The sequence below is a fragment of the Nicotiana attenuata genome, unplaced genomic scaffold, assembly GCF_001879085.1.
Source record: "Nicotiana attenuata strain UT unplaced genomic scaffold, NIATTr2, whole genome shotgun sequence".
Classification (NCBI taxonomy): Eukaryota; Viridiplantae; Streptophyta; class Magnoliopsida; order Solanales; family Solanaceae; genus Nicotiana; species Nicotiana attenuata.
In genome coordinates, this window is record NW_017673449.1 from 60,002 (window position 1) to 132,090 (window position 72,089).

The 72,089-nt window shown below is 40.0% G+C and overlaps 2 protein-coding genes across 11 annotated transcripts; both read left to right on the forward strand.

Moving 5' to 3' along the window:
* The first annotated feature begins 17,235 nt into the window (after positions 1 to 17,235).
* Positions 17,236 to 24,022, forward strand: LOC109216404 (mechanosensitive ion channel protein 10-like). Its single transcript, XM_019380553.1, has 5 exons — positions 17,236 to 18,410; positions 21,519 to 21,642; positions 21,893 to 22,186; positions 22,584 to 22,786; positions 23,571 to 24,022. Exons 1-5 carry the CDS (start codon positions 17,257 to 17,259, stop codon positions 23,842 to 23,844), a joined length of 2,049 nt encoding a protein of 682 aa, XP_019236098.1. The 5' UTR covers positions 17,236 to 17,256; the 3' UTR covers positions 23,845 to 24,022.
* A 5,514-nt stretch (positions 24,023 to 29,536) lies between these two features.
* LOC109216403 lies at positions 29,537 to 35,811 on the forward strand. 10 transcript variants are annotated; one of them, XM_019380552.1, is made up of 6 exons: positions 29,537 to 29,795; positions 32,436 to 33,216; positions 33,304 to 33,388; positions 34,426 to 34,489; positions 35,290 to 35,305; positions 35,554 to 35,811. In XM_019380552.1, exons 2-6 carry the CDS (start codon positions 33,154 to 33,156, stop codon positions 35,575 to 35,577), a joined length of 252 nt encoding a protein of 83 aa, XP_019236097.1. In that variant the 5' UTR covers positions 29,537 to 29,795; positions 32,436 to 33,153; the 3' UTR covers positions 35,578 to 35,811. The 10 variants fall into 10 exon arrangements, 5 of the variants coding, with proteins under 5 accessions (XP_019236097.1, XP_019236094.1, XP_019236093.1 ...); XM_019380549.1 differs by having other exon boundaries at positions 35,290 to 35,811; XM_019380548.1 differs by lacking the exon at positions 35,290 to 35,305.
* Positions 35,812 to 72,089: the final 36,278 nt, after the last annotated feature.

The window sequence follows — 72,089 nt, forward strand, 5'->3', positions numbered from 1 at the left end:
AAAGTTATTTAAACTGAGCCAAGATATTTTCTAAGGACTTCACAGCTTCACTGTTTTCTAAAAGGGGTTTACACTGCTCTATACAGCATGACGGTTTGTTTTACGTGATTTCTTACTGCTCAGTTATTATTTACCTTTATTACTCACTGAGTTGGAGTACTCACTTTACTCCCTGCACCTCGTGTGCAGATACAGGTATTTATTCACCCGGTAGCGGGTTTTAGCCGATTGAAGGCAGAGCTATAGGAGTTTAGCGAGGTGACTGCCAGCGTTCGCAGCACCGCTTCTCTCTCTGTTGTTCATTATTCCTGTTCAGTGTATTTTTAGACCTTGTAGTTGTATTTACACTCTTATAGATTCTCGTGACTTGTGACACCCCGATTAGGGCTGTGTTGGGTTGCACTTCCGCTAATTAATATTATTAAATCATATTGAAACTGCTTGTGAATTGTTTAATTGCTTAAAAGAGGTGTTTTGTGATGGTCTGGCTGGCCTAGTCTTCACGAGAGGCGCCATCACGACCAGAGCGGGGTTTGGGTCATGACAAGTTGGTATCAGAGCCTAGGTTACTAGGTCTCACGAATCATGAGCAGGTTTAGTAGAGTCTCGCGGATCGGTACGGAGACGTGTGTATTTATCCTCGAGAGGCTGCAGAACCTTTAGGAAAACTTCACATTCTTGAATTCTTATCGTGCGTCCTTGATTCAGCTTGAAAAGAAACCCTTGAAATTCCTTTCACGCGTTCGTATGCGTGCATGAGCGCTCAGTATCAAATGTGCCTTGATGGCTATGATTCCCCGATCGAGGGGCGAGATGTGATCTCTGTGAGTTGATGCTGGGCCAGTCTGGAGGACTTGAGGCCGGATCTTTGCCTATGGCTTGAGCATCGAGGTGCTGATTGTGTGAGCAAGTATTTTGAACTTATATGTTCGGTATTATCCCTATTAGCGGGAATGGCGGTTGGATAGCTATGTGATGAGCATGTTAGTACTGCGAGATGTATCTATATGACTTGGGAGTGACGAAGAAGGTCTGCTGGATGATAGATGAACTATTAAGTGTTTGATTTCCATCGTGACTGGACGTGTAGCCCCGAGTGATGGGAGCGTGAAGAATCTTTTAATGTCTCCTAGATGGGAGTGAAGTAAATTTCACGTTGCAGTATGAGTTCAGACCCGGGAAGACTAAGTAGCTGTGTAATGTGTATGACGGTAAAAGGTATGCAGAAATGTTAGATTGAGGCGAAGTAGGTGGTGTGATCCTGATGTGTATGTTTGAAGATCTCATGTGTAAGTGAAAAGTACGTGTTGAAATTTGAAATTTCAGGCCATTTAAGAGAGTGGGTTTAACTGTTGCAGGGATGAATGCGAGATTTGTAGAAGATTTACAGTACTAGATGATCTATGTTTTCACAAACTTATAAATGATTTGAGTTTAATCTCGCTTTGGTATTGCGGCATCAATAGAGTAAAAGTGTTATGAGTTATTGAGCGTATCTTGATCTATGGCTTCGAGCCAAGTAGGGGAGTCTGCTGTGAACAGTTGATTGCACGGTTAGGTGCTATGTTGGTTCCAGTTTGGGGCATGCTAGTGAATTAGCTATGGCTAGAGTAAAGGAAAATTTCGACAAAGGTTATATTATGCTTCATAAGGTATGAGAATCACGGAATGTCTAGAGTGTTGTTGGTAAAGAGTGCTCGGCGCATAGAGCAGGAAGTTTCTTGGTTGTACTGGGATGAGAATTTCATTTTGCGGTATCGGAGTGCCAATGAGGCACGGGTGGTTCTGTTCGTTAGGTCAGGTAAGTTGCAGTTGAATAAAGAGTGAATGACTTTCGAGAATGGTTCTAATGTGTTCAAGATTCTACAGGGAACAATCGGGTATCTTAAGGTTCTGTATGTGGTATTTTTATGTTAATTATGGGATTCTATGTATCAGTATTAGGAAAGTAAAGGTAACGGATTTAGATTCGCAGGAAGTTCTTTAGAGTAAAGTATTCTGGAATGTGGTGTTTCTGGGAATATTTGAGAGAGTATTCAGTGGCTCATGGGTCTTAGGCGGTGTGGTCTTATGCTTGGGTCTCGTGTGGTAAGCCTGGGTTGAGGCATTGTGGTGCTACAGCAAGAGGGAATATCAAGTTGATGATGAATCAGAAGGGGAAATTAGATAGATGGAATAGCTTGATAGTAGACCGAATCGGTATGGTAAGGATATGATTAATTCTTTGTATGTGTTCGAGGTAATGAGCCCTTACAAGTATTTTGCAGCAATGCTCTTGGGTATTGATGGCTTGCTTAGCTTGATCGAGTTAGAAGGATTCAGTCCTGGCAGGTCTGATTTGTGCAAAGGGAATTCGGAGAGTTCTTGATGGTCTTTACCGCGGTTTGGAGATGTATATTTTCTATGGGCATGCGGAGCATGGTATGTGTAGTGATTTTTCTTCTAGATGGGACCAATGGAAAGTTCTTGACTAGTTGAGCACGTAGATTTCTGTGGCTCGGAAGGGAGATGAAGTTTTCAAGTTATACTAGGATGGTATGGTACATGCGGTATGTAGTGGGGGGATCGAGATTTGCGTGTGCTAGGTTACAGTTCAGTTCTGAAAGGAAGTTCATAAAACCCTTAGGCAACAGCTAGCCTCAGATAATCAAGGAAATGGTACTGCTAACTGGAAGTGATCTGACGAGAGTATATGTCTCAGAAAAAGGGTAATGTGATTAAACTGATGATACTTCGGTAGTATTGCGGCACTTTCTTGTTGGATCGACTGGTGGTATTCGGGTTTGCTTGGTGGCACAGGGAAATTTTAGCGTAACCATCGTGGAATGATTGGGTATTAAAGGAGTGCATGTGTTCGGACGGTGAATTGGGATCGGATATGATGATTCATGTGCCGTGTGGATGTGGAGGCGGAAGTTCTCATGTGCAGGCTATGATGTGGTTGTAGATCGTGTGTATCGGCACTGTTTAGCAACTACCGGGATTTGGAGGCCCGAGTGGATCTTTCTTTGCTTGGTATGTTAGATTTTGGATATGATGTTGGGGTGTAGACTGGTTGTCTCAGTGTTGGGTTATTCTGGACTATTGCGCTATGGGCTATACCGGAAATGCCACGGGATGAGTGGCGAGGTGCGTTGGGTTATGTTCTAGTAGAGTGGTTTATATTTCAAGGATCCAACGGACAGCTAGGAAGGATTGCTTTTCTTAATTGGGCCTTCGTGATGGACGTCAGTGCAGAGGTTTCTAACATTGATCCAGTTCCGGTGTTGAGGGACTTTTCGGATGCGTTTCTTGTGGCCGGGCATGTCGCCGGGCAAGGTTGTGGATTTCGGTGTTGATTTGGTGCCTTGTATCGTATCGTATAGCATCGGCAAAGTTATTGAAGTGGAAGGAGTTCGTTGGCAGGCCAATATGGATGTGTGTTCTAGCTTGAGTCGGCTTGGTTGGCCCTGAATTGTATTGTTGAGGGATAGGTTGATTCGATCGTTATTAAGCTTGTTAGTGATCTGGGGTGATCTATGAGTTGCTTTTTGTGTTGCGAGACGTTATGATTTGTTGGTTAGGGCACATATGGTGCGGTTTCATTGGGGTTTCATAGTGGAAGTCGAGCCGGAAGAGTAATTGGGAGTTGCTCGGTGAATGACGTACCGGTTATGTTCTATCAGATTTGCATGGTGTATGTTATTTGTTTCACCGTGGTTGTAATGATTTGCTTTGGTTCCAGACATCAATTGAGCATGGTTGTGGATTTCGAGCATAGTGACTTGAGGTGTTTCATGTGGAGCAGTATTTGGATAGGACCGCGCATTACAGCATAGCTATGTGGAGATATGATCTTGCGGGTTAGGTTCGTGTGTTCTATTCTATAATGTGAGACGGGCTCTCAGCCTTGTGTTGTGGTGGTACTGGTGAGCTTGAGTTACAGCTCTCTCATTTGAGTCATTTCCATGATTTGAGCATGTTCAGATCGATGCTTATTGGTGCGCGTCTATTGCAAGTTGTGGCTTAGGCCTCTACTGATGTGTCGTGTCGCTAGAGTGGTGTGTTGGACTATAGGAGATCGTTGGGATCATTAATGAATACGAATGGATTCGATTTCAGCTTGTTTGATGTATAAATATCGAGGTTCGGCTCAGAAATTTGCTATGGTCCTTACCAAAGGAGAAGTAGCCTTATGGATGGTTGATCTGAGAAATGGTTATGATTGATTGCGTGTTTCCGTTATCATTGGTAGTATGTGGAAGTGTTGGAATGAGACTTTAGTTGTTAGAGGTTTTCTATCAGTATTCGGTTGTTAGGTGCAACTGCTGTGATTATAAGTTATCGCTGCGAGTGCTTGAGTTATGTGGTATATCACGTGATTGTGCCTGAGATAGCGGTTATGGTCTGTTACAGCTTGTTTCGACCTGTTCACAGTACAAATGTGAGATTCTGATAGCATTGAAGATTTCAGAAGCAGAAATGTGATTCTATGGTTTATGGACTAGGATTGATTGTGAAACTTCAGTTATGTTGTGTTATTGAACCTATGTAAGATAGGGTGGCGAGGGATCACCCCCGGGTATATGCATGGTAAGGTTATTCAGCGATTGGTTGGCTTTTAGAACAGTTCTGGGTACATTCGAGGACGATCGTGTGTTTAAGTGGGGGAGGATATAATGACCCGACCGGTCGTTTTGAGCTTTAGCACTTTGATCGCCAGTTCTCGGGCATGGCTTGCCCCGTGTAATGTATTATGACTGATGTAGGTCGTTGGTTTTGGTTTTCAGGAAAATTTGGAATGAATTTGAAAGAACAATCTCAGTTGAAAGCATTGGATTTGAAAAGTTTGACCAAGAGTTGACTTATTTGTATTTGAGTTCGGATTGGAATTTTTATGATTTGGTTAGCTTCGTTGGGTGATTTATGACTTAGGAGTGTGATCGGAAGTGGTTTTGGAGGTCCGGTGTAGAATTAGGCTTGAATTGGCGAAGTTAGTATTTTGGCGATTTCCGGTTGATAGGTGAGATTTTGATCCGAGGATCGGAATGGAATTCCGAGAGTTTTTGTAGCTTCGTCATGTGATTTGGGATGTGTGTGTAAAATTTCAGGTCACTCGGAGGTGATTTGGTTGGTTTTTTGATCAAATGCGTATTTCAAAAGTTCTTGAAATTCTTAGGCTTAAATCCGATGCAAATTTGGTGTATTAATGTTGTTTTGAGCGTTCCAAAGGTTGGAACAAGTTTGAATAACGTTATGGGATATGTTGGCGTGTTTGGTTGAGGTCCCGAGGGCCTCGGGGTGGTTTCGGATCATTTCGGGCTGTTTTGCAATAGTTGAAGCTGGTATCTGGTATTGTTCTTCGCGTCCGCGAGGGTCCAATCGCGTTCGCGAAGAAGGATTTGGCTTCTGGGATTTTGTTCTTCGCGTTCGCGAAGAGAGCCTCGCGTTCGCGAAGAAGAAAAAATTCTGTTGCGCAGGTCTTACTTCGGAGGCTCGTATCTCTCATCTACATTGAATTTTGAGATGATACAAAAACGAAAGTTGTAGCCCTTTGAATCTAGTTTCCAGAAACATATTATAATAGTTATTTGGACATCGGAAGCAAAAGTTATTGCCATTATACTAGAGGTTGTCCGAGAAGAGTTTGAAAAATGATTTTTGGAAATTTTGTTCTTCGCGAACGCGAGGGGAGGACCGCGAACGCGAAGAAAAAATCCCTGGGCAGCAGAATAAAGTCCAAACTCGTCTCACTCTTCCATTTTTGGACCAAGGGAGCTCGGGTGAGGCGATTTTTCGAGAGATTTTCAAGAAAAACATCGAGGTAAGTGTTCTTAACTCAATTTTGGTTAGATTACCCGAATCCATTGTTATTTTTAACATGTAATTGGTGATTTTAAGTTGAAAAAGTTTGAAAACCCTCTTGGATATATTTGAGGATTTGAGGGTCGAAATGTTATCGGAAACTAGTAATTTTGGTATGGTTAGACTCGTGGTTGAATGGGTTGTCGGATTTTGTGAGTTTCGTCGGATTTCGAGAAGTGGGCCCGGGGCTCGGGTTTTGCCAATTTCGGTATTTTTGATATTTTTCGATTTTTTTCGCTTGGGCTTTGTTCTCTTAGCATATGTTGACGTATTCGTTCTGGTTTTGGTCAGATTCGACGCGCGAGGAGGCGGGTTTGAGGTGAGTAATAATTGTAAATGATATCCTGAAGGTTTGAAACCCCGAATTGCACATCGTAGTGTTGTATTGAGGTGAATTGCACGCCGGATAGCGAGCGTGGGGTAGAGCACCGTTGGGGATTGTGACTTGGTCCGTCCCGATTGATGAATTTACCGCGTATTTTACTGAAATTTACTTGTTATCATCATAAATTGGGTTGATTGCCATATTTGGGCTTCGTGCCAGCTATTTGAACCCTTCGGGGATTGTTGTTGATAATTCCTTACTGTTTTAATTATATATTTAACTCAGTCATATATTTTTCCACTGTTTTAAAACTCGGCCAAGTTCATTATGCCTTAAATACTCCAAATGATAATTCTAAAAATATTTTGGGCTGAGCATCATGCTTTACTGTCGCCCGAGTGGCTTATGTGATTTTGTTGACTGAGTAAGGCCGAGGGCCTGTATTGTAAGGATACTTTTGGATCGGGCTGCACGCCGCAGCAGTGTTATACTGATACTGATATTAGGCCGAGGGCCTAGATTTGATGCCACGAGATGGCTTGATATTGCGCTTGGGCCGTAAGGGGCCCCTCCCGGAGTCTGCACACCCCCAGTGAGCGTCCTCGACGATAAATGGATCGGACTGCACGCCGCATCGATATATGGATCGGGTTGCACGCCCCAGCGGTACTGGTAGTGTTCTATGTGTTTACTTTATTTCATTTGTCTGCCATTATCTGTTGTCAGTGCTATTTCATGCAATACCTACCTGATTGCCTGGCATTATCTGAAAACTGAGTGTTGTGCCCGAGGGGCGAATTTTTGTGCTTATCTGCACTATTGTTTGCATTCAATTGCGTAACCACTGAAAAAGTTATTTCCAAAAGAGGTTTAAACAGAGCCAAGATATTTTCTAAGGATTTCATAGCTTCACTGTTTTCTAAAAGGGGTTTTACACTGCTCTATACAGCATGACGGTTTGTTTTACATGATTTCTTACTGCTCAGTTATTATTTACCTTTATTACTCACTGAGTTGGAGTACTCACTTTACTCCCTGCACCTCGTGTGCAGATGCAGGTATTTATTCACCCGGTAGCGGGTTTTAGCCGATTGGAGGCAGAGCTATAGGAGTTTAGCGAGGTGACTGCCAGCGTTCGCAGCACCGCTTCTCTCTCTGTTGTTCATTATTCCTGTTCAGTGTATTTTTAGACCTTGTAGCTGTATTTACACTCTTATAAATGCTCGTGATTTGTGACATCCCGATTAGGGCTGTGTTAGGTTGCACTTCCGCTAATTAATATTATTAAATCATATTGAAACTGCTTGTGAATTGTTTAATTGCTTAAAAGAGGTGTTTTGTGATGCTCTGGCTGGCCTTGTCTTCACGAGAGGCGTCATCACGACCAGAGCGGGGTTTGGGTCGTGACAGTTTTATGCCTTGTAGGAGTGATTCCGAGCTATGTATATGTTATGGAATGAATTCAAGTGATTTGGAGCTTTGTAGTCTGAGTAAAAGCCCACGGAATTAAGTCGGGATTGTGTTCGGGGATCAACGGATGATAGAGCAACGAAACAAAGAATCGAGTAGGCATATTTCGCGATGTCTAGTAAAATGCACATAACTTTTCGCTCAGAACTCCATTTGGGCTCCACAATATATGGTTGGAAAGCTAATTCAAAGGGCTACAACTTTATCTTTTACGTTTTTCTAATTTCCAGACGGTCCGTGGACAGGTCCATGGTCGAATCCGCAGCCGCGGACAGAACGCTATGCAAAATCGGCGGTCAGGTCCGCGGCCGCGGACGTCCTGTCCAGGAAAAGTGTCCTTTTTCGCATAGGAAAAGGTGTAATTGTTTGGGCCCAACCCTACTTGGTATATATACTTGGAAAAATGGTATGTTGAGGACCTTTGACAGTCCTTTGACGTACTTTTGACATAATTTAGACCTAAGGAAGCTAAGGAGACCAGGGATTCGACCTAAGGAGGAAATAACACACTAGGAGCAAGGCGGAGAATTCTTCTATGAGTTTTCACTTCCTTCTTCCTATTTCCATTATTGGTTATGAATTCTAGTATTGTATTTTTTTATACTATTATGAATAGCTAATTTTTTATCTACAGTTTTGATAGAACCTTTTGTAGGATGAATTTTTGTTGTATTTTTATATAATTAAGCCGTTGGATTTCTCTACTTGTTCAACTACGTGTTTGTTGTTGTTGATTGAATGGCCATCAATTGACTGTGCCTATTTAGTGTGTACTGCTCGAGAGAGAGTACATATTTAAGTAGTTGTTGAATAACATCACTCCTAACTTATGTGAGATATCAATACGGAGGGTCTAAAGGCGGGATTAGAGATAATGAAACCTTGGTGCGATCATAGTGAGCGGTGAATAAGTGCCAGCTAGTTTAGTTCGAGAGAATACATCTAATAAATTGTGGTAGTTGCTTGAGAGTGAGCTACAACACTTAGAGTACTCATGATCGGTAGAGAATACTTAGGCGAAATTATAGAAGACGTAGCGGGAAGGATTCCGACAATTGGGGAAGTCATAACTCTAGACTTCCTAATCTTTTCTCCAACCCTTAGTATCCCTAGTTTTAATTTACTTCTTATATTTGTTAGTTAATTAGTTAGACATAAAAATCTTAATATTATAACTAAGAAATTATCGAGCTTGTCTTTCGAGTGCTATTGAACAGTTATAGTGAAACCTTAGCTCTCTGTGGGATTTGACTCCGGACTTTTAGACCGGATTATATTTGCAGCGACCGCTTATTGAGTAGGCATATTACGCGCTATCTAGTAAAACGCACATAACTTTTCGCTGAAAACTCCATTTGAGCTCCACAATATATGGTTGGAAAGCTAATTCAAAGGGCTACAACTTTTATCTTTTACATTTTTCCAAATTCCAAACAGTCCGCGGTCAGGTCCGCGGCCGAATCCGCAACCGCAGACAGAACACTATGTAAAATCCGCGGTCAGGTCCGCGGCCGCGGACGTCCTGTCCGGGAAAAGTGTCCTTTTTCGCATAGGAGAAGGTGTAATTGTTTGGCCCAACCCTACTTGATATATATACTTGGAAAAATGATATTTTGAGGACCTTTGATAGACCTTTGACATACTTTTGACATAATTTAGACCTAAGGAGGCTAAGGAGACCGGGGATTCGACCTAAGGAGGAAAGAACACATTGGGAGCAAGGCGGAGAATTCTTCTACGAGTTTTTCACTTCCTTCTTCCTATTTCCATTATTGGTTATGAATTCTAGTATTGTATTTTTGCATACTATTATGAATAGCTAATTTGTTATCTAGAGTTTTGGTAGAACCTTTTGTAGGATGAATTTTTGTTGTATTTATATATAATTAAGCCGTTGGATTTCTCTACTTGTTCAACTATGTGTTTGTTGTTGTTAATTGAATGGCTATCAATTGACTGTGCCTATTTAGTTTGTACTGCTCGAGAGAGAGTACATATTTGGTAGTTGTTGAATAACATCACTCCTAACGTATGTGATAGATCAATACGGAGGGTTTAAAGGCGGGACTAGAGATAACGAAATATTGGTGCGATCATAGTGAGCGGTGAATAAGTGCCAGCTAGTTTAGTTCGAGAGAATACATCTAGTAAGTTGTGGTAGTTGCTCGAGAGAGAGCTACGACACTCAAAGTACTCACGATCGGTAGAGAGTACTTAGGAAAAATTATAAAAGACGTAGCGGGAAGGATTCCGACAATTGGGGAAATCATAACTCTAGACCTCGTAATCTTTTCTCCAACCCTTAGTATCCCTAGTTTTTAATTGACTTCTTTAGTTTGTTAGTTAATTAGTTAGACATAAAAATCATAATATTATAACTTAGAAATTGTCGAGCTTGTCTTCCGAGTGATATTGAACAGTTATAGTGAAACTTAGTTCTCTGTGGGATTCGACTCCGGACTTTTAGACTGAATTATATTTGTAGCGACCGCTTATCCTTTTTAGGACTAGAGTTGGGCGTGATCACACACACACACACACACCCCCCACCTCTTTCTATATTATTCCCTCTACTATGAAATTTTATATAATTATTTCATTTATATGGAAGTTTGACATTAAATTTCCATTTAAATTAACTATATAAGATGTCACGACCAAAATCTATTAAAGGTCGTAATGGCATCGGACACCATTGTTAGGCAAGTCAACACTAAAAAGTTAATTAAATTCTCATTTAAGTATTTTTGAAATTATTTTTTTTCCTTACATTTAACAATAAATAATGAACTTCACTGAGTAAATAATGATGTCTTTAGCAAATTTTAATACTGAATAATCCCATAGCCATCCCAGAACCCGGTGTCACAAGTGCATGAGCAATTTCTAGGAATTAAAATGTAATACAATAACTGTCTAGAATACAAATTGGACAGAAAAAAAAATACAATACTCTGAAGGAGACTGTACTGGCTACGGGTCGTCTTGAGAGATGCAGCTCACCTAAGTCTCCATATCAACCATGCCGCTACGCCCAACGAGGCCACTAGACATACATGACCCTGTGCAACAAAAAAGCACAACAAGTGTAGTATGAGTACGAAAACAACGTGTACCCAGTAAGTATCCAGTCTAATCTCGAAGAAATAGTGACAAGAGGTCGACTTAGACACTTACTAGTGGTCCAATAATGTAACCAATAATGTGAAAAATCATGAATTATATAAGGCGACTGCAAACTCATAATCATAAAGAAGGTAAACATTTCTTTTGTAATAGAAATTTTCAAACTTATTTCCATCTTTTTAACAATTTACATCCCCGGCCTATGAGGCCACATCAATTATCAATAATTCCAAAAACAATCAAGCAAGTCATGCGCAAATCATGCCGAGGTCGTACGACCCGTTCCAACATAATATTTAATTTGTGCACTGCCAAAGGATTGAATGGCGCGAACCATAGATGCATCCATTACCCCGCTCGCGAATCATACATGCGATGCGGTCAAATATAAAGAAAAGAATTATCCCGCTCGCGAATCATACATGTGACGCGGGTACATATAGATACACACATTCAAACAGTCAATCAAGAATTCATCAGGAAAACAATTACCCAAGAAAATGACAACTTCTCTTTTAACGGTTAAGAAAGTGATGTTTAGCCCTTTAGAAATTTATTTACCAAGTTCGATATGATTTATGCCTTTTAAATTGTCAATAAAATTACAAGTACGGCAAGTAAAGCATCTTTTGGGTCCTAGACTACCCGGACTTAAGCATAATAGTAGCTACACACGGACTCTCGTCACCTCGTACGTACGTATCCCCTACAAATAGGAGCACATATTTACTTATTCCAACTATGGGGTTAATTCCCTCTTACAAGGTTAGAAAGGAGACTTACCTTGCTCCGAAGTTCCATAACTGGCTTCCAAGCCCTCCCGATGACTCAAATCGATGCACAACGCTCCAAAACTAGCCAATAATTATGCAAACCCATTATTATATGCTCAAATGCCATTATAATCCAATTTATAATAATTTCTAACCCCGATCGAAAAGTCGATAAAAATTACCTTCGGGCCCACGTGCCCGGATTACGAAATTTTTCGAAGATAAACTTTACCCATAACCTCACGAACTCAAATATATAATTTACTCTCAATTTCATGCCCAAATTCGTGGTCAAAATTTAAAAATACCAATTTCTAGGTTTTCTACCAAAACCACAAGTTTTTACTAATTTTCCACGAATTTCCATGTTAAAATATATATATAATCAAAGTATTTATCTTGCAATATGTGGGAATCACTTCCTTGACATGGATGATGAAGATGAAGATGGAGCTCCAAAATCACTCCTAGGTCGGCTCCCATGGAGGAAATGAGATTAAATGAGCCAAATCTGTTTTTGCAAACTTATACACAGCCCAGGCGATCCTTCTTCGCGTTCGCGAGCCCCCATCGCGTTCGCGATGAATAACATTCTCAAAAGTCATTTCCAAACTCTTATCAGACAGCCTCTAGTATAATGGCCATAATGACAAATGATTTTATGTTTTGAAAACTAGACACCAAGATCTACAACTTTTATGTTTTGGTCATCCCTTATAGATTTTGAGATATAAGCTGCTAAGTCAGCCCTGTGCAACACAAATTTCTTCTTCATCTTCCCGGACAGCCTGTAGTGAACCAGCCATAACTTTTTGTACATAAATTCAGATGTTAAATGGTTTACCTTTCTAAAAACTAGACACAAAGAGCTACAACTTTCAAAAACATCTCCAAATTCCTTATAGTTTGTGAGATATGAGCCTCCGAAGCCAAACCTGCATAACAGAGATTTTCTTCTTCGCGAACGCGAAGAACAAAATCCCTGAAGCCAAATCCTTCTTTGCGAATGCGAAGAACAACACGAGACACCAGCATCAGCTATAGCAAAACAGCCCGAAATGATCCGAAACCACCTCGAAACACACCCGAGGCCCCCGGGGCCCTGTCCAATCACACAAACTAGTCCCACAACATAACACGGACCTGCTCGAGGCCTTAAATCACATCAAACAACATCGAAATCATGAATCACACCCCAATTCAAGCTTAATGAAATTTAGAACTTTAAACTTCTACATTCGATGCCGAAACCTATCAAATCACGTCCGATTGACTTCAAATTTTGAACACAAGTCATATTCGACATTATGGACCTACTCCAACTTCCGAAATAGGATTCTGACCCCGATATCAAAAAGTTCACTCCCAGTCAAACTTCTCAAAAGCCTTCGAATTTCTAACTTTAGCCAAACGACTCCAAAATAATTTACGGACCTCTGAATCCACTTCCGGACGCGCCCCCAATACCAGAATCACCACACGGAGCTATTCCCAGGCTCGAAATCCCAAACGGACACCGATAACATTGAAATGCACTTCAACCCAAATTTATGAAATTCTTCCAAAAATGCTAACTTCCGCAATAGGTGCCGGAACGCTCCTGGGTCATCCAAAATCCGATTCGGACATATGCCCAAGTCCGAAATTATCATACGAACCTGTGGAACCTTCAAATTTCGATTCCGAGGTCGTTTACTCAAAAATCAAACCTTAGTCAATTCTTTCAACATAAAGCTTCCGAAATGAGAATTTCTTTCCAAATCAACTCCGAACTTCCCGAAATTTAATTCCGACCACGCGTACAAGTCATAATACCTTAATTGAAGCTGCTCATGGCCTCAAACCTCTATTCGACGTGCTAGAGCTCAAAACGACCGGTCGGATCGTTACATAAGAATTTAAATTATATTTAAATATTTTTAATTTGTTTATTGGAATTATTTCAAATGTCTGTGTTTTTTTAGTTTTATCTATTATAACGATTTTAAATACGTGTATCTCATTCATATAATATGAATTATATCATTATTATTTTAGAAACATTCTCTTCTCAAAGATCAAATAAATCTTATTATTCTATGTACATCTGCTATTGAGATTATTATTTATTTATATTTTTTTCTTCTTTTTTGATTCCTTGTTCATGTTATTGCATTACCCATAAGTTAGAGTTGTTTGTATCATTGCCCACAACTCCCATTAGTAAATGAATTTAGTTTTTCTTTTTCTTGTAATAAAAATTATATTCACTACTTTTTATTCTACTGCTCAAATTAATATTTAAATTTATCTATAATAGTTTTGAGTATCATTTATTTATTTTCTTTAATTTATATTTTAGCTGAATGCAGTAGTGGTACTCGTAGTATGTGTTGATAATACCTCCATATTTATTTTTATAATGAGTTAAGATAAGGGTGTTATTTTTATCTTTCAGCTCAATATTTTCTTGTGGTAAAAAATGTATTAGTTAAAATAGGATAGTTGGTTATATCGTTATAAGACTATTATTCTTTCTTTCCATTCAGATTCAAAATAATCTTATTTACTATCTTTCCATTTAAGTTAAAAAAAATTATCTTTTAATTTTAACTTAAATTAAACATTAAATATTATCCTAAATTGTCTTTCAGTTCAATTTTTTTGTGGTCAAAACTTTATTAGTTAAGATAGGGTAGGTGGTTATATTTATAATAATATTTAGCTTAGCCACAAATGCACATTATTCCTTTAATTGATTTGAACATTGAGTTTACTGATTGATGANTATATATATATATATATCTGAACAATGAGTTTACTGATTGATGAAGAAAGTGCGCAATCACCAAAGTAAATTTTCCTTTATTAATCACCATACAATTGATGCTTTAATTCATATTTTCACTCTTTTATTATCACTACTAATATAATATAAATCTTAATTTCATATTTGCTATACTTAAATTTATTGCATTAACGTCTTAAGGCACAGGGAACTGAATGTTATTGATCTACTAAGGTAGTTACGAAAGTTAAGTTTTGATCCAACAACTCGGTAATTATGATTACGGGTTCAAACCTAGATTTTTTAGTTTTATTTCTAGTAACAAACACTTTTTTATTTTTTATGTCTTTTTTGTTGTGAAAATTTTCAGAAAACTCTTTCTTATTATTTAGAACAATTCGCTCATTGAGCTTCTCATTTGAATTGGAATATTTATGTTTTGATTAGCTTTCCTAATTAATTAAACAATCAATTCAAATTTAACTTTCTTTCCATTTAGATCCAAAAGAATCTTATTTACTATCTTTCTATTTAAATTAAAGAAATATCCTATCTTCCAATTTAAATTAAATACTATAATAAATATTATCCTAAATTGCCAAGTGGCTTTATATTACTAGCCACTTGGCTAAATGAGAAGGCAAACTTTCTTGGTAGTAGACAGCCAGTAGCATATGGCATACATTATTGGCATAGCTGGAACGTCCAAGAAAAAGAGAAAAGAATGCCATAACCCATTTCTAATTTTTTTTTCTAAATAACAAAATTCAAAGAGAAACTACTCGTTAAAAATAAAAATGAAAAAAAAAATTTTTGCTTTGCGAAGCGGAACGGGTTGAAAATAGAATATTTTGCTATGCGATGAGGCACGGTGAGAATTGAACTCTTTGTGGGTTATGGCTAATCCGCACCGTAATCGCCGGCCCCATTGCCATGTCTACTCAAAGCTGTACCGTGAGCTAAATAATGGTACAGTTATAGGAGTTGAATCGTGACTCTTGTCCGAAAGCACAAATGAGCCACTTAAGTGTTTCTTCGAAGTGATTGGTCTTTGATATCATCATTTAACGTAGAAAGCTGAGTGATTTTATTTTGTGCCTCACACAATTTACATTAGTTGTGCGAGACCTCTTTTTATTTCACATATTTGTGGACCCTACACATTTGAGTCTATAAAATTCTGGGACCAAACAGTTGTGAGACAAAAAAAGAGGTCTCACATAATTAGTGTCAGTTGTGTGAAGCTTGTGCAGGCGAGGACCAGTGGCGGGGCTAGAAATTTTTTTAAGGGTGTCCAAATTTAAAAGAAGTGAAAAAATTTTCTGACAAAGGGTGTTCAATATGTGTTATATACTTCTAAAACGTAATATTTTACCTATGTACACAGTGCAATTTTTTAACGAAGGGTGGTCAATTGACCACCCTTAACGCCACGTGGCTTCGCCACTGGCGAGGACCGCTCGGCTAGGGCGCGCCAGAGGAACTGAAAGCCACTTGACTCTAAGGAGAGGAGCTTCGAGTGACTTTTTTTACAAAATAAAATTTTTCTAGAAAGCTGTAGGCTAAATGATCAACCCACCATTTGGAAGAAACGTCCAAACTATGATCATTTTAACAATTGAACTTGCACAATATTTCTCATTTCATATATGCCCCACGTACCAAGCACTTGCCAAAATCACTTTATAACAATAGTAACGTTTTGAATTCAGATAAGTTTGGGAATCTGACCATATTTATTATTATAATGATTTTTGTATTGTGAGAATTTATGTATTAGTTAATTTTATGATGATTGTGAGCCAACCATAATTTTTTTTCATTTAAATTTAAGATCGATATATCAAGAATGCCCATTTATTAGGTGGGCCAACTGATGGACCAAGTTGAGTTGGACGTCCATGTCACGTATATAATCTTTCTCAAGACAAGAATTCATTATTGATGAAATGTGAGCAAATTCAAACTCGTATAATAAAATAAAATAATTGAGAAGGAAATTAATGCACGGTGGTCTACATCTTCGCCGAATTTCCTTTTGACAGGCCTCTGCCGCAACAGGCTGAAAGAACATAGTCCAACTAATTTCCAAGATTACTCCCTCCGGTCCAAAATAAGTAAATTTTTGGTTGTTTTCACACATATTAACGAATTTACGTTTTAACATTGATTAGCAATAAAATTGATTATATTAACCTTTACTATCTCTTTACATAAATACTTCTAACATATATTCCAACATTATTTACTCCAAGGACAATATAGGAAAAAAAATAATTAATTCATTCTTGAAATTTGAAAAAAATCACTTATTTTGGACCACATAAAAAGGTCAAAAAATCATTTATTGTGGACCGAAAGGAGTATAACATTAAATCTATTGTCCGAATGAAATCGAGATATCCATCTAGTATGTTCTATGCGTCCTTCAGTATAGGATTAAGAGGTAAGCTAACGCGCCTGCAAGTTATGGGGCCCAATGCTATTGTACCACAAGCGACACTTGGTTGGAAGTAAACAAAACAACATTATACTTCGTTTAGGGTTAGTTTGGTTTGGTAGCAGTAATGCAGAATTAATAATACAAAAATTATTTATTATTAGATATTTGGTATATTCTACTAAAAATTATAATACATTGTATGTATTTTAAAATAAGTTTTAAGTATCTTTTTACCAAAATATAATATTGATCTACCTGGAGAGTTAGTTTTGTCATTTTGTAATTTTAATCCATGTATAGCTGATCACTACATTTTTATTCCATATTATATACAACATAAAATAATACGTATATTTTTCTATAATTGTGCGGGTATTAATTATGCGAAAAAGAAAATACAAACCAAACATTATAATGATGATTTCGGCTAATTAGTTTTATGTGGAAAGTGGAACGTCACCTTAATGTTTGATGACACATTCACATTCTATATAAGGGAGATAGGACGATGATGAAACTAAGTGAAGTACGTACCTCAAATAAAATAAAAAAGATGGAGAAACCAGCCTCTGATCATGTGATTCTGTTCATGGATGAAGAAGATCACAAGAACAATAATTCACAACCTAGGAGCACCAATGATGCTAATTACATGGCAGAAACAAAACTTACCCGAATTCCTACAAAATTTCAAACTCTACGTCGCCTCACTTTCTCAAAACCCAAAGCTCGAGTCTTTGAGTTCAATAGTGTTCCAATGAAGCAAAAATCTTTCAACTTAGACGACGAATTCGAGTCCTTCAAGCCCTGTGAAAAGGATGGAGATAGTGATGAAGAACATGAAAATGACGAAGGAATTGGGATTACTAAAGAAAAGTGTAGAAAGAAGACGACAAAAATCCCTTTTGGACTTTTGTTTGAGTGGTGCTTTTTTTTAATCACAACCTCTTGTTTAATATGTGCTCTCACAATTTCACCTCTTAGGAACAATCCCTTATGGGGTCTTGACTTGTGGAAATGGTGCTTAGTGATCCTTGTCATATTCAGTGGTCGCCTTGTTTCAAGTTGCGTAATTAGATTCCTCGTTTTTCTCATCGAGAGAAACTTCATGCTTCGTGAAAAGGTCTTATATTTTGTCTATGGTCTTAGAAAGAGCTTCCAAAATTGTGTTTGGTTAGGTCTTGTCCTTTTAGCTTTGACTTTCATGTTCAACACAAAACTCAACAAACAAAACAAGATGTTAACAAAATTACGTGAAGCTTTAGTGGCCTTACTTATTGGTGCAACAATTTGGCCCGTTAAGATCATTTTGGTCAAAGTTTTAGCCTCGTCGTTTTTTGTTGCAACTTACTTTGATCGTATGAAGGAAAGTGTTTTTCATCACTATGTCCTGGACACACTTTCTCGTCCTCCAGTTGATGAAAAAGTGGTAGAAGTGAAAGAACCGAGGAAATTATCGAAGCTAAAGAAGCTGAGTATGCAAAGAAAGTCATCTGCATGGAGTGTGAAGAGATTGGCTAATTATGTAAGGTTCTTTGGTTTGTCAACTATTTCTAAGAGTGTAGATGAATTCGGAAACACTGAATCTGAGATTACAAGTGAATTGGAGGCTAGAAATTGTGCCAAAAAGATCTTCAAGAACGTTGCCAATCCTGGTGCCAAGTAAGTATTCTAGAGATTTTGTATGTGTAACACACACACAATAACAATCAATCATTAGAGGTTAATTAGTACTATAAAGTTTTTCTTTCACAATTAGATCATTTAAAATATTTTTTGAACAAAAATATACTTGAAAATACATATTTTTCATGCTTTTCGTCGTACCAAACGCACTAAAGTTTGAATAGACATTTCCTAATTAGGGGGTCTTGCTGTTAATTGGTTGGGGAGTAAAGTCCGTTTCAACATGCCTGCCAACCATTAATTTTTTTGCTAGGAAGGACCACCTTAGTTAAGGTCAAAGCGAGTCATCTGTGATTCCATACTTTTCTTTTCGTCCATTAAAAAAGAATCAGTAAATACAATACGTGGAGGAGGCATATGCTCATAGTCCGAGCATAATTGTTGCGCATGTTATTTGTTATCCAACTTCATTTCTAACTTAAAACATATATATGTATATATTAATATAACTGAGCACGAAATTTAAGACGTTACTCAATTTGTGTATTATATAAGTGGTAGTTGTTGAACTCTAATTTGATTAAAAGAGTATCACCTTACACTTCAAATTTAACTATCTAACTGAATTTAAATTTTGAAAAACATGCCATGTTACTTTATATATCCCGATTTGTATGACATCGTTTTAATTTGATATTTAAGCGTGGCTCAGTTCCACTAATTTCTTATTTTATACTCCTTACCTTGATTAACTTTTTTCTTTTAAAATCAGTGTATTTAAGATTTGGATATTATACTAATTTCCAATATAGTACATATACTGATTTCTCAATAATTATTAACTACTAATATAATAGAAAAGTCAAGTTGAGCACGTAAGTAGACTCCACACAGAATCAATATATCACATAAACAGAGAGAAAGACTAATAGAATTCCCAACAGCAAATACTAAGAATTGAAAGTTGACAACTGTCTTGATGTCTCTGTAGTTCAGACATGATATCCATCAAGATCCAAGGGCAAATAATACAAATATATATATATATATATATATGTATGTATGTATATATATATATGTATGTATGTATGTATATATATATATATATATGTATGTATGTATGTATTATTAAAGTGCTATTTCCTCCAATTCAATTTAGATGACTTATTTCGCTTATCGAAAGTTAAATTGTGTGAAGTTTGACAAATATTTTAAAATACATTTTGTTGTTATAGTGACATGAGAAAATTGGAACTTATATTACTTTTCGAGTAGTATTAAATATCCAAATTTTAATTAGATCTAATTTAATTTAACTTCAACATTTAATCAAATTAACGTTCGATAAGCGAAATATGTCATCTAAATTGAAACATAATGAGTATATATTATTTGAATGTATATAATTGTAGGGTCAAATCTCTGCATGGTCACTCTCAAGTCTTAACGTTACTCTATCGTAAAAATTGCACGGGGCGTCCTATTTGGTCGCCCGCATTTAACCTATACCCATTTTTTAAAAAGTTTTAACTTGTACCCACTTTTTAAACAACTTCAGCCCCCTTTCTCCTCCTCCTTCTCCTCCTTCATTTTTTTCTTCTTCTTCTTTCTTCTGCTGCTGTTGGTGCTGCTATGAAACTTCAGTTCATGGGATGATTGCCATAAGTATATTTTTCATATTCTTTAAAAACAAATTATAAATAATTACGTTAGTAGACAATAATTTGTGAATATTTTCACGTAATTATGTTCTTTTCACGTTTATTGTTTCCAAAATTTATGATTTAGATATTGTTGGCAATCTGATTATTTTATAATAGTAATACACTATGAAAGAATAAGGTGATTATTTATCTAGTATGTTAGAAAGCTTTTTCAAAAACTTCAGCTTATATAGTGCTGAAGTTTTTATAAATGAACTAAATAACTTCAGCATCTTCTGCTGAAGTTTTTGAAAAAGCTTTATGACAAAACTAATGAATCCAGGACAAAAAAACTTCAGCTTATATAGTGCTGAAGTTTTTACAAATGAACTAAATAACTTCAGCATCTTATGCAGGATAAAAAAACTTCAGCCCCGTCTACTAGAATGCTGAAGTTCTGCGTGATTGCATTTGCTACTTCAGCCCCGTATGCTGAAGTTACGCGAAAAAGTGGGTACGCTTGCAATTTTTTTGCAAAGCGGGCACAAGTTAAAACGTGACCCAAAAAGCGGGTATAGATGCAAATCCCCCTACTCTATCTAATTAAGTATAAACAGAAAAGCCCAACAGAATATATTTATAACTTCGCTAATTATATGGAGTACAGATTGGATGTAATAATATGTATGTATTAGAATTAAGTTTCACTTTTCACCCAAAAGACAGCATGATAACTGTCATGGGCGGCTTTCCAGCCATGCCCCACGACCCCTTGGGCGCGCCCCGTGGCGTCCTAGCGAACCTCCCAATGCCTAGCACCACGGACGGCCCCGTGGTCTTGGCCGCGCCAAGTGACAAGCGCGCAGGTGCCTCTGTCGCCCCACCGATATCCCTCGCGAGCGCCAAGTCGCAGGCAGAAGCCAGCAGCGCCGTGCGCGCAGACAACGCCGCGCGCGCAGACCGTGTTGCCAAAGACACTGCTGCTGACAACGGACCTGCTGCTGCCTTATAGAAAACTAAGTCATTTTCATTGTAAATATAGAGTAGTTTTATTTCATGTACTTCCATTATGTTTCTCTAGCTTAGTCAAGTCTAGTCTTGTAACTTTGGATTATTTTTTTTAAGTACTATTAGGGGGGATCAAGCAATCAAAACTTTCTAGCAAGCAAGCAATTCTCTGTACTGGTGTCTCTTCCCCCCCCCCCCCCCGACACCGCGTTGCTTTTCTGTAATAGCTTTCATTAATGCAATCAAGCTTTCTTTCATTCTGAATTCTCACTTCGGTTCTCTCAATTGCTCTTGACATTGGTTTTTCCGTACGGCACTGACAATCTCGTCTAGCGTACGGAGGGGACCTCAGTTTGCGGACAGCAATTGCACTGACATCAGTTGCCTAGCCTTACGTCGCCCTTCCAAGGAATCTCAGGAAGGCGCCGCGTAACATAACTAATGAGATGCAACATCAACATATGGGAATTAATTTTATATTTTTATTGTGAAGGTACATAGAGGAGGAAGATTTAATGAGGTTCCTGAATAGAGTAGAGATACACACCATTTTCCCACTTTTTGAAGGAGCTCTTGAGACTGGAAGGATCACCAAATCTGCCTTCAGAAATTGGGTGGTAATTATATATACAATATACTACACACAACGTTTATAATCTTTTGATTTAACTTGTATACACGGTCAATGTAGAATAAAGAGTTCCACATATATCAAATCACCTAAATAATTTACTAAGTAATCACCTATAAATTAAATAGTAACCTACATGCTAAAACGTGATGTGAAGATTCTTTATGAATTGTAATTCAAAGACTAGCATCTTTTGATTTAAGTTTTTTTTTTCTTTTCTTGGGATTTATTGTTAGGTACGAGCATACTATGAGAGGAAGTACTTGGCACATTCATTAAATGATACAAAGACGGCGGTGCAACAGCTTCACAAGTTAGCAAGTGGGATAGTGGGTTTTATAATACTTGTGATTTCACTCTTAGTGATGGGACTTTTGTCCACACAAATCCTTGCTCTCCTTCTTTCACAACTTGTACTTCTCGGATTTGCCTTCCAAAACACTTGCAAGACTATCTTCGAATCTATTATCTTCGTCTTTGTTGTCCATCCTTTTGACATTGGTGATCGTTGTGTTATCGATGGAGTTCAGGTATATATCTTTATTTTTTAATATTACTCAACACTAATTATTAACCTTCTTATATAAAACGATCGACACATGCAGGGTAAAGAACTTCCAAAATATCCACGTATAATTTTACTATATTGTAGCAAATAATCTGTCTTATTTTTAGAGAACACCATACCCTTTGGTTTCCTTTTGTTTTTTAATTATTTTTTTAGGTATTGATTTGTGAAGAAGGTGCTTCTATCTAGATTTAATTTTTAATAACAATGACAGTTTTCATGTCAATATTTGCAACACTAGCTAGCTAGTGGAATATTGATTCTTGGCGCAAATATGTTACAATTAATTTTAATTTATTGACATATGTCAATTTCTTCGTTCCAATTAATTTGCTTTAATTTAAATTTTTTATATGCAGCTGATAGTGGAAGAGATGAATATATTGACCACAGTTTTCCTTCGTTACGACAACGAGAAAATCTACTACCCCAATGCAGTGTTGATCACAAAGCCAATTAGCAACTTCTACAGAAGCCCTGAAATGTGCGACTCCATTTCTTTTGATATTGATACCAACACTTCTATGGACACCATCATTAACCTCAAAAAGGCCATTCAAATGTAAGAACTCTTGTGCCCCACCCCACGTTCCTTTATTTAATTAAGAATTTATTTTTCGGCAGACACACCTATGACCCACCAACATAATATCAGGTAATTTTATTTATAAAGCTTGGGCAGATAATAAGAAATTACCTATTATTTTTTTGTGTGCCCTGAAATTTGAATATAAGACCTCATGGATTTTTAGTTACTTTATTGACCACTAGGTTATTGGGTGCAATTTTGTGATTTTTTTACCTATATATCAATGTTCAATGTTGAAATATTGGTTCAGCTAAACTCAAGAAAACTAGCTATATTCGCCTCTAAACTTGTCTTATTTTTCAGGCTACTAATCCTACTCTTTATAGATAGTTATCTATTAGTTAACCTGATTAATATTTTCTTGTTTTCTCGATCCCAGACTGTGTGATTTTAAATATCCTAAACATTAGGTGGTCGTTTGGTTGACAGGATAAGGATATTAATCCTGATATAAAATTAGGGTTTATAGTTATTCCGCATTTGGTTGTGGGTATTTGCTAATACCGGTATAAATATTTCATCAAAATAATGATATTAGCTATCCCATATAGAATGTGGGACTAAATTATTTCCTGGGATATCCAAGAATTATAATCCCAGAACTGAACCAAACCTGATGTTTAGAAGCACCATTGCCTAGGACGACTACAAATCCTTTTCTTTTTCTTTTTGTTTTTTTGGAATAATTCAAGTTCATTTATATAACTCCTCAAATCAACATAATGATCATGTGTTTGTGTTTAATGAAAATATATAGGTACATAGAGAGCAAGCCAAAGTATTGGAATCCAAAACACTCAGTGATAGTGAAAGGAATAGAGAATGTGCACACAATGGGAATGGCTCTATGTGTTCAGCATACCATTAACCATCAGAATTACGGGGATAGAAGCAACAGGATCACAGAGCTCATCCTTGAGTTGAAGAAGATCTTTGAGAGCCTTAACATCAAGTACTCTCTTCTCCCTCAACAACTCCATCTTCCCCAAGTGAACATGACCAATTTCAGAAATGTGCCATTGCACGCTTGATCTTATTTGCTTTGATCTATAGCAAGAATTTGATAAGCAACTAGATGATGGAAGCTAATTAATTAAGACATATTTGTAAAGTGCAACAATATAATGACTGCTTTCTGCATGATAAAACATGTTATTTGTAGTGTGTTTGTTTAATTTTCCTTGTCAAATCCATTTCAATATTGTTGTATTCGTGCTTTATTTCATGATCTTGGTGAAAATACTATTACAGTTGAAAATAAAGTGAAGAAAATAAAACATCTTCCGGTTGAGACGCGGATATCTCGCTCTCTTTAAGGAGATTCAAGCCCACTACGGTAGCATCTTCACCAATCCGGCAGTATACCAGGGGCGGATCTATGTGTAAGGGACGGGGTGGTACGCCACCCGCAAGTTATGTAATTTAATACTATAATTTTAATATTAAAATGTACTAACACCAACATTCTCCCACTCATTTTAATATTAAAATAAGAGAGTTTACCGGTTAAAGGGAAACTATTATGCATAATGAAGATCTGCTCTGCATTGAACCTCTACTTAGTAAAACAACGATCTCTACTCCAGAGTCAATAGTGGTCTCAGACTTGAACTATGACTGCTTTAGGGAAATAAAGAATAACTGCTTACACATAATAATCAAGGTGTTGACAAAAGCTTTATTAGCCAGCACATTACGGCCTTGTGCTATCCCGGTTTTTATGAGTATTTTTTTGAATAAGCCTAATTCTCATAGGAAGCGGCCTACTTCCACACTCACATAGGTGATATATGTTAAGGGTGCTCCTCTAACTATAACACCCCACTTATACGAGCTACAAATTTCATTAAGAGTTAATAAAACTGTCACGATAAATTTTTCCCTCCGTTGGGTTTCGTGATGGCACCTAGTCTTAGGAACTAGGTAAGCCTAACACTTACTGAATATCAACCATAATAAAGAAAGTCTAACAGTCTCAGCATAGTAATCTTTATATAATTACACCAAAACTGGCGGTACAAGTCATAAGCTCTACAGAGTTTCACTACAACTACTAAACACAATTGTATGGAAATAAATACAACAGTGTGAATACAAAATAGGAAGGTGACTCCGTCTGTGAACGCAGCAGCAGGATTTCCTTGAGTCTCCTCGGCAAGAATCCGCACAGCTACTAACTATCAATACCTGGATCTGCAGAAAAAAAAATGTACAGAATTGTAGTATGGGCACACCATAGCAGTGTCCAGTAAGTATCAAGACTAACCTCGATAGAGCGGTGACGAGGAAAAGTCAAGAAACCCACTGGTCTAATAAACAAAACAAATATAAGTATAGGAACAATAGTGCATGATTTCTTTCTAATGACTACACGATATGACTAACAATACAGTAATTGCAATAAGGAAAAGAATAACAAATACAACGAAACACCATAATAAGTACACAGAAGAGTGAACGGAAACACAACCCAAATCCAAAATCACAAATACAGTAAAGACAAGTAATAACTCAGCAACTAAAGCAATTTTCACATCAGGTCTTAGCCAACAAACTCCAATCAATTAACAAAACCTTCAAGTATAAATCTTTCACCTAAGTTTTCGAATAGAAATTTTTAGAAATTTAATCTTTTCCAATAAAGATATTTTATAATATAATTCCTTCAAATAAATATCTTTCAAACATAGTTCTTTCAAAATAAATACTTTTCGAATATAATCTTTTCAAATACTAACCTTCGAATATAAGTCATCTTGTGACACCTTATCTCGTAATCATACAATACGGGTCTCAATACCTGAACCCCTAACACTTGGCATCCTGTGATCTCATCACACCTCATAACCGCACTGACGACTCACGTGCGAAATAGAGCCATTCCCACGTGGAAGGCAAGTAAACAAGGGTGTGTATCTATACTCAGGAATATCCAGAAAACCTCTTATCCGATAAGGGTGCTTAGCTGCATGTATACCTGTGCAAGTGTCCTAATATAGTTCATACCAGCTAGTAAGCATAAGGAAAAGAACGAACATCACATAGAATGTTTAAAAGAATGTAAGCATGGAAGATTAGCAGCTCAGAACACAGATATAACAACAGGGGATCTCCCAGGATACCGTCCCGTAGTCCAAAATGTAATTGTGCAGGGGGATCTCCCGAAATACCGTTCCGTAGTCCTAAAGTAAATATGCAGTGCTGGGGAATCTCTCGGAACACCGTTCCGTAGTCTCAAAGTAAATATGCAGGGGGGTCTCCCGGAATACCGTTCCGTAGTCCCAAAGTAAATATGCAGGGCAACCAACAGAGATAACAGTTACAGCACAACATAAACCTCGTGCATCACCACAACGAGTACAACAGTAACAATTGCAATAATATAAAGTGCGAAAAGTAAACCACTCAAGAACTTTAAATCACAAAGAAACAGTAGAACTCATTCACAAGGAATAATCACATTAAAAGAATGTTAAGCGTAAAGAAAATAGTTCAACAAGGCACGAACTAATATGCCACAACGATTCCACAATATACAGTTCGGCAACAAGGAAAAACTAACACGAGTCAACTAGTTCCAAATAAGGGCAAGTCATCTAAACATGGGATATCTAGACTTCTTTTAAGGTTGCAAAATTACGAAAAATATTTAACAATTCAATTAAAACAAACAAAGGATAGGTAATCATAACCTCAATTAGGACTAAACAATTATAGGAGGAGATGAGGATAATTTCAAATAAAGATACGTAGTTATGAAGAGATAGCATGACAATAGAAGAGGTAAAATCTTCAGTTAAGTCAAATAGGCAATAAGGGTGAATTCTAAAGCAATTAATTCTAATTTAACTATGTGGATGTGAAACTAGTAAATATGAACTCAGTCATATCAAGAACAACTTCATACACGGTGAATATAAGGACCTAAGAACCCTAAAAGTCCAACTATTCACAAATAAGTCCGAGCATGCACTCGCCACCTCGAGTACACGGATTACAATCAACATAGAAGACTCAAATCCTAAGGAAAAGTCCCCCACACAAGGTAAGGCAAGATACTTACCTCGAAGATGACAACAAATACTCTAAAATGAACTTCTCGGGTGAAAAAAACCTCCGGACGGCTCCAATCTAACCAAAGTGACTTTAATGCACAAATAAAACTCATAAGAAACTAATCTGGATCATAAAATCTCAATCTTTAATAAAATCCAAAAATCAGTCCAAAAGTCGACCCCTAGGCCTGCACCTCGGATCCCGACAAATTTTACAAACACTGAATACCCATTCCGATACGAGTGCAACCATGCAAAAATTATCAAATTCCGACACCATTTGGTCCCTCAAATCATGATTATTCATTTTAGAAATTTTCTCCAAAAACCAACATTATCCTCAACCCCAAACACAAATTAAATGATAAAAATGAACATAAAGTCATGGAATATATTAAATACTAGGTGAAGAACACTTACCCAACCGAATTGCTTGAAAAACTCATAAAGAATCACTCAAAATCGAGCTCTACAAGTCAAAATATGATAAAAATGGCCTAACCCTCGATTTGAAGATCTTATATTCTGCCCAGGTCCTTATGAATCGCGAACGCGGAAGAGGAAACACGTTCGCGAAGAAGAAAAATGAAGCTGCCAAGAAAGCCCATCGCGAACGCGTGTGAAGGGATGCGAACGCGAAGAAGAGAGAATGAGAACCTACGCGAACGCGTACGAGACACGCAAACGCGAAAAGGAAAGTGCTCACCCGCGCCCAGGGCCTGGTTCTGGTACACGAACGCAAGATGGGGAACGGGAACGCGCAGAAGGAAAAGGCAAACCCTCGCAAATGCGAGAGGCTGAACGTGAACGCGAAGAAGAATCATATGGCAGATCGATGGGACAGTACGCAAACGCGGAAGTGACTTCGCGATCGCGAAGAAGGATATTAGACACCCGAAACCGGCAATCCAAAAATAGAAGAAATTGGTCCGTAGCCCATCCGAAACACACCCGAGGCCCCCGGGACCCCGTCGAAACACACAAACAAGTTCTAGAACCTAACACGGACTCGCTCGGGGTCTCAAATCACATCAAACAACGCCGGAAATGCAAACTGCGTCATGAATCAAACTATGAACTTCCAAATTCTTCCAACTTCGAAAACTCGTGCCGAAACCAATCAAACAACCCCGGAATGGCGCCCAATTTCGTAGACAAGTACAAAATGAAATAACAAAGTCGCTCAAACTCTCGGAATCGCATTCCAACCCCGATATCAAAAAAGTCAACTATGGGTCAAACTTCTCTATTTTCCAAACTTCAACTTTTCTAACTTTTGCCGAAATGCCTCAAATTACCCTACAGACCCCCAACTCCAAATCCGAACGCGTGCCTAAGTAAAAAATCACCATACAAAGCTACTGACATCATCCAAAACTCATTCTGTAGCTGTTTACACAAAAGTCACATTCCGGTCAAATTCTCACCGCTTAAGCTTTCGAAACTAGATTTCGTCTTCCAATTCGATTCTGAATCATCCGGTAACTGAATTCAACCATGCACACAAGTCGATAAACATAATATGAAGCTTCTCAAGACCTTATTCCGCTTAACTAAGCTTTAATTCTCAAAATGACCGGCCGGGTCGTTACATCCTCCCCCTCTTAAAACAAACGTTCATCCTCGAACGTGCCATGATTCGCCTCGAAGTCATCAAATTGCTGAATGTACACTTCAAACATACACCCGCGGGCAATCCCACGTTACCCCAATCCACATAAACCTGACGACACCATCTCAACCGTAATTTAGCCTTTCTACCAATACCAATAAGCCTTAGAGCCAGAATCCTCACCTTCCATTCATTTCTAAAAGACCCGATTCCAAATCCACATTCGATATCAGTCTCAACCAGCTGCATCAAGTCATGCCTAAGACTTAAGAAGCACAGAACAAAAGTGACTGAATATGTAAAGAGAAACACATAAGAGAACTATCAAACAAGCGCGACAGGCACAACTCTCTATCAGTACTATTCTACGAAACAATTTATAAGGAAAGAAAATCAAGTATATGAACAAAGCACAAGATCTCATCCTGATATAACTCTCAACCACGACATGCAGCCCGGCACATTAAATCACATGAAATCACGAGGGTCCCGCCCTTAACTCTGAATCACAAGTAAGGTGTATATCAAACCAACTGAATCCTTTCACTAGATCAGTTCCATCAACAAAACTACAACATGTACTGGCTCCCACACCGGTGGAGAATAAAAGTCATAGCTCGTAACCAAAAATACTCAGAAATCACATCAAGCTTACCATAATGGACAATAGGAATTTAATACTAGTCTCTTAACTCTCAGTAATGAATAAAAATAGACGATAGACACGGGCTATCACTCATAGAACCTTCCAACCGGGCAACAAATAAACGCAGTACAAATCATGAACACTACTACAAAAAAGGCCTTTGGCGGCAATTATTTAGCGACAATAAGGCAATGGTAGCTAATAAATTTTTTAAGCTTAAATATTAGCGGCATATGACCATTAGCCAGTAAAAGATATCCTTTTACCGGCAATAAAAAATAATAGCCACTAAAAATTACTAATTAAAATTAATCTTTTATTATTTTAACTTTTCCTCCGCACAAAAAAGAGAAACATTTTTCCCTCTAATTTTTTTGTATACCCTTTATCGATTCCCTCCAAATTAGAAAAATAACAGAACTAATTTCGTTTCCCTCTCCAGTTGTATCGCTGCATCGTTTCCCTCCCAATTAGAAAACAATTGAACTAATTTCGTTTCCCTCCCCAGTTGAATCGCTGCCAAAAAAAAGAAACTATCTAGCTGCTGCGTCAAAAAAACCTAACACGCTGCTGCGTCAAAAAAACCTAACACGCTGCTGCGTCAACTCCACCGCGTCAACGGTAGTGCGATTTACAGTGTGTAAACAGCAGTGGCCATCTTCTTCCTAGGTAAATTCTCTTCTCTTAGATTTACAATCGATTTACAGTAGATCAGTTCAAATCGATTTACAGTGCGTCAAGGGTAGTGTTAACTTCTCTTCTTCCAATCGATTTACAGTAAATTTACAGTAAATCAGTTCCTTGTAATCGATTTACAGTAGATTTTTGATTGATGTTGGTCGATTGATTTACAGTAAATCAGTTCCTAACTCGTTGTTGCGTCAACTAGAAAGAATCAACTAGCTAGACATGGACAAAGGCTGAGTTAATTGCTGTTATTGAGGAGGTGATCTGATGAGAGGTTCAGATGAAACAGAGAAACTAGGACATTGCACTGCTGCTTTAGGATTCGATACCGACCCTTTTCCTAGATGATTAGGCTTCTCGAACTCTTCATTTTCGTGCCTAATTTCCGTTAGCATTGCAGCTATATCCTTCATTGTTGGTCTTTCATCTGGGCACGAATTAACACAAAGTAGTGCCACCCCAAGAACTTGAAGCATCTCTTGTGTTTGTGTACCAGACCTTAAAAGTAATTGCTGATCAAGAATTGTTGTGAATTTCTTGTGTTTTAATCTTAGCTCCTGATTTACCCAAGTAACAATGTGGGCACCTTCTGGTATCCGGGAATCGGTTGGTTCCATCCCTGTTAGGACCTCAAGAAGCACAATGCCGTAGCTATAGACATCACTCTTCTCGGTTACTCTGAGGATATATCCATATTCTGCTATATAGGACCAAAACATTTAGAATGCTATCCAAATTTAGTACTCATACCCTATTTATTCCCACAATACGTCTGTGCACATCACATTTCGCGGGGTACAAGACTAATATAGTGAGCTTAAAGTGTTTTTTAAAATTAATATTCAAGAGTGCTAGCATAATATTATGTAAAATGTTTAGCACTTAGCAAAGTTATATCTAAATATCTGTTATAATGAGATATCTAATTTGACCTCTTCAAGAGAAGAATGATGTTTTTGCATGAAAATTTTAATAAAATGTACTTACCAGGAGCTATATATCCATAGGAACCAGCTATTATGGTTGAAGCTCTTGAAATATCTGATGCTGTATTTAAGAGCTTTGCAAGTCCAAAATCTGCAAGAGCAATCTTGTAGCAGTCCTGCTAAACTCCCTGAGCTGCTCCTAATATGATATTATACCTAGCACCCCAATCCAGAAATACTCTCTTCTCATGCCACAGTCCTGCTAAACTCCCATTACTAATGTAATGAAACAAGAGCAATCTTGTTTTGCCGTTAATTAGCACAAAAAAATGGAAATGAGAAAATTTAAAAGTTAGAGGCACCTACTATCCAGGACTCAAAAACTTTTGGCGGATTATAAAAGATTGCAAGACCTAGCCTCTCTGGATAACGATCTTGTAGTACACGTGCTGTTTCGCGAGTCACCTTTACTGATATGCTTGACATGTTCCACCCTTCAAAGTCAATAAACCAAAGCATTCGCTCCTGACCAAATTTTAAATCCAGTATGGCATTCTCCATGCAGTAGACTAAATATCTCATTTGCTTCTCTACCGAGTGTGGGTTCTGAAAGAGCCAGGAGAATATAAAAAGATATTAGAAAAATAGAAGTTACAATATCGGAGTCGACAGAAGCTCATTATGGGAACTGCTTCTCATTATATATGTACCTGTATTCCAGGCCTCATGACAAGAACAATCCTTCCATACTTGTCAAAGTAGTTGGCTTTGTAAACTTTTCCAGTTTCTGCTTGTTGAGCAATATCATCCTAATTAGACACAAACTATGGATCAACATATTTAATCTAAAAAATGCAAACATATGAATACTACAGAACCATGATTATCGCAACTAAATATTCAACACACACTAGTTCATACCCATAGGCAGTATATCTACGCAAAAATGAGTATCTTCCACAATAGTTTGAAATTTCTTATATATAGTGATCAAGGAGCAGGAATTTCTATTTCACATTATATCCATAATGTTAGAAAATAATAAAGAATAGAGGCATTGGAACCGTACCCAACGGATCATCTTTTATATCCTGGGCTGTTATACTATTGTATCACATTGAGAATTTACTCCACAATGTTTCCATTGTTCCCTTTTTCTTTTGCCAAAGTCTGCATGTTAGTTGGTTTGCATCGCACAGAACGTCCAGCCTTAAAATATTTGTATAATACATAAGTTTAATAAGTCCATTATTAAAAAGTTTATGAATAATTATGTTAAAAATTGGCAAGTTATCTTTGGCTTACATGTTTGTTCTATGATGACTATGATCTGTTTATAAATAGCAAAATATTCCATATTGATTTAGCCCCCATGTAGTAGCCATATGTCACTGCAATCATCGTTTTATAGTTAAAAAAGTCCACACCCTTTTACGCTTTGCATAATCTGTTGAATTTTTTAAGTTTATTTACTCTGTCTCTTTCTTGTCATGTTTTGTTTTAGTCGTCTTTAACTGAAACTTTATATGGATGTTTTCATCGCAATCATATTATCTTTTTTAATTTATAGTAGTATACTTTTAATATATAAAATAACTTATATTCTATTTAGCTTTAGAACTAGTTAAACTGATTTTAGGTATGCTCAATTTTTGTTTAAAGTTTATAAGATATCATTTTAATATTTCAATGACAGAGACGTACCCTAGCAAATAGAAGCAATAGGGCCAAGCAAACTATGCCTCACACAGGAGGATCAAAAAGTATTGCCACCTTGATGAATGAGCAGGTAAACCTGTGAATACTACAAACTATAATATTTTAACCTTTTTTTGTCATGAAAACATATACGATATCATTTTTATTGTATTAGGCTGTAAACGGGATAGAGCCTACACGAGCAGAAATTTTCCTATTAACTCATAAAAAACGTAAGGATGGTAGGCCACTAGATGATGATTCTGTAAAGATAATCGTAAGATTTATTCTTTCTTTATTTTTTGGTTTCATGACTCTGTCAAACAATGTGCATTTTTTCCTATTTATGAATTCCAAAGTGGATTTATTGTGTATTCTATGGTCAGGAAATGATAAATGAAAAGATGAGCAATAGTGAGAGATCTACTAAGCAACCTCCTCGTAGTGTTGCTTGGAAAGGCGATGTGTATTCCCAGGTGTTGGGAAATGAAAAAAATGGGTATGTTCGTGGTTTAGGGCTTGGTCCAACTCCTTCTGTTCTATGGGGTAGTAGGTCTTCCTTAGGAAATATTGTTGCAGATGATTCTTCTAATGAGGTTATACAAAGGTTAGAACAACACATAATCGAGTTAAAGGAGAAACAAAATAATAAAATGAATATTATGAAACAAAATCAGGAGAATATGCAATCAGAATTACTCCAAATGAGATAATTAATGCGCAAATATGCTCCTAATGCATCTATGCCTCAAAGCAGCAATGGCACCTTGGGTGAAGAGGTAACTCCATTTAATAAACTTTAGATATTTTAATTGAAATTCTAATCATATAAAAGTATTGTTAATTAATATGCTAATATTTATTAGATCCCCGACGCCAATAGTGGATATGAACGAGTACCACAAATATCAAGAATGCCTAGTGTTGCTGAAAATGCTCAACCTTCTCATGGTACTGCTCATCTTTGTCCTTCGTCGCTACTGTTTGAGTTTTCCTCCTTCGATTTTTATTAATTTGTTGTTGTATTTGGACTTTCCTTGGATGCTTCTTGCTTTAGATAATTTTCACTGATGTTGATGTCGCAAAGGTTGTGAGTAACAGCTGCAATCAAATCTGTTCTACTGGTTGATTTATGATTCGTGAAATCTGGAACATTTTGTTTGGTTGTGCAACTTGTATGTCTCTGGAACATTGATGTTCAAATAATAGCTGAAGCTTGACCAGGTTCTTCGTTATGTTAAGATTTTAATTCTTCGTTATGCACGATCAAAAGAATGTAGTTGTTTCTGCTTATAGATGTTAGCGTATTTGTTGTAGATACAAAGGGCAGAGCTTGCTTAAGACGATTCTGTTTCTAGACCAAAGTAATCCTTGAGTATTTGCTTCGAAGTTCTTCCAAATCCATTTTGCACTTGTTTCATGTCCTTCAGTTTCGAAATATGAGACATCATATCAGTGATGGTAGAAGAAAAATATCACAGTAATGGTTGAAGGATAGGTTTATAGAGAAAACATCACATCAAAATTCAAATTTTGATTGGATGCGTGAATTTCTTAATTCTTGAAAGTTACGACAGATTTTTAGAAGAGGAACTGTGACAAATATTCTGGAACATTTCAAATTGAGAAGAGTATCAGATAAATTGGAACGGAGTAACACTAACATCTTTAGTCCTAAGTTTCACTTTGAAAAATCACTTTAAGACCAAAGAAGGAAGAGGATGAGGTGAAATGTAATAAGTTTGTTACCTTTTACGTGTAAAAAACTGTTCCAACCTTAGCTTGTGAGTAGCGACACTATTTTCTTGACCCGTTTGATTTAGCAATTGATCACCTATTGCATTTTGGAAGCCCAAAATTACAACTGGACATTGTTCCTAGTAAATTTCTTTTGCATTGAAGATGCTGGGACTGGAATGTTGAATAATTATTGTAATAGCAGTTATATCTCTTGATCATTGATTGCTACAGACCAACTTCCTATGCAGTTGCACAAGTGCAAATACATGGCTCTATGCCATCATGTCTCATATTCCAGCATGTCAGAATAATGTAAGTTATCAACAGGTTTTAACCTACCTTAGATAGATAAAGAGCCTGGAGTTTCCTTCTTGACACTAGCACTACTAGATACTTAAGATTTGTGTTATTCATTTACAAATGCTTAACTTGGTGCTTAACTTTACAAATGCTTAAGTTAGCTCTGTTGTCTTTATCTCTTTTCCTCGTGCTTGAAATTTTTTTAACAGTAGCTCCTTGTGCCTATTGAAAACATAGTATTAGGTTGTATAGCTGAATTCACAGCCTTGTACAACCTCGAGAGTGCTGTAGTAGTAGGTACATCACCCTTAGCTGCTGGTTTTACTGATTTAAAAAGATCTGCACCTTCCTTATGTTGTTGCAGATTTCCAACATGCTCCTTAACAACCTCTGTTTCCCCCAAATTTTGAGTAACAGCTGTAGCAGCCAAATTTTGAGTAACAGCTGCAATCAAATCTGTTCTATTTGTTGATTTATGATTCGTGAAATCTGGAACATTTTGTTTGGTTGTGTAACTTGTATCTCTCTGGAACATTGATGTTCAAATAATAGCTGAAGCTTGACCAGGTTCTTCGTTATGTTAAGATTATGATTCTTCATTATGCACGATCAAAAGAATGCAGTTGTTTCTGCTTATAGATGTTAGCGTATTTGTTGTAGATACAAAGGGCAGAGCTTGCTTAAGACGATTTTGTTTCTAGACCAAAGTAATCCTTGAGTATTTGCTTCGAAGTTCTTCCAAATCCATTTTGCACTTGTTTCATGTCCTTCAGTTTCGAAATTTCTCACTTTATTTGGTCTACTCTTTTCAGGACAACATCAAGTAAGGTATCTGTTTCAACCATTGATGTAGGACTTGATAGATCTGATCTTTTCTTGTCAAGCTGTTCGTATAGATTCATGATATAGTTCTTTTGAGCAAAAAGCTTTTCCTCAGCAAGTCTGTACTCAAATTCTTGAGACTTCCTCAATGCCTGCAGTGTTTGACTGACAAAGTATCTAACAGCGATGGAATCTTCAAGATGTTTTTTCAATATTATACTTTATCCTTTAACACAATTATTTTATAATTTCAGGTCATACAGTTTGATGTTCGATAATTTAGCAGTTGGAAGATTTCAAAATGATGAGAAGTTGCGAAAATCATTTGAAGACCATCATTCTGGATTATTACTATGATGACATTAGCTATTTAGTCCAAACAATATATTTTTATGTTTTAAGTTACGATGATATTAATATTTTTAATTAGTACTTCCTTTTGTTTGTTAAGATTTAATGAGATATATTACATTTTTTTGAATTAATATTAATATATTTTATTATTTGGGTCATATTTTATACAAATGTAGTAACTATTATTAATTGTCGCCAAATTATTGATATTATCGCTAGTGACTTTTAAAGATATTGATTTTTAGCGGCAATTTAGTTAAACATATTAGCTATTAAAATGGACGCTGAAAGGGCAAACTAATTGCCGTTAAAGATGAAATTTTTTTAGCGACAATTATTTTGAATTTGGCGGCTATAAAAATGGATGGTAAATAAGTATAATTAGCCGTTTGGATTGGATTTAGTAGCCATTATAATTGCCATAAACAATTGCCACTAGAGATGCGAACGTTTAGCGGCAATTATTTTTAACTTAGTGGCTATAAAAATGGATGGTAAAGAAGTATAATTAGCCGTTTGGATTGGATTTAGTAGCCATTATAATTGCCACAAACAATTGCCGTTAGAGATACGAACGTTTAGCGGCAATTAGTTTGAATGTAGCGGCTATAAAAATAGCTGCTAAAGAAGTATAGTTGGCCGCTTTGGATTGGATTCAGTAGCCATTATAATTGCCGCAAACAATTGCCATTAAAGATAATAACTTTTAGCGGCAATAAATCATACCTTTTACCAGCGTTTGCGACAAAAGCCGCTAAAGGCTTTGCCGACCCCGGCACTAGCGGCAAAACACTAATGGCTGGTAAAAGATATAGCGGCTATAGTTATTGCCGCTAAAGCCGTTTTGTATTGCCGCTAAAGGTCTTTTTTGTAGTAGTGGAAACGCACCCATAACTGGAGTAACAAACAGGGGAACTCACCTCGATTAGCAAAACTGAAATGAAATACGGATGTTGCTCGTCTATAACAAACCAAAATCATACCTATATGACATCATCTGGCGCAGCGGCCTCAAGCCTACTATATGAATCACATCAACGGGCTGGGACTCACCCTCTTGGGTGCCCTTTACTCCCTAATACCTTGCTGTGATACATCTGTCCGAGACTTGGGACAATCTATCACCATGTGGCTAGTATCTCCACACTCAAAGCAACCCTTCTGCTGACGTGGCTGTGGGAACTGTGCGGTACGGGTACTTTGAGACCCATGAACACCTGAATCACTGTGCGAAAGCCTGAAGCGCAAACTGAACTGGCTGACCCACAAAATCTCTACCATGTCGCGCGCTGCCTCCAAAATAAGGACCAGCAGATCTCTCTGGTCTATGAGGCCCCCTCGACTCCCTGTACTCTCTCTCCTAATCTCGATATCCTCTCGCCCTCGGTCCCACATGCCATCTAACCGGCGAGCGATCCCTACCACCTGCTGAAACAAAACACTTAACTCTAATGCCCGAGCCATGCTGAACTGAATATCATGCCTGAGCCCCTCAATGAATCTACAGACTCGCTCTCTAACTGTAGCAACCAAGGCAAGTGCATGTCTGGCCAAATCACTAAATCTGACGAAGATAAAAGTTCAAACATCGAGATCAATGAACTCGCACGATAGGAATAAAAAAAGTGAGATTGTCCTAATAGTTCTGCAGCCTCTCGAAGATAAGTACAAACGTCTAAGTACCGATCCGCAAGACTCTTCTAAACTCACTTATGACTCGTAGCACCTAGAAACCTAGAGCTCTGATACCAACTTGTCACGATAAAATTTCTCCTCCGTTGGGTTTCGTGATGGCACCTAGTCTTAGGGACTAGGTAAGCCTAACACTTACTGATATCAACCATAATAAAGAAAGTCTAACAGTCTCAACATAGTAATCTTTATAGAATTACATCTTCCCAAAACCGGCGGTACAAGTCATAAGCTCTATAGTGTTTTTGCTACAACTTCTAAAGATAATTGTATGAAAAAAAATACAACACTGTGAATACAAAATAGGAAGGTGACTCCGAAACCTACGAACGCAGCAACAGGATTTCCTTGAGTTGCTTCGGCAAGAATCCGCGCAACTACTGACGATCAATACCTGGATCTGTATAAAAAAAATGTACAGTAGTGTAGTATGAGCATACCACAGTGGTGCCCAGTAAGTATCAAGACTAACCTCGGTGGAGTAGTGACGAGGAAAAGTCAAGACACCCGCTGGTCTAATAAACAAAACAAATATAAGTATAGGAACAACAATGCATGATTTCTACCTGTAGACTATGCGATATGGCTAACAATACGGTAATTGCAATAAGGAAAAGAACAACAAATACAGCGGAACACCATAATAAGGACACATAAGAGTGAACGGAAACACAACCCAAATCCAAAATCATGAATACAGTAAAGACAAGTAATAACTCAGCAACTACGATAGTTTTCATATCAGGTCTTAGCCAACAAACTCCAATCAATTAGTCCAAACCTTCAAGTATAAATCTTTCACCTAAGTTTTTGAATAGAAATTTTTAGAAATATAATCATTTCCAATAAAGATATTTTGGAATATACTTCCTTCAAATAAATATCTTTCAAACATAGTTCTTTCAAAATAAATACTTTTCGAATATAATCATTTCAAATAATAACCTTCGAATATAAGTCATCCTGTGACACCTTATCTCGTAATCATACAATACGAGTCTCAATACCTGAACCCCTAACACTTGGCATCATGTGCCCTCGTCACACCTCATAACAACATTGACCGTCACGACCCAAACCAATGGGCCGCGACGGGCAACCGTACCTTACTCAATCGAGTACCAACATAACGTATATTTTCATGTCATACTGTCAAAGATAACTAAGTAGGAAGGCTACCGTGAGATAAGTAGAATACAATATTTGATACTGACTTATACATAAGACATACGGGCCTATAAGACCAAAATAACCACTCGTACAGTGAACATAGGCTGACAAGGCCATACAATCTTTACACGACATCTGTCTACAAGCCTCTAAGAATACATAATATTCATAAAGGTCGGGACAGAGTCTCGCCATACCAAACAATACACGTCTAAATCATACCAACCAAACAAGAAACTCTGAAGCAAATGGAGCACACCAACATCTTCCGCTTAGCTGATAGCCTACTTGGAGGGCTCTCGACCTGTCTATTGGGATCTGCGGGCATGAAACGCAGCGGCCCCAGGCAAAAGGGCGTCAGTACGAATAATGTACCAAGTATGTAAGGCACATAAATAAGTACATAAAAGACATGGAAAAAATATAGAGTAAATGACTCAACCTGTAAGTTTGGATAACTCTGTAAATCATTAAATACTTATAGTATCATGCATATGCGTATTTGTAACGACTCGACCAGTCGTTTCATGAGTTACCGCTTTGTTTCTCCCATTTCTGCTTCTTTATGTTTTTCAGCTGTATTATGTGCTATCGGGTTGGTTGGTTCAGGTTCGGAGTGGTTTTGTAGAGTAATGAGACACTTAGTCTCTTTTGAGTAAGCTTAAGTTGGAAAAGTTAACCGGATATTGACTTATGGGTAGAAGGCCTCAGATGTGAATTTTGATTGTTCGGGTAGCTTCGTTAGGTTATTTGGGACTTAGGGGCATGATCGGAATGTGCTTTGGAGGTCCGTGGAAGATTTAGGCTTGAATTGGCGAAATTGGAAGTTTGGCGCTTTCCGGTTGGTAGTAGAAATTTTGATATCAGGGTCGGAATTGAATTCCGGAAGTTGGAGTAGGTCCGTTGTGTCATTTGGGATGTGTGTGCAAAATTTCAGGTCATTCGGACGAGGTTTGATAGACTTTTTCATTGAATTCGGAATTGGGATGTTTTGGAATCCTTAGGCTTGAATCCGAGGGTGATTTGATGTTTTGATGTTGTTTTGAGCGTCCCGAAGGTTGAAACAAGTTTGAATGATGTTATGGGATGTGTTGGAATGTTTAGTTGAGGTATCGAGCGCCTCGGGTGTGTTTCGGGTGCGTTTTGAGCGAATCCGGGCATTACCGGAAATCAGGCAATGGTTCTAGTGCTTAAATCTACCGCTGGGGCGGAAGTTTTTCCGCCGAGGTGGAAAAATGAGCGCTGAGGCGGTCCAGGGGAGAATCTGCAAGTTCGTTGGTCCGACTTCGGAAGCCTATATCTTTTGATCTACAAGGAATTTGAGATGATTCAAAAACGAAAGTTGTAGCCCTTCATGTCTAGTTTTCAGAAAGAGAAAGAAATCACAATTTGGAAATCTGTAGAGAAGGTTACTGCAAATATACTAAGGACTGTCTGTGCAGCCACCAAAACCGCGGTCACCGGTGATTTTCCGCAGTCAGCGGTGATGAGAATCCGAGAGGTGCACTATAAATACGAGATTTGGGGTTTTATTTTATATTTTGACCTACATAGCTCGGGCTTTTGCAAATTTTCGAGGGATTTTCATGAAAATCATCGGGCTAAGTGATTCAAACTCAATTTTGGCTAAAATACATGATTCTAACATTGGATTCATCATTTGAGTAGAGATTTGGGATGACAATTTGGGAAAAATTGTGGAACTTCATGAAATGAATTTTTGGGATTGGAAAGCCGATTCGGAGTCTGAATTGAGTGAAACTAGTATGGATAGTCTCATAATTGAATGGGTTGTCGGATGTTGAGACTTTGGTCGGGTTTCGAGACGTGGGCCTGGTGCCCGTCTTTTGAGTTGACTTTTTGACTTTTGGCCTTAAGCTTAGCATTTCCTTATGGGATTGATTCCTTTAGCTCGTGTTGATTGTATTGTATTGTTATGGCTAGATTCGGAGCATCCAGAGGCCAATTCGAGAGGCAAAGGCATCGCGGGCTAGAGTTTGGACCAGATTGAGGTAAGTAATGATTGTAAATATTGTCCTGAGGGTATGAAACTCCGGATTTTACATCGTTGTGCTATTTTGAGGTGACTCACATGCTAAATGATGAGCGTGGGGTCATGCACCATTGGGGAATGTGACTTGGTCCATCCTGTACGACTATTAAGTCATGTATTTGATTGAAAACTGTTTGATATTATTGTGTTTTGAAAAGTATTACTATGTTTGGGGCTGAATGCCGTGTTTGGGCCTTGTGCCGACTGTTTGGACCCTTAGGGGCTTGTTACTACTATTTCCTCACTGTTTTTGATAATATTTACACTCAGTCATGCCAAGCTTTCACTGATTTCATAACTTGGATTTTATTTACTCCTTTGATTTTATAAATGATATTTTGAGCCGAGTACCCATTTTACTGTTAGCCCGAGGGGCCTGAGTGAGTTCCAACTGAGTGAGGCCGAGGGCCTGTGTTGTGAGGACATGGGATCGGGCTGCACGCCGCAGCAAGTTGTACTGATTTGTGAGATATGATATACGAGAGGCCGAGGGCCTGATTTGTTATGCCACGAGATGGATTATGTTAGCGCTTGGGATGTAGGACCCCTCCGGAGTCTGTACACCCCCAGTGAGAGCGGGTACTCAGTGTAAGTGATGCGATATTGCTCGAGGGGTTGTTGTTGTTGTTGTTTCGTGTTGTTTCCCGAAGGGCTAATTACGAGTGATTGTGAGGTATCCCGAGGGGCTGGTTCTGTTGATATTGTTCCTGTGGGGCGACTTATGGTACATATTTTGTCCAAGGGGCTGTTTACGTTTCTATCATTTTAATCACTGCTTTCATCACTCGTTTGAAACTATTGAAAGATGTTTTAAAAAGGTTTTACTGAACTGAGTTGTTTTTACGAGTTAATTGATTTACTGTATTGTTCTGGACATATACTGTTTTGATGTAGTGCTATGACGTGGGATTACCTATTTTCTTACTGCTCAGCTGCTTTTACTTTTATTACTTACTGAGTTGGCGTACTCACATTACTCCCTACACCTTGTGTGCAGATCTAGGAGTCTCGAGACGCGATAGTGAGTGCTGATCAGTCTTCCAGCAGGTCTCCGGAGTTGACTAGGTAGCTGCTTGGCGTTCGCAGCCCAGTGCTTTTCCTTCCTATCTTATTCAGATTGTCGTAGTATTTCATTTTCAGACTATGTTGTCCTTTCATATTCCTAGACGAGTTGTAGTTGCTCATGACTGGTGACACCACGATGTTGGGCTTGTGTTATATTTCCGCAATGCTTGTTTAGACTTATATTATAGGCTTTTAGTTAAATAATGGTTTTAAATGACTTATTATGAATTCCTGGTTGATTTTAGGGTTTGTGTCGGCTGGCCTAGTTTCACGTTAGGCGCCATCACGACCGGGTCAGTTTTGGGTCATGACATGTTGGTATCAGAGCCTAGGTTACATAGGTCTCACGAGTCATGAGCAGGTTTAGTAGAGTCTCTCGGATCGGTACAGAGACGTATGTACTTATCCTCGGTAGGCTGCAGAACCTTTAGGAAAACTTCATATTCTTGAATTCCTATCGTGCGAATTTGTTGATTCTAGTACTAAACTTCTGTTATTCTATTCTCTCACAGATGGTGAGGACACGTGCTACCGGTCAGGATGGACGACCACTAGTACCACCAGCTGGGGCCACTAGAGACCGAGGACGCGGTCGAGGCCGTGGTACGGGAAGGGGTGTAGCCCGCCCAACAGCTAAGGCAGCACCTGCAAATCCACCAGCCGGCCCAGTTCATGATCAGGTCCCAGTTGTGGACGCTCTAGTAGCACCTGCTCAGGCACCGACTGTGCCGATTGTGATTCCAAGCCTTCAGGAGGCCCTAGCCCAGATTCTATCAATGTGCACTGGCCTAGCTCAGGCAGTCTCAGTTACTACGGCCGCAGCTACTTCTTAGGCCGGGGGAGGCACCCAGCCTCCCGGCGCTCGCACACTTGAGCAGTTCGTGCAGGGACTTCAGACACCGGGGGCACCCTCGGCCCAGCAGGTTGTAGCTGCTCAGGGCTATGTAGCTCCTGTTATGCCAGAGGACGAGCAGCGCAGATTGGAGAGGTTTGGGAGACTTCAGCCTCCGACTTTTAGTGGCACAGAGGGCGAGGATGCCCAGGGTTTCTTGGACAGTGTTAGAGGATGCTTCGGATAACGGGTATTTTGGAGACTAGTGGGGTCTTGTTCACTACTTTCCAGTTCTCAAGGGCTGCACTTAGTTGGTGGAGGCTTACGAGAGGCGTAGGCCGGTTGGAGTAGTGCCGCTTTCTTGGCAGCAGTTCTCTGTTCTTTTTTTTGGAGAAGTTTGTACCTGAGTCTTGCTAGGAGGAGCTGCGCAGGCAGTTGGAGCAGCTTCGTCAGGGCGACAGATTTGTTTCACAATATGAGATGCGATTCTCCGAGTTGGCTCGTCATGCGGTCTGGTTGGTTCCCACAGAGAGAGAAGATCAGGAGGTTTATAGATGGCCTTGGTTATCAGCTTCGGTTGCTTATAACCAGAGAGAGAGAGTGTCTGGTGCTACCTTCGATGAGGTTGTGGAAATAGCTCGACAGATTGAGATGGTTCGTGGTCAGGAGAGGTTTGAGAGGGAGACTAAGAGGCCTTATGGTCAGAGTGGATTCAGTGGTACTCATCACGGGGGTCGGTTTCAGCATGGCAGAAGTCGTCCTTTAAGGCATGCTCAGTCAGCTCGGCCAGGTTATTATGGAGCATTATCGAGCCATGGTTCTCACAGTTCTCATCAGGGTCATTCATCACTTAGTGCCCTTCCAGCCCAGAGTTTGTCCCGTGCTCCATTAGCATAGGGCTCTTTTGTACCATGTTCTTCTGCCAGTCATTCCGGTGCTAGGGGTTCCCTTCAGTCCTCGTCTCCAGTACTAGAGAGTTTTTATGAATTAGAGAGTTGGGGAATATGTGGAGGCAGTGTCCTCATCGCCTTGGGGGTTCATTTCAGTAGAAGAGTCAGCCATCAGCTTCAGCACCAGTTACTTTACCACCTGCCCAGCCAGCTAGGGGTGGAGGACAGTCAGCTAGGGGTCGCCCCAGAGGGGGAGGTCAATCAGGTGGTGGTCAGGCCCGTTTCTATGCACTCCCAGCTAGACCCGATGCTATTGCTTCGTATGCTGTGATTACAGGTATTGTTTCAGTCTGCCACAGAGATGCCTCTGTGTTATTTGATCCTGGTTCCACTTTTTCATATGTGTCATCATATTTTGCTTGTTATCTGGATATGCCCCGTGAGTCTCTTGTTTCGTCTGTTCGTGTATCTACTCTGGTGGGCGATACTGTTGTGTAGACTGTGTATAGCGGTCATGTGTGGTGACTATTGGGGGTCTGGAGACCCGAATGGACCTTCTGTTACTTTGTATGGTTGATTTTGATGTGATTTTGGGCGTGGATTGGTTATCTCCGTGCCGTGCTATTCTGGATTGTCATGCTAAGACAGTGATGTTGGCTGTGTCGGGTGTTCCAAGGATTGAGTGGTGAGGTTCGACTGATTTTATTCCCAGTAGGGTGATTTCATTTCTAAAGGCCCAGCGGATGGTCGGGAAGGGTTGTCTTTCATACTTAGCCTTTGTGAGGGATGTTAGTGCAGAGACTCCTAGTATTGATTTAGTCCCGGTAGTGAGGGACTTTCCAGATGTGTTTCCTGCAGACCTGCCGGGCATGCCACCGGACAGGGATATTGATTTTGGTATTGATCTGGTGCCGGTCACTCAGCCCATTTCTATTACACCGTATCGTATGGCACCAACGGAGTTGATGGAGTTGAAGGAGCAGCTTCAGGAACTCCTTGATAAGGGGTTTATCGGGCCTAGTGTGTCGCCGTGGGGTGCGCCTGTCCTATTTGTGAAGAAGAATGATGGCACTAAGATGTGCATTGATTACAGACAATTGAACAAGGTCACAATAAAAAACAAGATTCCTTTGCCTCGTATCGATGATTTATTTGACCAGCTTCAGGGAGCGAGGGTGTTCTCCAAGATTGATCTCCGTTTAGGGTATCACCAGTTGAAGATCAGGGACTCGGATATTCTTAAGACAGCTTTCAGGACCCGATATGGTCATTATGAGTTCCTTGTGATGTCTTTTGGGCTGACCAATGCCCCGACAACATTCATGCATCTGATGAACAACGTGTTCTGGCCTTATCTCGACTCGTTCATTATTGTATTCATTGATGATATTCTGGTATACTCACGTAGTTAGGAGGAGCACGCGGAGCATTCGAGAGTTGTGTTGCAGAGATTGAGGGAAAAGCTTTATGCAAAGTCTCCAAGTGTGAGTTTTGGCTCAGTTCAGTGGCTTTCCTGGGGCACGTGGTGTCCAGTGAGGGTATTCAGGTTGATCCGAAGAAGATAGAGGTGGTTCAGAGTTGGCCCAAGCCATCCTCAGCTACAGAGATTCGCATCTTTCTTGGTCTGGCGAGTTATTACCGTTGGTTTGTTCAGGGATTTTCATCCATAGCATCACCCTTGACCAAATTGACTCAAAAGGGTGCTCCATTCAGGTGGTCGGATGAGTGTGAGGCGAGCCTCCAAAAGCTCAAGACTACCTTGACCACGGCTCCAGTATTAGTTTTGCCATCAGCTTCAGGTTCATATACAGTGTATTGTGATGCTTCAAGAGTTGGTATTGGATGTGTGTTGATGCAAGAGGGTAGAGTGATTGCCTATGCTTCTCGTCAGTTGAAGCCCATGAGAAGAACTACCCCGTTCATGATTTGGAGTTGGCTGCCACGGTCCACGCGTTGAAGATTTGGAGGCATTATCTCTATGGTGTGTCTTCTGAGGTGTTTACTGATCATGGTAGCCTCCAACACTTGTTCAAGTAGAATGATCTCAATTTGAGGCAGCGGAGATGGTTGAAGCTGCTAAAGGACTATGATATTACTATCTTGTACCATCCGATGAAGGCCAATGTAGTGGCTGATGCTTTGAGCAGGAAGGCGGTGAGCATGGGCAGTCTTGCATTTATTCCTGTTCGGGAGAGACCTCTTGCAGTTGATGTTCAGGCCTTAGCCAATCGGTTTGTGAGGTTGGATATTTCGGAGCCCAGTCAGGTCTTAGCTTGTGTGGTTTCTCGGTCTTCCTTGTTTGATCGCATCAGAGAGCGCCAATATGATGATCCTCATTTGCTTGTCCTTAAGGACAGAGTTCAGCACGACGATGCCAAGGATGTGACTATTGGTGACGACGGGGTATTGAGGATGCAGGGCCAGATATCTGTGCCCAATGTAGATGGGCTTCGGGAGTTGATTCTGGACGAGGCCCATAGCTCGCGGTATTCCATCCATGCCCCAAAGATGTATCAGGATTTGAGACAACATTATTGGTGGAGAAGAATGAAGAACGATATTGTGGGATTTGTAGCTCGGTGTCACAATTGTCAGCAGGTGAAATACGAGCATCAGAGACCGGGTGGCTTGCTTCAGCAGATAGAAATTCCAGAGTGGAAGTGGGAGCGGATCACATGGACTTTGTAGTTGGACTCCCACGGACTTTGAAGAAGTTCGATGCTATTTGGGTCATTATGGATCGACTGACCAAGTCCGCGCAGTTCATTCATGTGTGTACTACCTATTCTTTAGAGCGGCTGGTAGAGATTTATATCTGAGAGATTGTTTGCTTGCATGGTGTCCCAGTTTCTATCATTTCAGATAGGGGCACTCAGTTTACTTCGCAGTTTTGGAGAGCCGTGCAGCGAGAGTTGGGTACTCAGGTTGAGTTGAGCACAGCTTTTCACCCTCAGACGGACAGCCATTTCGAGTGCACTATTCAGATATTGGAGGACATGTTGCGCGCTTGTGTCATTGACTTTGTAGGGTCATGGGATCAGTTTTTACCGCTCGCGGAGTTTGCTTATAACAACAATTATCAGTCGAGTATTCAGATGGCTCCATATGAGGCTTTATATGGGAGATGGTGTAGATGTCCAGTTGGTTGGTTTGAGCCGGGTCAGGCTAGGCTTTTGGGTACAGACTTAGTACAAGATGCTTTAGACAAGGTGAAGGAGATTCAGGAGCGGCTTCGTACCGCGCAGTCCAGACAAAAGAGTTATGCTGACAAGAAGGTCCGTGATGTGTCTTACATGGTTGGAGACAAGGTTCTACTGAAGGTTTCACCCATGAAGGGTGTTATGAGATTTGGGAATAAGGGTATGTTGAGTCCTCAGTTCATTTGACCTTTTGAGGTGCTTCGGAGGATTGGGGAGGTGGTTATGAGCTTGCTTTGCCACCCATCTTTTCAAGCGTACACCCGGTATTTCATGTTTCTATGCTCCGGAAGTATATTGGCGATCCGTCTCATGTTTTGGATTTCAACACGATTCAGTTAGATGGTATCTGACTTATGATGTGGAGCCAATGGCTATTTTGGAGCGGCAGGTCCAAACGTTGAGATCGAAGGATATAGCTTCAGTGAAAGTGCAATGGAGAGGTCGGCTCGTGGAGGAGGCTACCTAGGAGACCGAGCGGGAGATGCGGAGCAGATATCCTCACCTATTTGAGGCTTCGGGTATATTTCTTGACTCGTTCGAGGACGAACGTTTGATTAAGAGGGGGAGGATGTAACAACCCAACCAGTCATTTCATGAGTTACCACTCCGTTTCCCCCATTTCTGCTTCTTTATGTCTTGTTCAATTCTATTATGTGGTATCGGGTTGGTTGGTTTGGTTTCGGAGTTGTTTTGTAGAGGAATGAGACACTTAGTCTCTTTTGATTAAGCTTAAGTTGGAAAAGTCAACCGGATGTTGACTTATGGGTAGGGCATCGGATGTGAATTTTGATGGTTCGGGTAGCTTTGTTAGGTGATTTGGGACTTAGGGGCGTGATCGGAGTGTGTTTTAGAGGTCCGTGGAAGATTTAGGCTTGAATTGGCGAAATTAGAATTTTGGCACTTTCCGGTTGGTAGTGGAAATTTTGATATCGGGGTCGGAATGGAATTCCGGAAGTTGGAGTAGGTCCGTTGTGTCATTTGGGACGTGTGTGCAAAATTTCAGGTCATTCGGACGAGGTTTGATAGACTTTTTGATATAATTTGGATTTCGGAAGTTTTGGAATTCTTAGGCTTGAATCCAAGGGTGATTTAATGTTTTGATGTTTTTTTGAGCGTTCCGAAAGTTGGAACAAATTCGAATGATGTTATGAGATGTGTTGGCATGTTTGGTTGAGGTCCCGAGAGCCTCGGATGTATTTCGGGTGAGTTTTGAGCGAGTCCGGGCATTACCGGAACTCAGGCAATGGTTTTGGTGCTTAAATCTACCGCTGGGGTGGAAGTTTTACCGATGAGGCGAAAGTTTTACCGCTGAGGTTGAAAAATAAGCGGTGAGGCGATCCAGGGGAAAATCCGCAGGTTTGTTGGTCCGACTTCGGAAGCCTATATCTTTTGATCTACAAGAAATTTTGAGATGATTGAAAAATAAAAGTTGTAGCCCTTCGCGTCTAGTTTTCAGAAAGATAAAGAACTATACTAAGGCCTGTCTGTGCAGCCACCAAAACCGTGGTCAGCGGTGATTTTTTGTGGTCAGAGGTGATGAGAATCCGAGAGGTGCACTATATACGAGATTTAGGATTTTATTTCATATTTTGACTTAGAGAGCTCGGGCTTTGGCGGTTTTTCGAGAGATTTTCAAGAAAGTCATCGGGGTATGTGATTCTAACTCAATTTTGGCTAAAATACATGATTCTAATGTTGGATTCATCATTTGAGTAGAGATTTGGGATGAAAATTTGGGAAAATTTTTGGAACTTCATGAAATGAACTTTTAGGATTTGAAAGCCGATTCGGAGTCGGAATTGAGTGAAACTAGTATGGATAGTCTCGTAATTGAATGGGTTTTCGGATTTTGAGACTTTGGTCAGATTTCGAGACATAGGCCCGGGGCCGTGTTTTCAGTTGACTTTTGGCCTTAAGCTTAGCATTTCCTTATGGGATTGATTCCTTTAGCTCGTGTTGATTGTATCGTATTGTTATGGCTAGATTCGGAGCATCCGGAGTTCCATTCGAGAGGCAAAGGCATCGCGGGCTAGAGTTTGGACTGTATTAAGGTAAGTAATGATTGTAAGTGTTGTCTTGGCGGTATGAAACCCCATATTTCACATCATTGTGCTATTTTGAGGTGACACGCACGCTAGATGACGAGCGTGGGGTCGTGCACCGTTGGGGAGTGCGACTTGGTCCATCCCGTACGACTATTAAGTCGCGTATTTGATTGAAAACTATTTGATATTATTGTGTTTTTAAAAGTATTACTATGTTTGGGGTTGAATGTTGTGTTTGGGCCTTGTGCCGACTGTTTGGACCCTAGTGGCTTGTTACTACTCTTTCCTCATTGTTTTTGATAATATTTACACTAAGTCATGCCAAGCTTTCACTGATTTCATAACTCGGATTTTATTTACTCCTTTGATTTTATAAATGATATTTTGAGCCGAGTACCTGTTTTACTGTTACCCTGAGGGGCCTGAGTGAGTTTCGACTGAGTGAGGCAAAGGGCCTGTGTTGTGAGGATATCAAGGGAACGAGCTGCACGCCGCAACAGGTTGTACTGATTTGTGAGATATGATATAAGAGAGGACGAGGGCTTGATTTCTTATTCCACAATATGGCTTATGTTAGCGCTTGGACTGTGGGAGCCCCTCCGGAGTCTGTACACCCCTAGTGAGCGCGGATACCCAGTGTGAGTGATGTGATATTGCCCGAGGGGCTGTTGTTGTTTCATGTTGTTGCCCGAGGGGCTGATTACGAGTGATTGTGAGGTAGCCCGAGGGGCTGCTCTGTTGATATTATGCCTGAGGGGTGTCTTATGGTACATGTTTTGCCCACGGGGCTGTTTACGTTTCTATCCTTTTACTCACTGCTTTCATCACTCGGCTTAAACTATTGAAAGATGTTTACAAAAGGTTTTACTGAACTGAGTTGTTTTTACGAGTTAATTAATTTACTATATTATTCTAGACATATACTGTTTTGCTGTAGTGCTATGACGTGGTATTACCTGTTTTCTTACTGCTCAACTGCTTTTACTTTTATTACTTACTGAGTTGGCGTACTCACATTACTCCCTGCACCTTGTGTGCAGATCCAGGAGTCTCGGGACGCGATAGTGAGTGCTGATCAGTCTCCTAGCAAGTCTCCGGAGTTGACTAGGTGGATGCTTGGCATTCGCAGCCCAGTGCTTCTCCTTCCTATCTTATTCAGATTGTCGTATTATTTCATTTTCGGACTATGTTGTCCTTTCTTGTTCCTAGACGAGTTGTAGTTGATCATGACTGGTGACACCCCTATGTCGGGATTGTGTTATATTTCCGCATTGCTTGTTTAGACTTATATTATGGGCTTTTAGTTAAATAATGGTTTTAAATGACTTATTATGCATTCCTGGTTGGTTTTGGGGTTTGTGTCGGCTGGCCTAGGTTCACGTTAGGCACCATCACGATCGGGTCAGTTTTGGGTCGTGATAGTATTAATGTCATGTCGTGCATAGGTACATATCTTCATAACATCATCAAACCTCTGAGGGCATCCCATCTTATCATCTCGGACACTGTGGGCAAAAATCATCAACGTATACCTACTTATCAGGTGGTGGTGCGTATATAATGCCATAACCTTTCCTGTATCCCATACACACACACACACACACACACACACACATATATATATATATATATATATATATATATATATATATATATATATATATATATATATATATATACACGCGTATATAACGCCATCTGGTCATAGGTCAATGTGCATGTATAAATGCATTAAATGCATATAAAATACGGTAATACATCATAAGACTATCATACATCTGATTAATATCAGAAGTAAACCTTTTCAACTTATGTATATTTCTGAGACTCATGAACATGTATACGGCAAAATCAGAGTTTTCCAATTTCCCGTCATCGAGGCATTTCGAAAGACCGCCTCGAAGCCTCGAGGCTGCAGAGATGCGTTCGAGTCTTCTTCTTCGGAGCTCGTTGACACCAGGTCTGAAGAAAATATCGGCCGAGACTAGAATAAAAATGGGGAGTACCCAAGACGCGGCTAAGTCTGACAAAGCCTAGCCAGGCTACCCTGAACCCTAATCGGGGTGTCACATCCAGCCGTCCCATCTCGATACCTTTACAACTAATGTATGTCTTACCATATAAGCTTCCCCCCTTCTATATAAAGGGGATTCTTACTATTTCATATGAAACAGATGTTGCTCCAACTACTCTACATGAAATATATGATAACTCTCTCGATATTGCTGGTTTATTTTATTATCTTCATACTTGTTCTTCATTTATTGCTCATCATTGGCCATAAAGAGCCTCCTTTAATATTATTTCATCTGTTAGCCCTTCCCCGACTGCCCCTGATAGCTCGACCCCGAGCTCGGGAATCGACCCCAAGGCCCTAAACTTCATATACATAGCATCAACTGCTCTACAACTAGCATAAAAATAGATCACGTATTTTTAGAGTCCCATCAACAAATGTAATTGTTATTACCATTTTCACGGTAAATAGTTTAGCGCCCACTGTGGGGCTAAAAATAATAGTGATTATTTTCTTGCTAGTTTCATTACACAACGCAAGTTATCTTTCACACTTTTTCTTGTCCAAGATCATCGATTTCAGGTCAAAATTTCTGGCTCAGTGAACAGAGGAGAAAACGACGACCTCGAAAATCATGGGGAGAACGGTGTGGCCATTCCAATCTTTGGCGCGCAGCCACGGAACCCTGAAAACGCACTTGGGCCGACTCCAGCGGACGAAGGCTCGCGCGATGCACAACAGGTCGACGAAACCTCACACACCGACAGTAGCATACAACAAGGCGACCAACAGGAAGCCCAAAAAACCCCAGCTCGGGAAGAACAGTAATTTAGCCTTCATGTTATTTTTGAAATGTTGCAGGCACAACAGCTGGCTATTGCTCAGCTGCAAAACCACCCAAAAACTCCCAGCACCGTAGCACTGGGAACAACTCCCCCAGCCGAAAAGGTATCGGAGAGATTGAGCAATAATGGTTCGATAGCCGACCCTGCTATCGTAAAAATTCTTGAGGATCTTACCAGAAGGATCGAGTCAGGCGAGAAAATGATAGCACCCAACGACAAGAAGGTCGAAACTTACAACTCCAGGGTCGACCAAATCCCGGGCGTGCCCCCGGTCCTGAAAGGCGTAGACTCGAGGGAGTTCGTGCAGCAGCCGTTGCCGGACGCAGCGGCTCCGAAACCCATTCCAAAGAAGTTCAAAATGCCGGAACTTCGGAAATACAATGGGACCTCAGACCCCAACGAGCACGTTACCGCCTACACGTGCGCAGTGAAGGGCAACGACATAAAAGACGACGAGATCGAGTCCGTCTTGCTGAAGAAGTTCGGGAAGACGCTCTCAAAGGGGGCCATGATGTGGTACCATAATCTAGCTCCCAACTCAATAGACTCGTTTGCCATGCTGGTAGACTCCTTCATAAAGGCACACGCTGGTGCCATCAAAGTAGCAACGAGGAAGTCTGATGTATTCAAGATCAGGCAAAGGGAAAATGAAATGCTGCGAGAGTTTGTATCTCGGTTTCAAATGGAACTACCCCTGGTCTCCGATGACTGGGCTGTACAAGCCTTCACTCAAGGCTTGAACGAGCGGAGTTCAGTGGCCTCAAGGCAGCTGAAAGAAAATCTAATCGAGTATCCTATGATAACCTGGTTGGACGTCCACAACCGAAATCAGTCAAAGATCAGGGTCGAGGATGACCAATTAGGAGCCCCTTCGGGCTCAGTATACCCGAGCAGGCTCTTAGCGAAAGAATAAAAGACAAATAGAGAAAGGTATCAGCCATACACCGAAGACAGGAGAAACGCCCCAAGACGCAACCCGCCTCGCTACGACCGACTGATCAACCGAGGGAAGAATCCTCGGGGACCCATTAACAGATCCGAATTCGACAGAAACACGGGGCCAACAGGGGCACCGCGCCTATCAGAATACAACTTCAATGTTGATGCTTCAGACATCGTGTTCGCCATCGGCAAGATCAAGGATACCAGATGGCCCAGGCCTGTACAATCGGATCCTTCCCAAAGGAATCATAACTTGGTATGCGAATTTCACAACACATATGGCCACAGAACTGATGAGAAGGACAAAAATATCCATCACCAGAGAAATGCGAAACCGGGGATACGTACCCGAAGATGCCCTCACATTCATCGAGGACTCCGAGACCCTGTCCCAACCTCATAACAATGCACTGGTAATCTCTTTCCTCGTAAATACATTTCAAATAAAACATGTACTCATAGATCCAAGCAGCTCGGCCAACATTATCAGGTCGAAGGTAATAGAGCAGCTAGGACTGCTAGACCAAATCGTACCCGCCACTCGAGTCCTCAACGGATTCAACATGGCAAGCGAAATAACAAAAGGAGAGATCACTCTCCCGGTTAGCGTGGCCGGCACGACCTAAAATGTCAAATTCCATGTCATCGAAGGAGACATGAGGTACAACGCCTTGTTCGGACGACCGTGGATACATTGCATGAGAGCAGTACCGTTCACCCTCCACTAGATGATGAAATTCCCAACATGAGACGGGATTAAAATCGTCCACGGGGAGCAGCACGCGGCAAGGGAAATGTTCGCGGTGCATGACATGGCACCGACGCCAATATCTCCACTCTCAAGAGAGCCTAAGGATAATCAAACTACATCTTCGGCTAAGCCCGATTGAACACAGTGGAGGACTGTACCGAGTCCTCATTACAAACAACAGGGGCATACCAGACCTCGGAACGTTACCAAGCGCATCCCACGATAATTTATAACCATCTCCCCTTTCATTTTATATTTTATACTGATCCTTTATACAGGCACTCGATCAAAGCAGTCAAAAGCACTCACCCAGCCCAAAGACCCTAAGGTTTTAAAAGCATCCGTTGCACTCGTTTCCTTCAACCGAGATTTTGTCCCGAAGAAGGTTTTTCCCGCAAGGTTTTTAACGAGGCAACACCTATATGCTACCTAAGGGGAATCCAACAAGTCTTCAAGGCTTCTTTTGCTATCAATCACGAGCGTCGAAGGACATCCTTTCGGAAGATCATCCGCTCGGAAGAACCAAGAAATGCCAAACAGGGTCCCAATGGGAAATGATGTACCGGACCAAACAGTTGAATGAACCGTGTCCGCATAGCCGAGCCACCGATGGCGGAAGCACATGTACTAGTGCCAAATAATCAAAGAATGCTTTTTGCCAACATGACTCATGCTTCAAAGAAAACCTAGCATTTTCGCCAGAACGATCCCTCCATCAAAACACATCCCGAATACTTAGAGACTGGCGTCGATAATTCGATACCCGCATGACCTCAGGGTCGAAACTCCAGACTAGTATACCCTCAACGAGGCAACATGGAAATAATGAAATATCTCCAAAAAGAAAGCGTCCCGAATACGTACGACCTTAGGGTCAGAATCTCCAAAGTCGTAAGCCCTCAATGAGGTAACCCCGAGCTCACGAGGAACGACTCTCGAGCCAAAACAATCTCGATGACTCGGAGAATGTCGCCAATCGCCATTCAGCAAAAAAGTCGAGGCTGTAAGACCCCGAGCGGGCAGACTCGGTCTTGTAAAGCTTATACAAAGCAACAACAGAAACAGCAAGACCTCAAGAAAGGCATGAATCATACTTGTACCAAGTATCAGCAAAAACTGTAAGACCTCAAAAGGCATGAAAGTTTTGTAAGACCATACTACATGCATAAAAATCGATCTCGAAGTTCAGGCAATATATCGAATTCGTAAGACCCCTAAAAAGGCATACCCTCGATATAGACGCCTAAACTACTATACTCGGGACCAAAAAATGGCTCCGGCCAGACATATATGACTACGGTCATACAGCTGCACCAGCCAATCTGACGCGACTCGGGGACGCCCGACCGTCGCTACAAAATCATAGGCCATTACTTTGAATCTACTTCGAAAAGAACCGGTTAAACAGGCTACCCTCGATAGGCAAATGAGCTTCGACCATGTCAGCTCCAAATCATACGGCTTCGAGCTACTCAGCCTATGAGCCAAACCTTACGAGGTGCTCGAACATCGCCGTTAGCAACTAGAAATCGAGGTTCTTCCCGAACGGACGACAGGTCAGGCAAAATCATTGCAAAAGTCCTTAACGAGAGGAAAATAAAGCCTACACACATATGTCTAAGGACAAAGCATAAGAGCCATTGTCGCCAACCTAACGAGCCTCAAGGCCACCCACATGCCTAAGGGAAGAGTGTAAGAGCCATTGTCGCCAGCTTACATAAAAGATTGCTTCAATAGAAGGCGTAAGAGCCATTGTCGCCCGCCCAATACAACCATAAAACTTGAGGGTCAAATGAGCTCGAGTCGTAGCCCGACTCGGAGACTGAATCAAAAAGAGTTAAATCATAAGAGCCATTGTGGGCAGCCCACGCAAACACAATAAGCCCCAGGGACATTCACATAAAAGATCGCTTCAATCAAAGGCGTAAGAGCCACTGTCGCCGACCCACGCAAACATAAAAAAGCTTGAGGGTTATATGAGCTCGAGTCGAAACCCGACTCGGAGACTTTACCCAATCTAGTTGAGCAAAAGCATAAGTTCTCAAATGCCTGCTTACACTAAAGGTCGCATCGACCGAGCGCGTAAGAGCCCCAGGGCTCTCACTAACTATGAAACCAGTCTACCTGGCCAAAAGCAAAACAGAAAGGGGTACAGAAGAACTAAAGCTACAAAGGACTTTTTCTTTCATGTACATACGCGGAAAAATACATTCTCCGTCTACAAGCATACTCTGAAAAGGTACTACATACGGGATGGTAAGGTCTACGCCCCACCCCCGAGAGCTACGGCCTATTGGCCTCATCTTCATTCTCCTCGGGGTCGGACAGGAGTAACCGAGCATCGCGCTCGTCCGCCCTCGCTCGCGCCAACTCTTCCGAGAGAACAAACCCCTGACACTGATTTCCTCGAGAACCTTTCTCCGAGACTTGCAACGAGCATATTCTTTGATCTTCTCTCCACGATCGAGGACCCTCTTCAACTTGGCTTGGGCATTGGTAGCATCCTTCATATGAATCGCCACCTCCTGATCGGCCTTAGTACAGTTCAGTGCCACTTCGGTCCGAGCATCAACGATCTCAGCCCTAACCTTCGAAAGTTCGGATTCAAGCTTAGTGATCATATGGGCTTGAACTGAAGCGTTGTCACGAGCTAAGCTGAGTTGGACCCCGAGGACCAGAAGTTTAGCCAAGGCATCTTTCTCCTCTGAAGCTTGGACCTGCGCCCAAGCTCTCAGCTTGCTACAGTCATTCCTGATTCGGTCGGCCTCACCCCTAAGATGCTCCAGGGCCTCCATCTTTTTCTGCTGCTGATATAGGCGAAAAGTTAACCTTAGAAGTTAAAAAGAGAAACGCATACTCAACCAGGACGGGAAGTTACCTGCTCCATCAAATAGCTCTTGTAATTCGAGCTCCGGTACGCCTCGTATCACTAGTGTGCCAACTCGACTTCCTTGTCATCGCCAAGGAACCTAAGGGATCTACCCTCAACCAGAGCTTTCCGGAGCCTAGCTCCATGACGGAGCAGCTCGGACCTAATCCTGCCAAAGGCCTACAAAATGAAAGACCCGGTAAGGAAGGGAAGATGCAGATTCGGGAGGCCTATGTTGGAGCTCACCGCAAAGTGAAGTCGAAAGACTTCCTCGAAGGCCGAGCACACATCTATTGATCTAGTCCCCTCAGCCCCAGAAGAATCAACCCCAGTTGAAGCACGATTGTTCGGAGGAGCCATCTTTCCAGAACCAGAAACCTCGGGCGCGACAGGCTCGGGCGATGTTTCCGTCTCAAAGGCCCGACCCCGTTTCACCTTTCCATGAGCGCCATCACCATGCAGGTACATTTCCAGCTTATTATTGTCGTCCTTTGGCTCGAAAGACGGCAACCCCTCTTCCTCTCCGAAGGGGCACAACCTCAACTATGGAGGCTCTCCGATACCTACGATGGCAAGATTAAAGCATAAAAAGGGAAAAATGTCTCTCCAAATAAACAAGGGACAAGGGAAAAGCAGTATACACACACACCGTGATGTTTTACTTTCCATCTGCCCCGAGACACAGCTCGCAACCTACGCTCGTCGCAAGTCGAGTGGGTCGCCAGCTTTCGGACCCAACAGGGTAGATCAGGAACTTCGCCCGGCACCCATGAAATTGCTGCAGAAAAGAAGGAAACACAATTACGAAACAAGCTTTCACCATGAACAAATCTGAGAAAGCACGGAACGCTCCACTCACGCGTATAGTTCCATTCTTCAGGGAATGGCATAAGCTCCACAGGGATAACGTCAGCCGTCCGGACCCGGGCGAACCAGCTAGTCCACTTCCGATCTCCGTCATCATCATCATCAACAACAAAAGGCATGGACGAACGACACCGCAAGGTTAGCAGGCCTCGATGGTGAAAGGGCCGGTATAGCCTGACGAGATGGCTGAGCGTGAATTCAAGCCTCGCCTTCTCCGCAAGAAACCTCATCATCAACACTATTCACCAAAACGACGGGTGTACCTGCGCCAAGGTGATACTTTACACAAAAGTCGAGCACGACCTTGTCGAGGGGTCCCAGTGTGAAGGGATACGTATATACGTTCAGGAGTCCATTGACATGGTCCGTGATATCCTCACCCGGGGGAAGCACCTGTAACGCTGCCTCCTCTCCCCATCCGCAGTCTCTCCTCACCAACTCAAGGTGCTCCTCCCTTATCAAAGACATAGTTTTCAAGATAAACTCCCGCGGGTCCTGAGCACTGGGAGTGAAAATCTCCCCTCTCTGCCAGGCAAACCCTGAAGTAGCAGTCATGGCTATGGAAAGACTAGAGGAGCTAAAGCGGGAACCTACACAAACACTATGGTGCTAAGGTAACGAAGGACTCGACGCCAAAATAGAAGGAAATATCTAATAAAGTGGGATCTCCCAAAAGGCAGAAGCAACCCCATATATACGTGGAAACAGCAACGGTCTGCCTGCCCGAGATAGGCCTCGGGAGGCCAATGACTTTGATGCCAATCCCGAGGTGGTACCCGGCCTCGAAGACCTCCATCGAAAAGAAGTTAGGCTTTAAGAAGACAACAATACCATCTCCATTCCCGAGGTGGTACCCGACCTCGAAGACCTCCATCGAAAAGAAGTTAGGCTTTAAGAAGTTAATAGCATTATCTTCAGTCCCGAGGTGGTACCCGACCTCGAGGACCCCCATCAGCAGGATTTAGGCTCCAGAAAGCCTCCAACACCATTGCGGAGCTCGAGATAGTATCCGAACTCGAAGGGCATCCCCCTCCCCCCCAAGAAGAGGAACAAGAACTTCAAGCTCCGCCCATAAAGGCTTGACCTCGGGACACCGCCTAAATCTGGATAACCCCTCATCTGGAACCTATCTACAATGCCTTAAAAGGTTTTCTACGCCAAACTCAAAGCAAGTCTTCAAATGCGCAAAGATAACCCTCACTCAGAGATCGCTCTCCAATAATTCTAACACTCGAGGTACAATTTTTAGGTTACTCGACAGTCCCAATGACCCAAGTCAATCGGACCAAAATTGGGTTTGGCCCGAGGAACGACGGTGGGCTCAGAAAGGATTCATTTCTATCAACCAAAAACCAAAAGGAATACTCGCATCCGAGTTAGGTGTTGACAAATCGTCAGCAGAAGCATACATTCAGGATCCCCGTAGATATAAAAGAATATAGCAAGCATGAAAGCCAGAAGTCAAGAAAGTATCCTTATATTCATAAACATTTGCTTACAACGGCCATCGAAGTGTCCCTACACAGAAACAAAGAAGCAAAAGGGGATATATGAAATAAAAGCCTAAAACCTAGTCTACCCTCGAAGGTATATCTCCGATGGCAGCATTTTCGAGCGCTATTTCCTTGGATGTACGCCCTCAACAACTTCACCCCTGTCCCTCGAAGTAGCACTTTAGAGGAGAAGACGAAGAAGAAAATAGGAGGAGCAGGAAGGGATGAAAAAATGTCATAGCCCGCCAAAGGTCGAGGACCCTCATTGGCCAAGAGAACCTCGGACCAACAACGGACTTGGCGGGCGTTGGCCTCGCTTGCACAGCTGCTTTGAATTCTCTTCTTTGGACATTGAGCCGTGCAAGCTACCAGCCAGGGGTGGAGCATTACGCCGGGTCGGGGGATGAAGGTGAGCAGCGCTGTATAGTCCGAGCCCCCTGATGAGCAGCGATGTATAGTCCGAATGACTTTCTAAAGTCGGAGAAAGATGGCCCCCCATGTATCATCATCTCGAGTCAATAAAAGCAGTGATAGTAGCCGTATTAACAACAGTAGTAGCGTCCAGACGGTATAATCTCGTTCGACATGGAGAAGCTCGGGCAAAAGGCCACTACGCAGCTGATAAGAATACTGCCATACAACCTTAAGGCCGTGAACCCTAGACATGATGGTTAACAATAAAGGAAGATGGTGAGAAGAAAGTGATGAACGAACGGAGAAGGGCATTTAAATGAAGAAATAGTGCCAGAATGCCTCCATTTATAGGGGGAGATTACACGACCATCAATGCCTTTGAAAGACGTATCGATAGGAGCAATCAATGCGTTCTTGAAAACTGAATCGACAGCGGTACTGTCACTTTGAAGAACGGGAATCGACAGTGCATTAAGTGTCACCGAAAAGACAAGTCCATGGGATGGCCCGTCCATTGTAAAGGCTCACGTCATGGGTTGCGTCACTAGTATGACATCGGCACGGGGAACCCGAAGAGCCGGGCATCAAATTCGTTTCCTATCGCTTCGCTCTAGGAAATGCGGAGACTATCTGTATACGGCAAAATCAGAGTTTTCCAATTTCCCGTCATCGAGGCATTTCGGAAGACCGCCTCGAAGCCTTGAGGCTGTAGAGATGCGTTCGAGTCTTCTTCTTCGGAGCTCGTCGACACCAGGTCTGAAGAAAATATCGGCAGAGACTAGAATAAAAATGGGGAGTCCCCAAGACGCGGCTAAGTCTGACAAAGCCTAGCCAGGCTACCCTGAACCCTAATCGGGGTGTCACATCCAGCCTTCCCATCTCGATACCTTTACAGCTAATGTATGTCTTACCATATAAGCTTCCCCATTCTATATAAAGCGGATTCTACTATTTCATATGAAACAGATGTTGCTCCAACTACTCTACAGGAAATATATGATAACTCTCTCTCTCTTTTCTCTCGATATTGTTGGTTTATTTTATTATCTTCAAACTTGTTCTTCATTTATTTCTTATCATTGGCCATAAAGAGCCTCCTTTAATTTTATTTCATCTGTTGGCCCTTCCCCGACTGCCCCTGATAGCTCGAGCCCGAGCTCGGGAATCGACCCCGATGCCCTAAACCGTCTAGCTCGAGGCCCTGAACGACTATCTTTCGGTTCGATTGCGACTCCGTTTTAGCTCGCATCTCATCCTTAAACTTCATATACATAGCATCAACTGCTCTACAACTAGCATTAAAATAGATCACGTATTTTTAGAGTCCTATCAACAAATTTAATTGTTATTACCATTTTCACGGTAAACAGAACAAATGATAAAATAATAGGACACATGGGAATTCAAGAATATAGGCACCTCTAATACTTCTATGAATAGAGTCATTTATGGAAGTTGTGCATTTTTTCATTTTGTTTGTATCGTACGGATCATGCCAAAATGAAAGAAGGGATAGCCTCAACATACCTGGAGTAGGGAAAAACCCGTATGATGCTCTTGGAAAAGGTTACACTGTACTCCTTTAGAACCGCAAAATTTTACGTTGCTAATAGTTCTCGTTGGATTCCTTTTGGTTGCAAGAATTCATGTTTATTTTTTTGTCGGAAATTCGTAAGAAATACACGTTGAACTCTCACATCTGACTGTAATGTTTTGTTGGCATTGAAATTATTAGTGTTTGAGAAAGAAATATGGTTTGTATTTAAAATTCTAGAATTAGGTATCTTGAAATCACTATATTAGGTTGACACCTAATCACAAGTGACCAAGAGTCATTTGTTTGATTATGGTCTTGCTGCCACGTGGGGGTAGGGGTGGAAAATTTTAACCTTTATCCACTTATTAGATAATTAGGTAATGTCCCGTTATCCGATAATTAATCAATTATCCGTATAATTAAGAATCAAATTACTTAAAATTCTACTTAGTTTTAATATACTTTATACATCATACTATCATGGTCATATTGTACCTTGTATGGCACTAGTCCATAAATACCGAGTATTTTAGCTTTGGCCATATTTTTACCCAAAATGGCAAATTTCGTCGAAATTCATTTACATCAATTTGCTTACCTTGTCACCTTCGCAAATTTACTCATCACTTGTTTGAAATAGCACAATACTTATAATCTCACAATAATCTCATTCCCGAACTTACGATGAAACTTTATCGTACGAAAATGCGGGATGTAACATCTCATTTTCGAGCTTTCATTAATTTATTTATGGCGCACTTTCACGTACAAAAACATGGGATGTAGCATCATTTCCCCCTTTGGAACATTCGTACTCGAATGTTGACTGATGCACTTATCATTCTCACAACCCATAGCTCATGCGAATACTCTAATATTCTCCTTTCCATTCAGACAACTATTCTTTGAATAAATCAAAAGGCCAGGGCATTCCCACCATTAAGCCTCTTTCTCACACCACGACTTGTAGTCGGGATCCTTCTAATCTCGTAACTGTTGCTACCATCTATCATGCAGCCTGTACGACTCTAACTTTGTATGTGCGCCTATGCGACGCTTCTCTCCCCTTTTCTCCAGCTCTTAGCAATTCTCTAGGCCTCACTTAGTGAACATATACAAAATTATGTCAAGCTGTCCCTCTGGGCATCATTAGCTTTACTACATCTAAGTAGGCCATATAATACCAAAATTCTTACTTCGATTTATTGTTACCGAGGTCTGCGACCAAACTCCAGGTTACTCTTGTTGCTTATCCTATATGCATAAAGCCATGTCTTTTAACGCTTCTTCATTACTGTTCATCTTAAGAATGATGGTCTAATCTCATCTCATACTTTGTATCTTTTATCCATCCATTGTCGATTCACCTCAATGTTGATCTACAATCTTCCATTAAAAACTTGAAACTTCTTACGTAATACATTGCCACTAGGGGTTACGCTGTATCTAGGAATATTTGAAGTGATTTTCCCGATCCACTTAGGGGCGATACTGTACTTCAATAATCGTATTTTACAGCATCCCAATGTGATTCACCTTACGTGGGTATTTTAATCCTGTCCAATTCAGGAGATCCCTTTATTTTCTTCGTCAGATCATTACTCAATTGAAGGCCCAAACGTCATCCTTTATCTATCACAATTACACCCTCATTCTATTACCAGGGCAACATATCTCTTCTAAATGCTATTAGTCTTAGACTCCTTTGAGTTCATTCAGGCTATAGTGACCTTTGTATAACTTAGAGAAACCATCTGCTCTTCTTGTTCTCATGGGCTTAATCCTGAGGACATATCCATTTTTCGTTACTTTCTCACTCGCCCGTTCTTATCCTTACTCCTGTCTTCTAGAACCTTGTCGCTTCACCATACAATAACTTGCGACCTACACATATCTATTTATATTACTTGCAATCTTTCTTCAACTTGCGTGCACCATAGATTTCCTTGTGTTATTCTGGAACATCAAGCGAGACATCACATCGTCTCTAACTCTTCTTTACTCTCTTGACTATATCTCTCGATACTAAGAAACCATAGGTTGGAAGGTACGCCACTGACGACGCTGCTATCATTCCTGGATTTTGAATCCTAGTGCTTCTAGCCTTCTATCCGAAGCATGGACTATTCACGATCTTCTGCCTTTGAGTATATTGTACGTTGTTCACCTTTACCTTACTTACCTTAAAATCTCGATCGTATCTTTTATCTCTTTCATGACCTTCTTTCCACATAGGTATAATTCATGTCCATAACTTGAAGCTCTATTATAATACTTGCACCTCTGGTGCCTATATAATCCGGTGGGAGCTCCATACTAAATTCTTATGAGGCTGGAATTTTTCTAACTGGCTTTATCGTAGAGCCGTTATAGAATATGGTTGTTATACTATCCCTTTGGTACCTATGATATTAAGAGTGATCTTGTAATGTTCTCAATCACGAATTCTATAATTTTCTGGGTCTAATAATCAGATTCCTGATTTACTTTGTTGATATAACTCTTTAGTTTCCTCTTCCTTCTGATCAACCTTTATGTAGGCTTAAGGTATCTCTTGATATGCGGTTCATGGTATTAGTTATTATATTTAGCCTTTCATGGGCGCTATGGAATATCCATGATATAATCCTTTATCAATTCGATCTATGACCTGGCTCAATTCTTTCTTTAACTTACACCGGAGTCTTCTATGGCTGTATCATTGTTAACATATATGCTGCATGGATAATACTCCAAAATCCTAAGCGTGCTCAAAACGTAGCTACCTCTGGATCATTGATCGAACAATTCCTTTCATTCATTCTCAGTTTTCTTTAAACATAAGCTATTGTCTTTCCTGGTCTTTCTTCCCCCTTGTTGCGTGCATACCTGGCTTATATTAGCAGTTACGCATGCCAAAATTTTCGTACAACTCATATGATCTTCGAATATCACTTCTGATTTTACTTCCCGTTTATTAGCCACAGTAGGTGTCATTTTCTTATAGAGTGCCTACGATGTTGTGTGAGACTGTTGTTATAAGACCATTTCCTCCTTAGGTCACCCAGCTTAGGTTGAAACCTTCTTCCTTTTTTCCTTAGCTAGTCTTTCGTTGTAGTACTTAGGGAGAACCCTTGACTCTTGTAAAGCTGTGAGCTTATTACAGACCTTTTGATGTCCTTCCTTGCCTATAATTATCCGTAGTTGCTTACCTGCATGCCCTTGTGCTTGTCGGGATACTTCTGAACTGATATTTTGAATGTCTTCCCAGTGGCTTTCTCATTTATTTTAGTAACACTCATATGGTACCTTTAACTACCCCAACTCCTAACGGAATATTTCTCAAGGATCACGATGTCATATCTGCGAGACTGAATTCACCATATTGAGTTTTATTATGTTTATCTTGCACGATCTGCTAACTCGTCTTAACCTCCAGTTTAGCCATAACTAGGCTCTTCCTGAATCAATTACTGACTACTTGTTGGCCCATTCTCATATCAATATTCTGCGTAATCTTTCTTGGGTTATTTCCTTTGTCTTAACTTACGTCTCGCACTGACTCCTTATCTATCAATAACATCTTGGGCAGGGACCCTTACTTCCTTTCCTTAACATTGTGTTTGCATAATGTTCTGGCATATCTATAGGCTTTGGATAGGTGCAGTCTCGTCCCTTTTTCATTTTTTTATCGCATTCTTCCTTTACCATTTAGTAATTACTAGAACCCCTTAATTTAGACTTAATGCTGCACCATTCCATATTCCCCCCTTTAGGGGAGTACTATGGAGCTACGATGACCTGCCTATAGATGTTTTTCCTCTTCATCTTTGGCATCCTTTCACATCATTGATGACCCTTACTCGCCTTGCGGTAATCCTTCTGTACCAAGGATAACGAAATACCTTACTCACAAGGGTGACACTTAGTATAACTAGCACATACGGTTCCTTGAGCTGAACTTTTCTCACATTGCTTGCTTTAGGGAAGCGTCTTCCTGAATGACCATTCTCTGAATTTCTCATGAATCTTCTTCTATGGTCCATTCTATTATCGCCGGAATGCAATCTGAAATTCTTATGATGTTGACTATTATCAAATCACTTAGCCCCTAATTCATGTTTAGTTTATCTTGTTCACCCGCCCATACTGATTTCTATTACTCTAGGGATTAACTCTCCCTTCTGGTAGTCGCGTTGGATTCACGAACTTATTTCTCGAAATGAGGATATAACTTTAGGGCCTATACTCTTTTGTTGTCTCAAGGCCTGGATCCTCTAGTCTTTTGCTTAACTTCACTATATATCCTATAATACCGTCATTATTTTTTTTCTACCGTTTTCATCCATGCATCACATCTTACTCATAACACTTCATTAACTCTCTTCTCATTTCCTGCTAACATTTATGTCTAACACTTTATTTTGAAAACTCGAACAAGACATTGTTTAGCTTTTAGCTCCCCTTTGCTCCATCCAATGGCTCTTCGGGTTGCTTAACGTTCTCCCTCAACTAGGGACGTGAGCCACACTAAGGTAATATTTATCCCTTCAAGGCTTCAGTGCCTATCTTTATAGTACTCATATCTGGTTGTACTATTTTAGAGTGTACCTCTAGGTGTCGCACAAGGAGATTTTGCTAGCACATTTACAATATCCTTCGGAAATGTCAACTAACGCAAGCAATCCAACCATCAATTTGGGTTACTCTAACCCCAGCCGATTCCTGATATTCTTCCTTCTCTTAACTATTTATATTAGCTCCCATGGAGCATAATTGAGATGGGTGTGACTAATTGTACATACCTTTCTTACAATTGAAGGTATCTCAAAATGCTTACATTTCTCTGCTTGAATTGTAAATACTGTTAATCTTCATTAATTCTTCACCTTGCTTCTTTTACTTGCTGAAACTTGTGTCTACCTTCCGATTTTCTTATTCTTTTTTACCATAAGAGTGGATAGACATTCTTGCCTTAGAGATCCTTATCAAGAAACTTACATGTCTTAGTACACACATGATCTGCTGAATACCTGAAATTTATCCATCATAAGCATGATGCAAAAATCGAGTTCCTCTTACTCTACTCTTCCACAACTATATCTCTTACCAACCGTCTTTCTGGATGTAGGCATCGTCATTTATGAATAAGATAGAGTTAGGAAATTGAGTCCTTACAATTGAGCTCTATGACACGATCTAGAGTAAGAAGAATGAGTGACAGTCCTAAATGCCCTATAGCCTCCTGCTTATAGGTGTGGTGCACGACACACCCATAAACAAGACTCTACTAGATACAGCTTGTAGACTCCCTAGGATATAACTGCTCTGATACCACTTTTGTCACGACCCAAACCGATGGGCCACGACGGGCACCCGGTACTATACTCAACCGAGTACCAACATAACGTATCTTTTCATATCATACTATCATAGATAACTGAGCCGGAGGGCTGTCGTGAGATAAGTAGAATACAACATGTGATACCAACTTATACATAAGACATACGGGCCTATAAGACCAAAATAACCACTCGTACACTGAACATAGGCCGACAAGGCCATCCAATCTTTTACGTACACGACATCTATCTACGAGCCTCTAAGAATACATAATTTTCATAGCAAACAATATACGTCTAACTCATACTAACCAAACAAGCAACTCCGAACAAATGGAGCACACCAACATCTTCCGCTGAGCTGATAGCCTACTTGGAGGGCTCTCGACCTGTCTATCGAAACCCGCGGGCATGAAACACAACGTCCCAAGGCAAAAGGGACATCAGTATGAATAATGCACCGAGTATGTAATGCACATAAATAAGTACATAAAAGACATGGAAGAAATATAGAGTAAATGACTCAACCTGTAAGTCTGGATAACTCTGTAAATTATGAAATACTTATAGTGCCACGCATATGCGTATGAATGTCATATCGTGCATAGGTACATGTGTTCATAACTTCATCAAGCCTCTGAGGGCATCCCATCATATCATCTCGGCCACTATGGGCAAAAGCATCATTGTATACCAGCTGATCAGGTGGTGGTGCATATATAATGCCATAACCTTTCCCATATCCCATATACATATATACATATATATACCCGTATATAATGCCATCTGGTCATGGGTCAATGTGCATGTTTAAATGCATGAAATGCATATGAAATATGTTAATAAAATCTCTTGGTACATCATAAGACCATCATGCCTCTGATTAATATCATGAAGTAAACTTTTTCAACTTACGTATTTTCTGAGACCCATGAACAGATGATAAAATAAAAGGACATATGGGAATTAAAGAATATAGGAACCTCTAATACTTCTATGAATAGAGTCATTTATGGAAGTTGTGCATTTTCTCGTTTCCTTTGTATCGTACCGATCATGCCAAAAAAAAAGAAGGGATAGCCTTAACATACCTGGAGTAGGGAAAAATCTGTATGATGCTCTTGGAAAAGGTTGCACCGTACTCCCTTAGAACCGCAAAATTTTACGTTCCTAATATTTCTCGTTGGATTCCTTTTGATTGCAAGAATTCACGTTTTTTTTTGTGGGAAATTGGTAAGAAATCACGTTGAATTATCACATCTGATTGTAATATTTTGTTGGCATTGAAATTATTAGTGTTTGAGAATGAAATATGGTTTGTATTTAAAATTTTAGAATAAGGTGTTTTGAAATCACTATATTAGGTTGCCACCTAATCACAAATGACCAAGAGTCATTTGTTTGATTATGGTCTTGCTGCCACATGGGGTTGGGGGTGGAAAATTTTAACCTTTATCCACTTATTAGATAATTAGGTAATATCCCGTTACCCAGTAATTAATCAATTACCCGCATAATTAAGAATTATCTCAAATTACTTAGAATTCTACTTATTTTTAATATACTTTATACATCATACTATCATGGTCATATGGTACGTAGTATGGCACTAGTCCATAAATACCGGGCATTTTAGCTCGGGCCGTATTTTACCCCAAAATGTCAAATTTCGACGAAATTTATTTTCTTCGATTTGCTTACCATTCCACCTTCACGAACATACTCATCACTTGTTTCAAATAGCATGATACTTATAATCTCACAATAATATCATTCCCGAACTTACGTCGATTAACTACGACGAAACTTTATCGTACGATAATGCGGGATGTAACATCTCATTTCGAGCTTCCATTAATTTATTTATGGCGCTCTTTCACGTGCGAAAATATGGGGTGTAACACTGACGAATCACGTGCCAAATAGAGCCATTCCCATATGGAAGTCAAGTAAACAAGGGTGTGTGTCTATTCTCAGCAATATCAAGAAAACCTCTTATCTGATAAGGGTACTTAGCTGCGTGTATGTCTGTGCAAGTGTTCTAATATAGTTCATACCGGCTAGTAAGCATAAGGAAAAGAACGGACATCACATAGAATGTTTAAAAGAATGTAAGTATGGAAGATTAGCAGCTCAGAACACAAATATAACAACAGGGAATCTCCTAGGATACCGTCCCGTAGTCCCAAACATAAATGTGCAGGGGGATCTCCTGGAATACCGTTCCGTAGTCTCAAAGTAAATATGTAGTGCTGTGGATCTCTCAGAATACTGTTCCGTAGTCCCAAAGTAAATATGCACGGGGATCTCCCGGAATACCGTTCTGTAGTCCTTCCGTAGTCCCAAAGTAAATATGCAGGGGGATCTCCCGGAATACCGTTCCGTAGTGCCAAAGTAAATATGCAGGGCAACCAACATAGATAATAGTTACAACACAGTAGAAATCTCGTGCATCACCACAACGAGTACAACATCAACAATGGCAATAATACAAAGTGCGATAAGTAAACCAATAAAGAACTTTAAATCACAACGAAACGGTTGAACTCATTCACAAGGAATAATCACAGTAAAGAATGATAGGAGTAAAGAGAACAGTTCACCAAAGCAGGAACTAATATGCCACAATGATTCCACAATATCCAGTTTGACAACAAGTAAATACTAACACGAGTCAACTAGTTCCAAATAAGGGCAAGTCAACTAAATATGGGATATCTAGACTTCTTCCAAGGTAGGGCAATTACGAAGAATATTCAACAATTTAATTAAGACAGACAGCGGATAGGTAATCATAACCTCAATTAGGAATAAATAATTATAGGAGGAGATGAGGATAATTTCAAATAAAGATACGCAATTATGAAGAGATAGCACGACAATAGAAGAGGTAAAATCATCAGTTAAGTCAAATAAGAGTCAAATAGGCAATAAGGGTGAATTCTAAAGCAATTAATTCTAATTTAAGCATGTGGATGTGAAACTAGTAAATAGGAACTCAGTCATATCAAGAACAACTTCATACACAATGAATATAAGGACTAAGAACCCTAAAAGGCCAACTACCCACAAATAAGTCCGAGCACGCACTCGTCACCTGGCCTACACGGATTACAAAAAACATAGGAGACTCAAATCCTAAGGGGAATTTCCCTACACAAGGTTAGGCAAAATACTTACCTCGAAGACGATAACCGATACTCTAAAATGAACTTCTCGGTGAAAAAGACCTCCGGACGGCTCAAATCTAACCAAAGTAACTTCAAAGCACAAATAAAACTCAAAAGAAACTATTCCGGATCATAAAGTCTCAATCTTTAATAAAATCCAAAAATCGGTCCAAAAGTCGACCCCCGGGCCCGCAGCTCGGAATCCGATAAATTTTACAAAAACCGAACACCCATTCCGATACGAGTGCAACCATACAAAAATTATCTAATTTCGATACTATTTGGTCCCTCAAATCATGATTTTTCATTTTAGAAATTTTCTCCAAAAACCAACATTTTCCTCAACCCCAAACACAAATATAATGATAAAAGTTAAGATAAAATCATGGAATATATCAAATACTAGGTGATGCACACTTACCCAATCGAATTGATTGAAAAACCCACAAAGAATCGCTCAAAATCGAGCTCTACAAGTTAAAATATGATAAAAATGGCCTAACCCTCTATTTGAAGATCTTTTATTCTGCCCGTGTCCTTATGCATCACGAACGCGGAATAGGAAACACGTTCGCAAAGAAGAAAAAATGAAGCTGCCAAGAAAGCCCATCGCGAACGCGAAGAAGAGAGAATAAGAACCTACGCAAACGCGTAAAGGACACGCGAACGCGAAGAGACAAGTGCTCACAAGCGCCCAGGGCCTGGTTTTGCTACGCGAACGCGAGATGGGAAATGTGAACGCGCAGAAGGAGGAGGCAGACCCTCGCAAACGCAAACCCGAAGAAGAGTCATGGGTCAGATCAATGGAACACTACGCGAACGCAGAAGAGACTTCGCGATTGCAAAGAAGGATATCAGACACCAGAAACCAGGAATCCGAAAATAGAGGAAATTGGTCCGTAGACCATCCGAAACACACCCGAGGCTCCCGGGACCCTGTCTAAACAAACAAATAAGTTCTATAACCTAACACGGACTCGCTCGGGGTCTCAAATCACATGAAACAACACCGAAAATGCAAATCGCACCATGAATAGAACAATGAACTTCCAAATCCATCCAACTTCGAAAACTCATGCTGAAACATTTCAAACCAACCCGGAATGGCGCCAAGTTTTGCAGAAAAGTCCAAAATTATATAACGGAGTTGCTCCAACTCTCGGAATCGTATTCTGACCCCGATATCACAAAAGTTAACTATGGGTCAAACTTCTCCATTTTCCAAACTTTAACTTTTCTAACGTTCGCCAAAATGCCTCAAATTACCCTACGGTCCCCAACTCTGAATTCGGATGTGCGCCTAAGTTTGAAATCACCATACGAAGCTACTGACATTATCCAAATATCATTCCGGAGCTTTTACACAAAAGTCCCATTCCAGTCAAATTCTCATCGCTTAAGCTTCCAAAACTAGATTCCTTCTTCCTATTCGATTCAGAATCATCCGGTAACTGAATTTAACCATACACGCAAGTCGATAAACATAATATGAAGCTTCTAAAGACCTTATGCCACTGAACGGAGCTTAAATTCTCAAAATGACCGACTGGGTCGTTACAAAAACTCAACCTCGCAAATCATTATAGGACAAATGCATTTACACCACAGGGACAAAAATAATAAATATAATAGTGCATTTCAAACCAAGCTATCATATGATTCGTCTTTCCCATTGAACCTGGTAATAGGATCTCTAGTCCTCAGGTTGGGTTCCCTCATATATGACTTATGAATTTATGGGCTTCAATCCTATCCCCCTCGATGTGCTCCTGACCCTTTCTCTTGCTAAGGTCTTAGTCAGTGGATCTGCAAGATTATCACAAGATTTAACATAATCAATATTAATGGTATCAATTGTCAAATATAATCCCATAGAATTGTGTTCTGTCCTTATTGGTCTGCATTTACTGTTATAATAACGGGGTTTTACTCTACCAATAGCATCGGTGCTATCACAATGAATTAAAACATGAGTAATTGATTTTCCAAAATAAGAATTTGAAATAATAAATCTCTCAACCAATTCGATTCCTCACTAGCTGATGCTAACACAATTAGTTCAACCTCCATGGTAGAGTTAGCAATTATTGATTGCTTTTTTTTAATTTTCAACAAATAGTACCACATCCCAAAGTAAAAATATAACCTGTAGTAGAACAAGAATCACTAGATAAAGTGTTCCAATCTGCATCAGAAAAGCCTGCACTCCTGCTGCGTATGCAATATCTGACCAAGTGCAATCAGCCACATATTCTAAAGCTTCCAATTAAGTTAGCATATTCCTTCAAATTCATCACATCATTGACACTTTGTATAGGAAATAACTGAATGCTTGAATCAAAAAGAGTTACAATATGCTTGCAATCAATAAATTATATTTTTTCAAAATTTTATCAACATAATGTGACTAGTCAAGGAAAATTCCATCACATGTTCTAGTAATTTTCATCCAAGAATGAAGTTTGCCTCACTCAAATCTTTCATTTCAAAATGGCTACTAAGCGTGCTTTTAGTTTCTCCAATAATATTTATATTAATCAAATATTAATAAATTATCAATACAGAGGCAAATAATAACATGTGAATTATTCCAAGACTTATGATAGATTCACCCATCACACTTTTTGATTTAATCAACTTTACTTGTGCATTAATATTCAAAATTTTCATGCAAGAATATTTTATTTCTTTTATCCCCCACTATTCTCGAAATGTTTTATTTATTTTATCTCTACTATTTCTAGAATTATAAAAATTCATAATCATAAATAATATAATCACAGAATAAAAAAAAATATAAGGTAAAAATGCTTTACCTTTCCTCCGCTTGACCTAAACAAGTAAAAAAGTTTTTTCTTTCCATCTCATAAAGAGAGTGAACTTCTATCTTGACATCCGCTATTTTTGTAACAGCATAAAAATTGAATCTCCTTAAAATTGTTGGTGAAAATACAATTACAGTTGAAAAATAAAATAAAGAAAATAAAATATCTTCAGGCTGAGGAGCGAATATCTCGCTCTCTTTCAGGAGATTCAAGCCCATTGCGGTTGCATCTTCACGGGTCCAGCAGTAATACTCTTGATTTGTCCCCTCCAGGATACAGCAGTCCGACAACGTCGTATGACTCGAACAAACTCTGGACAAGTAGTTAAGTCCAAAACTCCACCAAGTTCACTTTTTTCATACACACTACCATCTTTTTTCATACCAAACATAAGGAAGAACCACCACTATTTGTAGGTATAAAATCTCTTCCATAAAA

What these genes read in the sequence shown, in the direction of transcription:
- LOC109216403 (XM_019380548.1), top strand. Translation starts at nt 33,154, where the DNA reads ATGCGCAAATATGCTCCTAATGCATCTATGCCTCAAAGCAGCAATGGC. An exon ending in AAATGCTCAACCTTCTCATG is followed by an intron (nt 33,389 to 34,425) that starts GTACTGCTCATC and finishes CTTCCTATGCAG; the next exon opens with TTGCACAAGTGCAAATACAT. An exon ending in TTCCAGCATGTCAGAATAAT is followed by an intron (nt 34,490 to 35,553) that starts GTAAGTTATCAA and finishes TTATAATTTCAG; the next exon opens with GTCATACAGTTTGATGTTCG.
- LOC109216404 (XM_019380553.1), top strand. Translation starts at nt 17,257, where the DNA reads ATGATGAAACTAAGTGAAGTACGTACCTCAAATAAAATAAAAAAGATG. An exon ending in GTTGCCAATCCTGGTGCCAA is followed by an intron (nt 18,411 to 21,518) that starts GTAAGTATTCTA and finishes TTTATTGTGAAG; the next exon opens with GTACATAGAGGAGGAAGATT. An exon ending in GTGTTATCGATGGAGTTCAG is followed by an intron (nt 22,187 to 22,583) that starts GTATATATCTTT and finishes TTTTATATGCAG; the next exon opens with CTGATAGTGGAAGAGATGAA.